General features: G+C 31.3%; 3 protein-coding genes and 2 pseudogenes across 3 annotated transcripts; all 5 read left to right on the forward strand.

Moving 5' to 3' along the window:
• Positions 1-350: 350 nt before the first annotated feature.
• LOC124934614 lies at positions 351-1,625 on the forward strand (annotated as a pseudogene).
• An 8,187-nt stretch (positions 1,626-9,812) lies between these two features.
• On the forward strand, positions 9,813-13,886 carry LOC124933614 (FRIGIDA-like protein 3). The gene is made up of 4 exons (XM_047474046.1): positions 9,813-9,970; positions 10,311-11,346; positions 11,587-11,756; positions 13,032-13,886. The coding sequence occupies exons 2-4, from the start codon at positions 10,323-10,325 to the stop codon at positions 13,515-13,517; spliced, it is 1,680 nt and encodes a 559-aa protein (XP_047330002.1). The 5' UTR covers positions 9,813-9,970; positions 10,311-10,322; the 3' UTR covers positions 13,518-13,886.
• Positions 13,887-15,196: 1,310 nt separating this feature from the next.
• On the forward strand, positions 15,197-15,861 carry LOC124936290 (protein transport protein Sec61 subunit beta-like). The gene has a single exon (XM_047476779.1). It carries the CDS (start codon positions 15,295-15,297, stop codon positions 15,622-15,624), a length of 330 nt encoding a protein of 109 aa, XP_047332735.1. The 5' UTR covers positions 15,197-15,294; the 3' UTR covers positions 15,625-15,861.
• A 27,224-nt stretch (positions 15,862-43,085) lies between these two features.
• LOC124934615 lies at positions 43,086-44,349 on the forward strand (annotated as a pseudogene).
• A 23,835-nt stretch (positions 44,350-68,184) lies between these two features.
• LOC124934616 (alpha carbonic anhydrase 7-like) lies at positions 68,185-69,432 on the forward strand. Its single transcript, XM_047475140.1, has 5 exons — positions 68,185-68,278; positions 68,389-68,606; positions 68,720-68,826; positions 68,931-69,033; positions 69,133-69,432. The coding sequence occupies exons 1-5, from the start codon at positions 68,185-68,187 to the stop codon at positions 69,430-69,432; spliced, it is 822 nt and encodes a 273-aa protein (XP_047331096.1).
• The last annotated feature ends 2,657 nt before the right edge of the window (positions 69,433-72,089 follow it).

The raw sequence follows: 72,089 nt of genomic DNA on the forward strand, positions 1-72,089 counted from the left end.
GAAGATGTTATCATATTTTTAACTTCAGAAAAATAAATGTTAATTTGAAATTAACATAAATAAATAGTGTTTATAATTTTCAAAGTATGATGCATGCATGGAACATTAGTATTATAATGATTGTTCACATTGCCATGTCATATGAATTAATTAAGGAAGATCATGGCTGGCTTCTTCCTATATATATATATAGCTCTTCATCTTCTCAACCCTTATAACACCACACCACCCTTAATTCTAATTCAATCACTTATAATTATTTGAAACCTTATTATATACTATAGAGAGAAACCTTATTATATACTATAGAGAGAAACCTTATTATATACTATAGAGAGAGTCTTCAAGAGATGGAGAAAATTAGAAGCATTAGTACTCTTATACTTGTCTTCATTTTATTCTTAGCCTTGTCCAATTATGCAACAGCTTCTGAGGAACTTGGTAAGCATCAATTTTTACATCAATGCTGCCTAATGAAACATTTAGGGAAAATTATAATTTACGCTAAACGCAAAGATAACACGATCATCTACACAAAACTTTAATGATGATAAATCTACGTAGAGTATGAGGGAGAGTTCAACTACGAGAAGGATAGCGAAAGAGGACCGGAAGGATGGGGAGGCTTGTGTAATAGTGGAAGGATGCAGTCTCCGATCGATCTATCAAATGAGAGAGTTGAAATGGTTTCTCATTTAGGGATTGTTAAAAGGAAATACAAGCCATCCAATGCTACCCTCATTAATAAAGGCCATGACATGCAGGTAAATATACACTTTAATTAATGTGATTGATAATGCTATTTCGGATTAAATTGAATACGTTGAGAAAAACCTTGGGTTATATTTATTTATTTTATATTTATTTATAATTTTAATTGACATGTATAATTAAATAAATATTGTAGTTGAGTTGGAAAGGTGACGCGGGATTTATTAAAATAAATGAAACTGAATATGAACTCCAACAATGTCATTGGCACTCACCTTCTGAACATACCATTAACGGCATAAGGTAATATTATTTTTTAATTTTAAAAGTTTTTATTTCCACACGTCGCAAAAGCTACTGTGAAATAATAGAATAATAAGGTTTGCATTAATATAATTGCTTAAACAAAATGTAGATTTGATCTTGAGGCGCATTTAGTTCATAAGAGCAAGAGCGGAAAATATGCTGTTATAAGCATCATTTATAAACTTGGACATGCCGATTCTTTATTAACTCAGGTACTAATTCATTCTTGAACGCTCAATTATATATCTAAATTTATTAGAAAAATGAAACAGAGAAAATTTATGATTGATGTTGATATTTTGCTTGCAGTTGAAGGAAGACATGATAGATCTTCAAGACACCCTAGAAATAGAGAGAATGGTGGGGATTGTAGATCCGAGAATGATTGAGATTGGAAGTCACAAATATTACCGTTATCATGGTTCTCTTACTACTCCTCCATGCAATGAAACTGTTACTTGGACCGTGGTTAATAAGGTAATGACAGTTTCAAAATCACAATTAGAAGTGTTGCGGGAGGCAATTCATGATGAATCAGGGAGCAATGCTAGGTCATTACAATCCATAAATGGCGTACAGTTCAACTTTATACTCCTGACGATTATTAAGAATAGTATTATGAAGTTTATAATTGATGTGTGCCAATAAACTAGTTAATTAAATATGTTTAATCATATTTTTATTTTGTTTATTGTTATTTGTACCAATAAAAGACCTAGTGTTATGAATAAAAGTATTATTGTGTGTTTTTCACCGGATTGGATATAAGTATTGTATTATATGTTCATCTATTTACTATATTTGGTATTTGTTTGGCCATTGTGGAATATAACTTTTGTTTAAAAAAAAATAGAACTCGTTTTATTGACCTATCAAATTACTAAAATCAAATCTAAATGGACCAATCTTGTAATTAATTATCTGAATATTACTTGATTTACATAAAAAGATCACTAAAACAAAAAAAAAAACATACTCACATCCAAATAAATTATTATGGCCACATTAAAGGCTCACAAAACTAGAGAACTAACATCTTTAGGAGTTTAAGTAAACTCATGCTTTACCCACCTTAATTATTTTTAATTATCCAATAACTAACTTTAAAATTTATTGTGTTTTGATCATTCTTTTTGTTTGTGTTTTTAGTTTTTCATTTTTTTAAAAGGTACCTGAAATCTCTTGTGAATTGTGAAGCATGATTAACAAAAAAAAAAAACATAATAAGTTAATTCAATGATAAATAAAAATAAATAAAATCTTAAAGGAAACAACAAAATCATGTAAACATGGAGTGGAGTGGTGTTATATTTCTTATTTTTCTCTTTATGCCTTTATATTATTAATATTTTTAATTAATTCAAGAGAACTGAAATAACACCTCCATGATCCCGTTTTAACTCAAAACATTTACCATTGAAATTGAACTTGTAAATTTTTTTTTTTAAGTCCTTTTATCATTGGGTTAGTTGCCCTCATAATAGTATTAAAATATAAAATTTCATTTTTGTTGAAATTTTATTAAATTATGGTTAAAAATATAATCACTTGAATTGTAACTACTAGTTTAACTCAACTCCCGTATAGGCCTAATTCAATTATTTATTATCTTCTATTCTGTCTATTTGATAAAATAAACTAGTAATTTGTATAACAATTAAAAAGTATTTATTTGAAATGGCTTATAAAACAGTTATTGTGAATTAAAAAATTGAATGAGTCTTAATTGATAATCCATATTACACACTTCCGATTAGCTTTTAAGGAAATTTCATACTTTATAATAATAATAATAAATAAATAAAAATGTATTGTCATGCATTCAATAGTCATGATCACATTTTTTAGAAAATAATTAAAAGATCTATCAATTAAGAAAGACACCAGAATTAGTCAAAACAGAATTCCATTGGAACTTTCAAAGACTAGATTCAACACAAATACATTTTTACAAAGTCTTTTTCGACTCACACTTTATGGATTTTATATTATTTGATTTCTTACTTTTAAAAGGACGTATCCATTTAAATAAAAGTTTAATCCCATTTAAATTCATAAAATACTAGTATGATTATTAAATCATATATATATATATATATATATTAACATATCTAAATCAAAATAACCATTAATAAAACTTTTTAAATAATTATTAATAAACCTTTATAAATTAAAATTAATTAGATACAAAATTAAACTTAAAAAACGTGATGGTCTAATTGTTCTGGAGTTAGTGGTATTGTAACACACCAAACTCGAATAAATGTATCCGTCCAAAACAAAATAGATTACAAATAACTTTGAGCACGCCACTGATACAATATTTATCATTTATTAGTCTCATTCGTCACAAATTCAAACTTTGACCATAATTCAATCTTAAAAATATTCATATTTCATCCCATAAACGATAAGGAAGACTTTTAACACTGTGTTACGACTTATTTCGTAAGGTGTATTTATGAGTTTTTGATCTCAAGAATCAAGTTCTTGATGTCTAGCATCGGGTGTAAATTCTATAATCAAAGGGCAGCGGAAGATTTTTAATAGAGAATTTGGGATGAGGGGATAGAAGAATCAAGGGTGAGAAGAGAAATATTGTTTGTCTATACCAAACAGTCCATAGTAAATAATAATAGACAAATGGTGGCGAAATTCATATCTTCATTATTCCATTCATGGGTCCTTGGGTAAAAAAGATCAGCCTTATATAGGTGATGTCTTGCCCAAAATATTCGGTTATAACAACTACTAGAAAATAACAGAATTCGGTTTGTAAATTTGAAAGGGAAAACAAAACAAAATATTAAAACAAAAAATAGAAATATGGCCCATGTGCACAATAGGACCAAGAAAGGATGCCGAGAAAGGTTGCTGGAATTATTTTAGGACCGAAGCCTTAATTTGGAGACCCTAACACACTGCAACACACATTATTTCAAAAATGGATCGAAGAATTGTCCACGAAAAAACATCCACATTACTGAAATTTCACTTCAAAACCCTGCATTTTACTATCCAATTATTTGATTTTGTGAGCCAGTAAAACAAAACATTACTAAAATCAGATCCTAGTGTATAAGAAATGAGAATATCAGCTTGGAGACGCAAAATGGATATCCCAATTTCTCTATCCAAAGCATGCAAATCCGGTTATAATATATATATATATATATATATATATATATATATATATATATATATATATATATATATATATATTTTACATTTTAGCCTTTCAACTTTTATTTTATCAATTTTATATATTAAACTTATTTATATAATTAATTTATATAAGTTATTTATATTTTAATTTATTTGTATGTTTTATTTGATTATATTTTTATTTTTATTCTATATTTTATATTAAATTTATTTATATAATTATTAATTTAATTCATTTATATAATATTTTTTATATAACATAAATTTATAATAATATTTAAAAAATATATATATAATAATATTAAAAAATATGTATTTTTTGTGTTCGTGTATTATAATTTTTGAATTTTTAATAAATTTTTATAATTAAGTTTAAAATATTTGGATGATATTATAATATTGTGGTGTAATTTATAAGTTTGTAAAATATATAGGTGATATTAAAAAGTTATAAAAGTTGATTTAATTTAAGAAAGAATATTATAAGAATATTCTTTTGGGTTTGAGAATGGATTTTTGGTTGGAGAAGAATTACTGTTTGATGTGAAATTTATATCAAAATGAGTTTGAAAAAGAGTTTCGGTTGGAGATGGTCTAACCACAAGCAAGGAGGTAGGCTCCGAAGAATAATAATATCTGCTACACCATTTTAATGAAATGACATTGTTAAACGAAGTCCAATCTAGTATACCTAAGCACTTCTTCACTATTTTATATATAATATTTTAATATTTAAAATTAATTTAACCTAATTAATTAGCCATATATCTTTTTATAAATCTAATAATTTAGCTGAATGATTTAAAATTGAAAAAAATATATTTTTTTTAATATTTTTAGGATGGTGTTGAACTTATGCATAGGTTAAATATTGAATATTTGAATTAAATTTAGGTACTATTTAGTATTTAGTGTGAATAAAGTATATACAATATAATGTTATTAGGTTAATTTAGCACTTATTTTAAGGATTAAATTTCGTAATATTAATAAATAATAAAATTAATTAGCTAGGTCATTAATGTCGTCATTTCACTTGACTTCATGACCTTCTTTCAGAAAATAATTAGTAAAACAAAATTCAATTGGACCTTCCAAAGACTCACGTACGTTTACAAGTCAAACACTACGGATTGTTAAATATTATTTGAAAATAGTGTCTTTGTAGGGATAACAACGACCAAAATCAATTAATATTAATCCACAGTTTTTATAAACTATTTTAAAATTTGTTACACAAGTTTTAATAAGTTATTATCAACAAATAAACTTTCAACAAATGACTTTATAATTGAGTTAAGGAAATAATTAACCCTTATATTGCTATTTGAACACTGTTTAATTTCAATCTGAACTAATATATATTATTTTTAAAAAGAAAAAGAAGATTCCAATAGACCTTTCAAAAAGACCCTGTAAAAATACCGAAGCAATGACATTTACGTGGGTATCCTTATTTTTACCATTTCATTGTCTTTCCATTTTTATATTTATTAATCCATTCCCGGGCAATCACGTGCTCTAAATAAATATTTTTTTTTATTTATAAAAAATAAAAGTTTACACAATCTTAATTTAACAAAACAAAAATGCCAAAGCATACTTGTAATTTTTTTAAATATTTAATCTTAGGCATTATAATATAAATGTACAAAAAGATCAATTAAGAATTTACAAGTTCAAAAAGAAACATATTAAGACATAGTTCCTTAATCGATCCAAGTTAATTTCATTGTAGTTCGAAATTCTCAATTGATATAACTTATACATAAAAAAAAAATTACTAACCCATCTGAGACCATAGATTATTTCCCTTCAGCATTTGTATACGAATTTCTAGAGCCTCTATTTATTTTATGAAATCCACCATTTCACCAACTAACTTGCAATACGATTACGAATTATCTCTAACAAGCACTCCATGTCATTCCATCCCATGAAAAGATCATAAATTCGATCTCTTCCTTTTATTTTATAATAATAATAAAGTAATCTTCGAGAAATGTGTAAATTCTATGAAGTAATTTGTTTCTTTGTTTCAAAAAGATATCTTTAATATTGAACAAAGGGTTTATTAAAATGTATAGCAAAATTGTCTCGGTTATCTAAAAGATTAATTTAGAATTTGAGGGTGTTGAATTCTTCTAACTTGTTTTCAAGTACTACAATTCTTCAGCACATAGTCTTAGATATATGCACAAAATATGTATCGATGATGTTATCATGTGTAACTTTAGAAAATTAAGGTTATTTTGAAATAGTTATATATATTTTTATAAAAATGGATTACATCAACAAAGATTTTTTTTCATATATATAATAGTATTTTTTATACATATATATAAATTGATCACATCAACAAAGAATAAATGGATCAAAAGAAGAATAAAATAATAATTTTGAGTTAGGATCTTAAACTTCTCAAAGGAATCCCAAAAACTAGAAAAAAAATATTCATTAAATTCTGGGAACAAGATAACATAGTTCAATTTTTACAATCCAACCAAAATAATGTAATCTTTAATGAATTCACCTATTCTTTATTACACTTAAAAAATGGTAATTAACCTAGGATGCAAATCAAGCTATTTGTGAGGCGCTCGGTCAAAGTTCGACTTAAGCTTGACTTTGAACAAGCTCGAGCCGACTCGTTTAACATTCGAGCCGAACTTGAGCTCAAATAATATTTTCTCGATGATTTTTCGAGCTTTTGCGAGTCTGATACTAAATAATATAAATTATTTATTTTAATATTAAACTTAAAATTTAAAACAAATATTTTGTATTCACTCTCTCCCAGTTCATATGTCATGCCCATATTATTATATTATAATGCCCATTGATCCAATTTCTTCATTTCATCAAGCAATCTAACATAAGGAAAACAACCAAGTCAACCCAAACCAGCAACAATAGTAAGAACCCTACAATTTACAAATCCGAGAACAGCACACATAAACTATCACCAACTATCAAACCGTCAAAAATACCCAAATACATCGATGGAAAGTGATCAAAATCCCCATTAATGTAGTCAATCCAAGAGCTTCTATAATTTTTTGAAAAAAACAAATCTTGATCAAATCTTTTATTTTGGTTGATGATTCGATAAAAGAAGGAACCAATGATGGGATAGAACCACATCAAACAAGCCATCAAGAACAATTGATAAACTAATTTCTTCTTATGATCTCAAAGTTAAGTTAAGAATGACTTAGATTTTCATAATTCTGGTTGAACAGGTCCAAAAGGATTTTCTATATCCTCCTATGGAAATGAACCAAGCACAGTTGAACCTTTCCTGGTCGATGAGAAGAAAATAACATCAAAACATGTTGTCTTTTGGGTCGAGAAACGTTTGGCTGCTCAAGGTATATTTCCGGTATGGAAAGAATCGTCAAATGTAGAACCAACGAATGATGATTCTTAAAGAAATTGAACCAGATGTCTTGTTGTATGGATTTTTTGCATTTACATTGATGTATATAAACATCATGTTTTATCATCTGATCCCAGCTTGATATATGAGTTCTGTTGATAATGGGAGAAAACTTTTGAAAAAGATACATGGAAAAGGAGCTTAGGTTAGACCACGATTTGGAATTTTAACAAGAACGAGGTAATGTACCTTCTGGTGTCTGAGATGTTTTTTTAATGAATGTTGTGCCTTGACGGTTTAGTGGCGGTCGAACCGACCTATCATGATTTATGGTTAAAATTAAAAAAATATATATAACTGAGTTAAATATTTTATTTTAAAATATAGCACACCCACTTCAATTTTAAAATATTTTAACTGAATTATATAACTTTTATTCTCTTGAATAAATTTTTTATTATAATATATGTGACTATTATTTACTTATTAAAACAAATAATTTATATAATTATATTGTTTAGCAATAATGTTTTTTGAGATGAAATAAATTCGATCAATCTGAATTGGTCAATAAATAAAAAATGATGGATTGAGATTTCATTAAATTGAAATGTTTGTCTAATTTGGTATATAAAGAGGCTTGTTTACCCTAATTTAAATAAGAGGAGTGACAGAGAGAGAATTTGATGAGGGAATGACTTGGCATTTCATTAGTTGGAAAATGTAAAAATGAGAGAAAAGAGAGAAATTATTTGATTTTTTCAGCGAATAAGATTATGCCACGTCATTCCCTCACCAAATTCCTTATCCAAATTCCCTCACCTAATCTTTTTTTCTTTAAATAATTAAAAATCAAACAACTAAAATAAAAATTTAACATTTTTATTACAATAAAATTTATAAAATTATATTTCTTGCATTTTAATATATAATTCCAGATAAAAAAAATTAGTTGGGTTCAGGTTAAGTTTAGTTAGTAAGCGTTATTATACTTATTATACAGGTATGTAATATAAGATAACATAATTTTTTTTTTATCAAAATGGTTTCGAACCATCATTTTTCTTTTGTCAAATTTTATTGGCCTCCTTCGATGGTTTTTTTAGTATCGGAGGGTGCTTTATTTTTTTTTCCATCAATTAGTTTTGAGTTGATGTTACGTTTTGTTTGATCCAACATCCTATTTAGTCGGATCGGTTTTTTCGTCTCGGATTTTTATAGTTCAAATAAAACTCTCAATCGTCAGTAGGTCGTTTGTTGCTCAAACCCTCCGATTGTGTTGATAATAATTTCTCATGTCCGTGTCTGTCCCATAGCAGCAAGGAAGATAAAGTAATCAGATTTGAAATTTTTTCATGTTTTCAATAAAATGTTATTCGATTTAATTTTTCATATGTATAATCTCTTACATGTATTCTCCCATGAATTGTATACATTTTTCACTATTTCGACCACAATTTTTATTTGGCATATTTTTTTCGGCGTTGTTTATCAACCCTTGACTAAGGATAATATTAATTGCCGTTCATAATCTTTGGTAAAGATTCTTTAAAACACGGTTTCATTGATTCATTCGACTTGCTATATTATAACTCGACTTGCTCTATTATAACAGTCATCGTTCAAAAACTCAAATAAATTCATCTTTAGAGGGATTCTCAACAAACTCGAATAATCGTTGAATTATTTCTTATGAGAGTATTATTTTTGTAAATTGTTTATGAAATTTAATATTTAGATTATCAATTATTAATTTTGATTTTGTATTTTTTATACGTTATTTTGTAATATTTATTAATTAATTTTCCTTAGGTAACTTTTAATAATTAATAATATTATTGTGTCTTATAACTCATTTGTTAAGTTGAATATTTAGCCGCCACTAATTCTAAGTGGATAATTGATACTATTCTTTATTTATTTTTTCAACATTAAATATTTTAACGGAATAGACCAAACGCGTTAAATAAATATCTCAGGCCAGCGCAGCCATTACCCGTCGGCTGTTATTATATGGATCAAACCTAACCCGAATTCTAACCCGCCTCGTTCCCGAACCAGCAAAGTCCGAACCACAATGTTATCTCTTATTATCTGGATCAGTGGACAAACCCGAAAAATTCTGACCCGATCTCTTTCCCGAACCAGAAACGTCCGAACCAAAAAAAAAGAGTCCGAACCAAAAACAAAAAAAATAGCAAAAAGCCAAAAAAAAAAAAAAAGATGAGAGAGAAACTGTGACTTTTGTCGGAGACTGCAATAAATAGTATAAACCCTTCTCTCACTTACTTTCCTCTTTCTCTCTCTAGGGATTCGAAGGTTCAACAGGAACTCTTCGACGAATATGGCTTGATTTCTCGGCGAAATTCGCCGTCATCGAACAATCTCTCGTTTCCACTAACCGATCCAGTAAGTACTCATAGACTCCACTCGTTTTCTTCATTTCAATCGTTCAATCACTCTATCTAATCTTTCAGATCGACTCCTCCTTCAATTTCACTTCACTTAGGTATGTAGCAAAAAAAATTCGGAATTATTCTTCGATTTGACGAAATATTCAGTTAATTTCCCCGTTTTATACTCTTTATTTGCTTCAGATTGTTCTTCCGATGAGTTTGAATTGATTATGTATTTTACTGTGTTTTGATTCGTCTTATTAGCTTATTGATGGATCAGTATGTTTAATATGTCATTTACTGCTTAAAAGTGTCATTTTCACACCTCTTTTGTTCGTTTATGGTTGCCCTAGGGTTTCTGAGCAATGGAAGATACTCAGTCAGTTTCGACACTTATAGATTCGACAACTTCAAAGATACAACAACTTCAGAAAGCGTTTGCTGAGCTAGAGAGTCACCGAGCTGTAACTCTTAATCTGAAATGGAAACAGCTCGAGGAGCATTTTCATGGACTTGAGAAGTCTTTGAAGAGACGTTTTACTGAACTGGAGGATCAGGAAAAGGAATTTGAGAACAGAACAGGGGAGGCGCAGGTGATGTTAGAGAAACGTGAAGCGGCTGTTGTTGCGAAAGAACAAGCTTCGCTCGAGAGGCTACAAGAGAAAAGAGATGCAGCGTACTCTATTATAGCTAACGCTATACAGAAACGTAGGAATGTTGTAGATGCAGATGGAGATGAAGACCAAGGTGGGGAACTGGTTACGGATGAGCAGCCATTAGAAAATCATCTGGAAAACACGAAAAGCTCCTTTGTGAATGTAAACATGGGGGTAAAGTCTCATCCCGAGCTAGTAAAATTGTGTCAAGAGATGGACTCTGAGGGACTGCACAAGTTTATATCGGATAATCGGAAGAATCTTTCTGCCATGAAGGAAGATATTCCTTTCGCTCTGAGAGCTGCATCAGACCCGGCTTCACTGGTTTTGAACTCTCTCAATGGTTTTTACTGCACAGACAGTTCAAGTGCAGATGGTAAAAAAGATGGAAATTTACTAGGTATCCGTAGGACTTGTATTATGCTGATGGAATGTCTTAGCATTCTTCTTACTAGCCTGAACCCTAGTTCTGTCTCCAACCTGATCTCTGAGGACATAAAGGAACGAGCTAAGGGTATTGCAAAAGAGTGGAAACCAAAGCTAGCTGATCTTGATATGGATGCCAACAATGGCAGTGCTTTGGAGGCTCATGCATTCTTACAACTTCTGGCCACTTTCGGTATAAACTCTGATTTCGATCAGGAAGATTTAATAAAGCTTGTACCGATGGTTTCTCGTCGTCGACAAACAGCTGATCTTTGTCGTTCGCTTGGCCTGTCGGAGAAAATGCCAGGTTTATTATTTCGTTCTGCCCTTTAGTTTATCTTTTCACACTACATAAAATTGGCTTGAAGTTTAATTTAATGAAATTTTTTCAAAAAGGTATCTGAATGGAACATCAAATTCTCGTAAAATCATTTTTGAGCTGTTAGTGATTTGGTGATGTTATGGAATCCATTTAAGTATAAATGAATGTAAGACGATAAATGTACTTGCTTAGTTGCTTATAATGTGTTATGGCTTAACTTTTCAGGTGTAATTAATGTTTTGGTGCAAAGTGGAAGGCACATAGATGCTGTTAACTTGGCTTTTGCATTCGAGCTTACTTCTCAATTCTCACCAGTGTCATTGCTGAAGTCTTACTTGAACGAGGCAAAAAAAGCCACTTCACCCGTCAAGGCTGGAAATACGTCTCATGTACAGGTAAGTTTATCATGTTTTTATTAATCAATGAAAAAACAAGCTTACCTTATTTTCACTTCATATATACAAGGGTTGAAAGCAATTGAGCTTGGTATATTCAAGTTCATTTGTTTGCTACTTTGACAAGTTAAATTGATGGTAAATGACTTTTGAGTTTGCTGTCTTTGTTAACTGAATTTATTAGTTTCTTACTTATTGTTCATTACTTTTTCCACAAATAGTAATAACAATAATTTTTTTAAGTACAACTCAATGAAAGACCACATTCAAAATAACATAACTTCCAAAAACCACATCCACTAAACAAATAGTGCACCTAGTGTTGTAACTCAAGTTGTAAGAGTCTTGAACTAAAAGCATGAGGTCTCGGTTCGATTCCCACTTAAAAAGGTCATTTACGTGGGATGTTGTGTTAGCCTCCTTCAGGTATAAAACCCTAGTATGAAGAAAATGTCTTATATTTCATGATAAGTATCTTCATCACTTTCAAGATTCACAATAAAATCAATATCATCTATTATAGTTAACAAATCATTCAAGACCTAGATTATTTCGATATAAGATTATTCAAATAATCATTTAAAATATCCTCATTTTTCTTAAAACCCTCCATAAAAAAAACCTTATACCCCTTTTTTCCTTAATTAACCCGGTTAGTTATACCCTCCATCATCAAACAAGGTTATTTGAAAATGAACTTAACTAACTCCTACATAAAGTTAGTTTTTGTTAAAGGTTTCATAAGAAAACCTCATGAATAGGGACTGATCTATGTACCGGGCTTAAGCCCAGCCCCAAAAATAATTATTACCTACTAAACATTTATTTATCCCAATCTTTTAAAAAATACATTAGATTTGTATTAGTTGTCTAGTGGTTTTTAATATAAACTATATATATATATATATATATATATATATATATATATATATATATATATATATATATATATATATATATATATATATATATATATATATATATATATATATATATATATATATATATATATATATATATATATATATATTCTATCTTGTGTGGTCGATTCTCACTAAGTGCATCATTTTTAAATTTTTTTTTTTATATTAAGTTCAACCCCCCTAACTCTAATCTCTAATTTATGATTCTGTACCTCCTATGAATCAATCTATATACATACAATAATTTTTTTAACATGATTCATTCTGGGTGCTATTCGTAAATTGTATATTTAACACGATTCATGTTGTTGACTCGCCCAATGATGGGTGGGTCGGTCTTGTCTATTTCCAGAACGATATAAATGAAAAGGAGCTGATGGCGTTAAAGGGTGTGATAAAATGCATTGAGGAACACAAAATGGAACAACAATATCCTCTAGACCCACTAAACAAACGAGTTGTTCAGCTAGAGAAGGCAAAGGAAGACAAAAAGAGAGGTACAGAAGTGGTTAAACCTCAGACCAAAAGACCTCGTGCAAGTGGAAATGGAATTGGAATTGGACATGGGCCTCCTCGAATGATGACTAACAACAACATGGCAGACAAGAACAACAATTTCCATCACCCTCGAATGGTAACCGACAACAACAACAACAACAGGTACCAGCAGCAGCAGCAGCAACAATATATGTACGAGAGGCCTTATTTCTACCATGGACCTCCTCCACCTGCGGAGAATCACGTGACAATGACAGCACAACCTGCTTACGGTTTACCAGCTGGACATGGAAATTTCTTCGGAAACGGGTTCCAGTATCAGGCTGCTTATCTTCACTAAAGCTTGGTAACAGAAAAAAGAAGAATGATAATAATAATAATAATAGTGGTGATGCTGTTAATCTTTTGATTTGATGATATGATATGAAGATGATCATGTTAACCTCTAGTGTTAACCCTACTCTGTTCTCTTTTCTCTTGTATGCTTTTGTTCTATGATTGAATTTTAGTACCAAGACTGATGGAATGGTGATGATGATGATGAAGAAGATGAAGAACTGTAAGGTTGGTTGGTTGGTTGTGTTACTTTAGTTGTCTGTCTGTCTACTACTGAATTCTCTAATTTGTTGTATAATCATCTGACTTATTCTGACACTGATAATATGTGAACCACTTTTAATATATTCACCTGTTCTTTGTTTGGTTTTCATTTTTTTACTTCTTTTTTTGGCTTAGTATTACTTATTGATATGGCTTTAATTTATAGGTTTTGGTTTGAGATTTAAATAATAGGGCTTTAGAGATGAGGTTAAATGTTAAATTGTATGTATTTGAATGTGTTTTAAGAAGTACCTTTTTTAACATGATTTTATTTGGATCACATTAAGAGCTTGTATGAGGAAGTGTTTTTTATAAATTTTTTTTAAATATAACTGTTTTATAAAAAAAAATTAAAAATCAGTTTTTTTTGTGGTTAATATATTTTATAAAAACATAGATAGTTTGATTATTTTTTTTTAATCATAATATTTTTTGGATTATTTAAATAATCTGAGTTATTATAAAAAAAAATAATGATTAATATTAATTAAAAAATAATAAAGTATTATTTTATTTTGAAACATTTCATATTTTAATATTTTAATTAATAAATTACGTAATATAAAAAAAATGAAGAATGAAATAAAAGGACGTTAATATTTTTATTATTAATAGTCAATTTATTTATTTATTTTTTATAAGCATAATTAGTTATAAATATAATATTTTAGTATTTTTTATTATTGATTAATTAATTTATTTAGTTTTTTTTGTATTATTTTAAGCATAATTGGTAATTGTTTTTTAAAAGGTTCATATATATAAAAAAAAAAATTGAAAAAAAAAATCGTTTAAGAATAACGACGAAACATTCAAAATAAAAAAAACACCCAATAAGTTATCGAGTTCGTAAATTTTCGAGAAGAACGACTACTCGACGTACTCTACTAACTTTCCTAAACGAATCTAAAAAAACGTCATTATAATAATATTATAAATAATACATGTTAGACGACTATGTTGGACGATTTTTCTCCAACTAAATAATTCGAAAAAGAAACAAATCATAATAATATATATAAATAATGTTTTAGTGTTACAAATTAATGAAAGTGATTTAAGTTGGTTAAATATTAAATTATATATATATATATATATTTTAAATGAGAATTAAATTTATAATTTATAAAAACAAATTAATTAAACTATTAAGATAGTTAAATCAATAGGTTATTTAAGTAAAAAATAAAATATTTTTATTGACATAAATGTTGGTAGGTGGGGAATCCACCGTGTTTTTCAAATTTCCATAAATAATAAATGAACCAGCTATAAAACTTAAAGAGATAAATTAAATCAAAAACAATAAACAAAGGGTTAAATTAAATATATCTGAAAGTCAACATTCAACGTGCAGTTGGAGGGCGAAATTAGACTTTTCACACAAGTTTATCGACGAAGACAAGTTCTTTATCTCCTCTTCGTTCTTCATCAATCGATTAATCAATCGATCGATCGATCTAGCTTTCTCTCTCTATCAGATCTCCATTTCTCCATTTCCAAATCTCCTCACAGTAATGGCTAAAGGTGCATCTCAATCACAATCATCTACCTCCTCCGGAGGAGCAACAAGACCTGGTCCAGTCGGAGTAGCGCCGCGTGGATCTGCCGCCGCTACAGCTGGAATGCGTCGTAGGAGGATCGGTGGATCATCATCATCATCAAGTGGATCTGCTGGATTCAGTGCTGGAAGTGGAAGTAACGTACTCAGATTCTATACCGATGATGCACCTGGACTCAAAATCAGCCCTACTGTTGTTCTTGTTATGAGTCTTTGCTTTATCGGCTTTGTTACTGCTCTCCATGTCTTTGGAAAGCTTTACCGCTACAAATCTGGTAGTCCTTAATCTTCATCTCTTTAGATCTACCACGTTTGATCGATCGATTGATTGATTGATTGAATCTCAGATCGTTTTCTTTGTTTTCGATCCGGTAATTTGGTAACTGATACACGAAGTTTTGATTTGTATGATTTTCTTAGTTTGAACTTGAACTTGAACCGCAATTCAGCTTTTGTTTTGGATAAGTTAAATTTATTGTTCTTCTTTGGTTTAATTTAATGATGGATTTGTTTTCATGTTATAGTTAATTGAAATTCAGCTTAATGATTATTGCATTATGGAATCAATCCTTTACCTGTTCCAATTTGATATAACTTTCTTTAAATGCTTTTGCATGCAAGGTTAGAACACAATTAATGCTATTAAGTGTGTTCATTGTAAACCTAGCTAGCTGATAACTTATTAGGAAATGATCTAAAACAAACCTTCCATTACTAGAAATTTGCTTTTTCATTAGGGTTCTTAAAGTTTTATATCATTGTTCTAGATATGGGTGATAAAGATTAGTTGGAGATTTTATTTCCTTTTTGAGTTTGGGTAGCTTTGATATGGAGATTCTTGTAATCTTAGGCTTGTTATTGTTATTCACATCTCAATGCATATAACTAAATACACAAATTTACAACAAGATGGGCTTAGATGGGGCTTAAATTTTGTTCTATTGAGATGAAATTTTGTTCTTCATAGGAAACCAAACCCTCCTCTTTAGGCCTTGAATTATGGGTACTATTCTTCTTCTCTAATATATATGGAATTTGATAGTTATTTGGTATATCTTTGTGTAGATCTTTGAAATAGTTGCTTTGTTTGGAAACATCATTTATGGTAGATTTCTTATCTAGATGTGGATCTTTATAGGATCATAGTTGGAAGTGGGTTGTGACCCAAATTGAAAAATTCATTGACCTTATTTTTTGGTTGAATCCATATATAGAAACAATGAATTAAGGTCTCTTTTTTTTTGTTCTTTCTTGATCTATCAAAGACAAAAGCTGATATTCCTTCCTTCTTTTATACCCTACCCTGGTTTGATGAAGTGTTATTTTTCAGTCTAATTTTATAGGAGCAAACATTCTCCAACTTTATTCGTTCCATTCATTTTAATTTAGGAAGTTAAACGGGAATTTGGTATCATGAATGATATCGGGAATATGTGACAACACGGGATTAGACTTGGAAAATGATTTTTTTTCTTTCTTATTAGATTTAAGTTAAATCACGTGTTGTCATATCATTCATTATATCAAATTTTGGTTCCTTTATAACTCTAATTCAATTTATGATTTTTTGGTATGGTTTATTTGAATAACCTTAAATTGGTTTAAAAAAAAAATTAATTTGTGTTCATTTTAAGAAAGTGGATTTTTTTGGTAAAAGTTTTAGGAGGTATTAATGTATAATGATAAAATAATTTAAAAATAAATGATATTTTAGTATTTTAGTTTTTTAGTTGAGAATAGTGTAATTTGATTGATGAGATAGTGGTTGATTTATTATATATGTTTTTCTTAAATCCATCCAACCAAGACTTTAAAATTTATTTAGTGAGAATTGAATATGAGATTTTCTTGTATTATCTCTTTAAAACACTTTTTCATCGGGTATAATATATTGTAGACTCTCGAGAATCATCCTTGTTAGCACTTTTTGTTGATTATTTTTGTCGTTTTAATTTTTTTTCTTCATTTTATTTTTACAAAATTACCTTAATTAAATGAATTTTAAAAAAAATGTATATTTCACAACAAAGTTGTAGGAAAATATGGATTATTTTTGCTGGTATTATATTGTCTATATTATTGTACATGAATTAACCTATTTGGAATGATATTTTCAAAAAATTATAAAATTCATTAAACTACAATTGTAAGATAAAAAATTATTAAAATTTTGAAGAATGAGAGAGAAGCTGGAGTAATTAGCAAAAGAGTTCTTTATTTATTTGATGGTCAACGTTTTTTACTTCTTACTTCGTGGATCGTCCTATTAAAGAAGAAATTAATGATAATTATGATTTTTATTATTATCGATAAATTTAATTATCACATTCAATTGATTTCTATTTTGTCAGATGCCTAATATGTTTTGAATAGCAATTGGATTTAATGATTTATGATAATTTAGTTTAGTTTCTCAATGGTAGAATTGAGTAATGTTTCTTGTTGGATAAAACATATTTAAAAAAAAGATTTTAGCTATTTTAATAATTTTAAGTTTTATTTATTTTTAAAACAGAATTTTAAAATCAACTAATTACCAACTGTATATGATTTAGGCATATCAACACTAAATTTTACATTTTGGTTTATAAATTGACCAAATAAATGACCACTCTGAGTCAGAAGGAAGAAATGAACTCAGACGTAATTTTTTTTTTTTTCAATTTACTTATTTTACGATCTCGACATACACATATGGAATAGTCATAAAACAAAACAATTTTTGTGGTCTTTTCTTTTTAACCTAATATTTGGTATTTGTTTCACCATTATGAATTAGACAAAAAAAAAAAAAAAAAAATTAAAAAAAAAGTAATAGAACTCATTATATTGACCTAGTAAATTAGAAAATTGCAATCTAATGGTGAAAATATATTAAAAAAATGGGCTTAGTTTAAATTTGGGCATATCTTGTAATTTAATCATCCGAATTTTACTTTATAATAATAAAATTAATATGTCATTAATATGGTCAATTTACTTGACTACATGACATTCTTTCAGATAATAATTAAAGATATATTTGATCTTTAATGTGGAACTTTATGGATTTTATATTAATTGAAATATTTTTTTTCTTTTTTTATAGGACGAATCTCTTTTCATTGATTCATCTTCGTAGAGACTTTGGAAATTATTTAAATGATTTGAATAATTAATAAATTGATGAATTATTCAAATAATTAAATAAAATTTAAATAGTCAACATGATCAAACAATCCCGTAAACCTATATTTACCACTTCTTTCATCCATTTTATATTTATAATCCATTTTTATACATATTATTTGTTTTATTACGAATTTAAAGATAACAATAAACAAATATTTAAAATAACTTAAGACATTAATATTAAACATTGTTTAAGTGAATTCAAAGCAAAACCAACCCGGCCCAAATAGCTTATCCAAAACAAACAAACAAACAAAAGAAAACCTAAAAATCCAAATTTAAAGGAAAAATGAGTATATGCAACATTCAACTTAGAAATACAAAACTAAACTTATACAAAATTTATGATTGATGTACTATTCTGTTTAGCATAATTTTTTTTTAGCTCTCTCAATAAACTAATATAAAAGTTTAAACCCTAATTAAACTTAGTAAAAAATAGATTTTTTAATGCTTGAAAATACGTTATTGACCAAAATATGAATGCTCTTGATTTAAGATGTTCATATGAATTTCAGACGCCAACAGCGACTAAATACCGAGTCAGTATTACAAAAAGGAATAATCAAGTCAGTTATAAAACCGACCTTATTAACTAACCACGTCCGTAAAAATAGTAGATGTTTTTTTTTTGTGAAAGACGACGTAGCGTCAATATAATAAAAGCCATAAAAAGACAAAGAAGTTACATTAGTTCAAAGGAAATCAGAGTAAAAACAAACTAAGGACAAAAAAAAGAGATAAAAGATGACAAATGAGAATTGAGAATTAAAGTGCAATGAAATTAGTGGTTAGGGTGACTTTCTCGAAAGCGATGTTCCAGTTTTTACAAATTATCCAATTCTTCTCGCTTTTGGGAATACGTCTCCACGTTCGGATGAGGGAGTTGCCGTCAGTGAGAATATTGTTCCAAACTTTATCTGCATTGTTGTGGACACCTGAGAAGACTCTAGCGTTCCTCTCCATCCAAATGTGATAAACAATTTTGGCGAAAAAACACTTGAAGGTATTGGAGGCCCTTGGTCTTTATGATGGCGAGGTCCTTAATGTCGTTCCATTTGTTTGGGAAGCTAAGGAGGCTCATTGATGCGGAGAATCTGCGCCAAAGTAAGAAGACAAAAGGCAGTTCCCAAGGAGGTACTCTTCATTTCCCAAGAAAAGAAGGCAATTAGGATCCGAGATATTCATGTACTTATTTATCCGATCACGGGTATTGAGTCTCTCACGAAAGGCGAGCCATAAAATGAATTAGTGTCTGAGGATCACTTTGGTAGACCACACTAAGTGGGACCATGGGACTACGTCCCCATGATCACGAATACAATCCCAAGTAGACCCTGAGTTGAACCTACCATTGTTCTCGACACTCCAAACATGAGAATCCTCATGGTTATTTAGATGATAGGATGAAAGTGCGTCAAGGATTCTCGCACCTTCTGGAATAGTCCTCAGAAGGCTATTCCAATCGCCGTTTTTGACTTGTTGAATTGTGGCCAATTGACATTCTTGCCTAATTTGAGTGATGGAGAAGACACTGTTATGAAGGATGAGTCTGTTTTCGAACTAGAGGTCATGCCAGAACAAGTGTCATTACCATTTCCAATTTGAATGTTGATTATCTTGCCCGCGCTGTCTCTAAACTTCAGAATTTTTTTAAGGGACCACGTCATATCCATTATGATCTTGCATGTCCAGATGCTGATGTCTTTTCTGATGAACCTCAAGTGTACCCATCTGACCCAAAGAGAATCCTGTTTCTTTTCCAACGCCTAAAAGTGCATGTAGGTGAGAGTTTTATTCCAGGAGACACGATCCTTGATGTCGATTCTACCTTCGTTTTTGGGCTTGCATGTGTCCGTCCATTTGATCATTTTCCCACCACGCCCTTGAGTCCCCTAAATGAAATTCCTCATAAGCTGGTCCAATTCTTTCATGACTTTCTTCGGGAGGACGATCTGCTACGCCCAATATCCGATAATACCCATAACGACTCTAGTGACGAGCTCAATACGACCTGCATAAGAAAGTATTTTAGTAACCCATCCCATAATAACATTTTTACCTTTTCAATTAGAGGTCAACAATGCGAGATCTAGAGTTGTTTAGAGGAGAGCGGGATGCCCAGGTATCGGATGGGGAGATATTCATCTTCAATTCCCATGATCCCGAATATGCTGACTTTGGTTTCCTCCTTGATGCCGCCATAAAAAGAAAGGGTTTTTCCCTGATTAATTTTGAGACCCGTAACACTAGAAAAAATGGTGAGAGCCTCCTTGATAGTTCTAATAGAGTCAGCGTCAGCATGCAACATGATGAAGAAATCGTCTACAAAACATATATGGGTGATAGATTCTTGCTTGCAATAAGGGTGGTGAGTGAAAGGTCGATACTTTAGGAGTATTTTAATAATGCACTCAAAGACCTCCATAATAAGGACGAAAATGTAGGAGGAGAGAGGATCCCCTTGTCTAACCCCGTTTTCCCCTTTGAAAAGCCCATCATGGATACCGTTCACGCTCACAATGAAGTGGGGGGGGGGGTCGAGACACACTACATAATCCAGTCAATAAAGATACAAGGAAAACCAGAGGCGGTTAAGAAATCGTGAATGACACTCCAATTGATGGAGTCAAAAGCCTTTTGGATTTTCACCTTAAAAGCCACACGCGGTGAGATGGATTTCCTACCGTAATCCTTAAGAAGACTCTGCATGAGTAAGATATTATGGGAGATAGACCTGTTAGGGATGAAAGCTGATTGTCCAAGACCAATGAGTTTTGAGATAACTACTTTAAAACGTTTGGCAATGATTTTTGAAATAATTTTATAAGTGATATTACAGTAGGAAATGGGACGAAAATCTTGTTCGTTTTTATAGTGGATTTGATTATTCAACAGTCCATTTTACAACTGACCTTATGAATCAATCATACGCACCTTATTAATCAATAATGTATGTTTTTATTACCAATGTGATTGAAACATGATTATTCAATAAAGTGCAATAAGGAGAGGATGTAAGTGAATACACAATCTTAGTACAAGGAAATAATGTATTCAACAAAAGAGTTTGGTGTATAATCTTGATATAAGAAAATAAGATTATCACAAAAGGAAATTAAATCTTTCGTGATGAAAATACAATTAGGAAATATGGTAAGAATATTTTGGAAACTTTTTAAGAGATTTAGAAAAGATATTGATATTGACCTAATTGAGGCTTGTTTAAAGGTGTAGTCGGGCACTTTAGAAATTCAAGTATTTTTCTTGCGAGCATCACTTCCTTGTGAGTTGTGTGTGAACTTTCATTATAAAAGAATCATTGTAATACTCCTATAACAATCTTGATAATAAAATTGAGAGTCTCTTGTGCTTCGAAATTGGATGTAGGTCTGTTTTGGTTGAACCACTATAAATTTTGTGTTTGCGTTATTTAGTTATTTTTTTACGTTTTCGTAATGTTCGATGTTGTTATTTCTTTTGTATTAAAGGATATTTCATTTCTTGGTATCCCAAAAAGTGGTATTAGAGCAAGGTTGTTCGAGAGGAGAAGAAGCTAGAGAGCTTAGATGTTCCTTTGAGGATTCTCGACAAGTTCTAGGGAGGTTTCCAAAAAATGTCCAAGTTGTAGCTCTTGTTGGTATGAAAGACTGCCAAGTTTGAGGTAGAAGAAGTACGAGTTACTTGATGTTCAAATAATTAACTTGACTTCAAGACATTAAGAATAAGTAAACCAAAATCCAATGGACCTAGCAAAGATTCAAAGGGATGGTTTGATATTATTTGAAAATTTTGTGGTTTCAGTTCCACCCCTTGTTGTTGAAGTGTAATTCGATGTCTCATATCAATATATTGTTGATTAGTTAACTCCATCCAATGACAGATTTATAAATTAGAGTTAGGGTGAATTTAGAAATACTTAGAGGGAATTTGAAAAAAATAAAAAAAGAACAATAAATAAAAATGGGGTAAATGTGGATTTTGACTTTTTCTTTAGAATTATCAAACTAAATAGTAAATTAAATTAAAAAGAAAACTAAGACAAAAATGGCCATGTTAATTTCAATGTGAATTAATATTTCTTTTTAAAAAAAGAAAAAAAGATGAGTATAGAACTTTCAATGACTTGACTTAATTCAACACACAAAACAAAAGAACAAATGAAAGATAATAGAACAAACACTCTTAGGGATTGTTTGAAAATAATGTGTTTTTTTATTAGAAAAATAAACAAATAAAAAGTAAATTATTTGAATCAAATAATCAAAACACGATCATACTTGATATATTAATTGAAAATGTTATATATTTTAATTGTGGATTGAAATGATTTGATTAATATAATGAAATAAAATCTAAACAAATACACATGATCAAACAAGCATACCCAGCAATGACATTGACGGTATCGTATTTTTACCACTTCTTAATTTGCTTTTCCATTTTTATTAGTATTATTATTATTATTATTTAATTATTACATTTATTCCATTCCCGCACACTCACCTGCTCTAAATAAAATCTTTTTTTTTTAATTTTATTTAGAGCAAATTAAAGTCTCCATAATCTAAACAAAACTAAAATGTTGAAACATATTTAGCAAAAAAAAAATAACAAGATTATTTTGTGGAAATTGATTAAAATTTAATGTTTGAATACTTGATAATTTTTGAAAAATTTGAATTCAGACAACTTGTTGTTAGCCTTATGTGTTTTGGTGGAGTCGACAAAGTACTCCTTAATCGTTTTCTTGAAAATTTATGAACTCAATCATTTTAATTTTTGGGTATCATGTTTTTATTTTTTTTATGTTTTATGCCCTTTTATTTTAGCTCATTTTATTTTTGTTATACTTCAATGTAGAACATTAATATAAAAAAAAACATATGCTAACAACACACAAATCAACTAATTAATTAGATGAACCTATCTATATCTTTCAACTGAGTCCAAAATTTTACCAAATGTAAGATCACTAGTTTGCTTTTAATAATAAAAAATGAATTCAATACTAGCAAAACTACTATGTCATAATACATTCTCACTGAAAAAACATCAACATTTTTAATAATAATAAAAAAAAACATCATTCGTGAAATGTCTACAATGTAATTATTTTTGCTCTCTAATACTAATTGGAAGGTTCCTTAAAAAATATACATAGGACTTCATAATTGTCTAGGTTATCTTATCAATGAGATTTAGAATTTGAGGTGGGTTGAATTCTTCAAGCATGTATTCAAGTACTATACTTCAACACATGGTGTAGTCTTGAATATATCTATAAAATATATGTATTTGATGATGCTATCATATTTAGAAAAATTAAGGTTAATTAACATAAATAAATAGTGTTTATAATTTTCAAAGTATGATGCATGCATGGAACATTAGTATTATTGTTGTTCACATTAAGGAAGATCATGGCTGGCCTCTTCCTATATAAGCTCTTCATCTTCTCAACCCTAAAACCACACAACCCTCAATTCTAATTCAATCACTTATAATTAATTGTAACAATCTTCTATTCAAAAGAGAGAGTCTTCAAGAGATGGAGAAAATTAGAAGCATTAGTACTCTTCTTATACTTTTCTTCATTTTGTTCTTAGCTTCTTCCAATTATACAACAGCATCTGAGAAACATGGTAAGCATTATTTTTTACTTCATTAACATTGTCTAAACAATTAGGTAAAAATTATAATTTATAGTTAACACAAAGATGGCATCATACATCAATGATAATAAATGTATGCAGAGTATGCGGGAGAGTTCATCTACGAGTATGATAGCGAAAGGGGACCAGAACGATGGGGAGAAATACGAGAAGAATGAAGTATGTGTAAGAATGGAAGGATGCAGTCTCCAATTGATCTTTCGAATGAAAGAGTTGAAATGGTTTCCCATTTAGGGATTGTTAAAAGGAAATACAAGCCATCCATTGCCACCCTCATTAATAAAGGCCATGACATGCAGGTAAAAATATAGTTTAATTAATGTGAATAATAATTCCATATCGATTAAATTAAATAGGTCTTGATGGTTATTATCATTTTTATTGATATGTATAAACATATATTGTAGTTGAGTTGGAAAGGCGACGCGGGATCTATTGAAATAAATGAAACTGAATATGAACTCGACCAATGTCATTGGCATTCACCTTCCGAGCATACCATTAACGGTCAAAGGTAATACTATTTCCAATGTTTGAAAGTGTACGTCGCTTGAGTAGTGGTGAAATATTAGAATAATAATGTTTGGACTAATATAATTCCATAAACAAAATGTAGATTTGATCTCGAGGCTCACTTGGTTCATAAGAGCAAGAGCGGAAAAATTGCCGTTATAAGTATCATTTACAAACTTGGACATGCCGATTATTTCTTAAGCCAGGTACGTACCTACTCATTCTCGGTCGATTGTGTATTATCTTTACTATTGGAAAATTGAGAAAAAAATAGTTCAAGATTGATGTTGATATTTTGCTTTTAGTTGAAGGAAGATTTGATAGACCTTAAAGACAAACTAGAAATGGAGAAAATGGTGGGGATTGTAGATCCGAGAATGATTGAGATTGGAAATCATAAATATTACCGTTATCACGGTTCTTTAACTACTCCTCCATGCAATGAAACTGTTATTTGGACCGTGGTCAATAAGGTAATGACAGTATCTAGAGAACAACTAAAAGTGTTGCGGAAGGCAATTCATGATGAATCCGGGAGCAATGCCAGACCATTACAATCCATAAATGAACGTACAGTTCAATATTATAATCCTGAAGATTATTAAGAATAGTATTGTGAAGTTTATAATTGGTGTGCCCTTATTATGTACCTTTTTTTAATTCAGTCAATTAAGTATGTTTAATCATTTTGTTTATTGTTATTTGTACCACTAAAAGACATAATGTGATTTAGCATTATGAATAAAAATTTTATTGTGTGTTTTTCACAAGGATCAATACAAGTATTGTATTATATGTTCATCTATTTATGGTGATTGTTGAGAAAATAAATACAACTCGCTTTATTGACCTATCAAATTATTAAAATCAAATCTAATGTGGACAAATCTCGTAATTAATTATTCGAATATTACTTAAATTTATATAAAAGATCACTAAAAAAAACATAATCACATCCAAATAAATTATTATGCCCCATATTAAAGGCTCACAAAACTAACTACCTCTTTACCACTATGAGTAAACCCATACTTTACTCTCCTTTAATTATTTTTAATTATGCACTAGCTAACTTTAAAATTTATTGTGTTTTGATCCTTCTTTTTGTTTGTCTTTTTAGTTTTTAATTTTCATTTTTTAAAATTTATTTTGTTTTGATCCTTCTTTTTGTTTGTCTTTTTAGTTTTTAATTTTCATTTTTTAAAATTTATTTTGTTTTGATCCTTCTTTTTGTTTGTCTTTTTAGTTTTTAATTTTCATTTTTTAAAAGTACCTAAAATCTCTGGTGAAGTATGATTAAAAAAAAACATAATAAGTTAATTCAATAATAAATGAAAACAAATAAAATTTCAAAAGAAAACTAAAAATTCACATTAACATGGAGTTGAGTAATATTATATTTCTCATTATTCCTTTATATTTTTTTAATTATGGAAAACTAGAATAACAAATTATACAGTCATGACTTCCGTTTCAACACTCAGTAGTTGTACTTGTATTTTTTTTTAAATAAAATTAACAGACTTTTATCATTGAGCTACTTGTGTGGGTAGCCTATTAAAATATAAAAATTCACTTTTATTGTAATTTTATTAAATTATGGTAAACAAGATAATCACTTGAATGAATGGTAAGTACATACTAGATTAACCCAATTCCCATATAGGACTAATTTTATTATTTATTATATTATATATTGTCTATTTGATAAAATAAACTAATAATTTATAGCTAGATAATCTCGACATATAACAATTTAAAAAGTAATTATTTGAAATGGCTTATGAAGCAGTTATTGTGAATTAAGAAATTGAACGAGTCTTAATTCGATAATCCATATTACACACTCCTGATTAACTATTAAGGAAATTTCATACTTTATAATAATAATAAAAATGTACATATTGTCATGCATTCAATATTGATGATCACATTCTTTAGAAAATAATTAAAAGATCTATCAATTAAGAAAGACATCAGAATTAGTCAAACAGAATTCCGTTGGAACTTTCAAAGACTAGATTCAACACAAATATTTTTTTACAAGTCTACTCAGGCCTTGTTCTTATTCAGATTTTTCAAATAATCCAACAAAATCAATTATTACATCGCTCCTTCTCTCATCTATTAAATCAATTAATTGTTATTTAAATAACCTGAAACAAACAAGGCCTTAGGATTTTATATTATTTGATTTCTTACTTTTTTTAAAAGGACGAATCCATTTAAATAAAAGTTTGAACCCATTTAAATTTATAAAATACTAGTGTGATTATAAAATCAAAATTATATAATAACATATCTAAATCAAAATAACCATTAATAAAACTTTTTAAAATAATTATTAATAAATCTATAAAAGAAACTTAATTATATACAAAATGAAACTTAAAAAATGTGATGGTCCATTTGTTTTGGAGTCATGGGTAATGTAACGTACCAAACTCCATAATGTTATGGGTCCAAAATAAAATAGATTACAACTAATTTTTCGCAAACCACTAATAAAATATTTATAATTTATTAGTCTCATTTGTCACAAATCCAAACTTTGGCCATAATTCAAACTTAAAAATATTCCTATTTTATTCCAGAAAGGATAAGGAAAAGCTTTTAACACTGCAACACACGTTATCCCAAAAACTGATCGAAGAATTATCGCCAATCAAAAATATGCATTGTACATGAAAAAACATCCACATTACTTAAACGTCACTTCAAGTATTGCATTTTATTGTTTGATTATTTGATTTTGTAAACTAGTAAAACAAATTATACTTAAATCAGATTATAGTGTAACTCCAAGGAGATAGGCTCCTGAGAAATATAAATATCTATTACACCACTTCAATAAAATGACATTATACACAAAGTCAAATCCAGTATAACCAAGCCTCTTCTTCACCATTTTATATATAATATTTTAATATTTAAATTTATAAAATTAATTTAACCTAATTGGTTAACTATTATTTTTATAAATTTAATAATTTAGCTGAATGATTTAAAATTGAAAGAAAATATATATTTTAATTTTTTTAGGATGGTGTTGGACTTATGCATCGTTAAATTAATATTGAATATTTGAATTAAATTTAGGTACTATTTAGTGTGAATAAAGTATATATATATATATATATATATTATGTTATTAGGTTGCTAACATTAAATAAGTCCTTCCATGATCCATGCATGCATCATCAAATAGAAAATCCATTACCCACTTGAATTTTAAGGATTAAATTTCATAATATTAATAAATAATACAAATTTATTAGTTCATTAATTTGGTGATTTCTAGCATGAGCATAATTTGGGTTTACCTTAACCCAAACCTAAAATATTAATTTGGGTTGGGTTGGGTTGGGTTGGGTTGGGTTGAGTATGGATGGAGAATAATTTAAGTTAGGTTAGAGTTACCCAAATTACCCAAATTATATAAATTTAATTTAATTTTCTATTATTAATCTAATATAAATTAATCATCTCTAACTTCAAGTCGAACACGTTTTTGACATGTTTAACACGTTTTTTACACATTTAACACATTTATAATATTTTTAACACATTTTGAAACTTACAACACATTTTTCACACGTTTAACACGTTTTCATATTTTTAGCACGTTTAACACTTTTTTTTGACATGTTTAACACGTTTAACGCGTTTTCACACTATTAACGCGTGTTTCACACAAATAACACGTTTTTCACACGTGTAACACGTTTTCTCATATTTAACACGTTTTTGACACGTTTAATACGTTTTTGATAAATTGAACATTTTTTCACGTTTTTGGCACGTTTATCACGTTTTTGACAAGTCTAACACGATTTTGACATGTTTAATATGTTTTTGACATTTTAACACGTTAACATGTTTTTGATACGTTTAACATGTTTTTACACATTTAACACATTTTCACACGTTTAACATATTTTCCACACATTTAACATGCATGTTTTTCACGTTTTTGACTTATTTAACATATTTTTGACATATTTAACACGTTTTTGACATATTTAACACGTTTTGACATGTTGAAAACGTTTAACACGTTTTTGACTCATTTAACACATTTTTAGCACATTTAACACGTTTTGGTATGTTTAACACGTTTTGACACATTTAACACGTTTTTGACATTTTAATACGTTTAACACGTTTTGCACATTTAACATATTTTTGACATGTTTAACATGTTTTTTGAACGTTAACACATTTTGACAAGTTTTAACACGTTTTTGCCATGTTTACACGTTTTTTTATGTGTTTGGCATATTTAACACGTTTTCACGTTTTGTCACGTTAAACGTGTGAAAAAACGTATTAAATGTATCAAAAATATGAGAAACATGTTAAACATGTCAAAACGTGCCAAAAACGTAAAAAACATGGAAAACGTTTTAAACATGTCAAAAACGTATTAAACGTGAAAAACATGTTAAAAACGTGTCAAAACGTGAAAAACATGTTAACGTGTCAAAACGTGAAAAATATGTCAAAAATGTGAAAACATGTCAAAATGAGTTAAATGTGTCTTAATCGTGAAAAACGTGTCAAATATATCAAAAATATGTTAAACGTGTTAAGCATACCCAAAACATTAAAAACGTGTTAAACGTGTCAAAAATGTGTTAAACGTGCTAAAAACGTGAAAAACGTGTTAAACGTGTGAAAAACGTATTAAACGTGTCAAAAACGTGAGAAACATGTTAAATGTGTTTAAAATATGTTAAACGTGTCAAAACGTGCTAATAACATGAAAAACGTGTTAAATATGTCAAAAACGTGTTAAACGGATAAAAATGTGTTAAATGAGTCAAATACATGTTTAATAGAAAAAATAAATTGGGTTACCCTACCCAACCCATACACAACTTATATTAGTAATAATATGGGTTGAGTTATGGATTGAATAAATTTAATTTGAATTGAATATGAGTTGAATAATACGGATTGAATTTACACGTTTGGATCATTCTTATTACCTAACATAATGACAATCTTTTAGAAAATAATTAAAGATGAATATTAATAAAACAAAATTCAATTGGACCTTCCAAAGACGTACGTTTATTTGGTCCAATTTTACTAGTCAAACACTACGGATTGTTTAATATTGTTTGAAAATATTCTTTGTACGTAGTGATAAAGACCAAAATCGATTTATTAATCCATAATTTTTATAAACTATTTTAAAATGGTTACACAAGTTTTAATAAGTTATTATCAACAAATAAACTTTCAACAAATATATTATTTACTTTCAACAAATAAACTTTTAAAAATGACTTTATAACTGAGTTAAGGAAATAATTAACCCTTGTGTTGCTATTTTAACACTGTTTAATTTAAATCTGAACTAATATATTATTTTTTTAAAGAAAAAGAAGATTCCAATGGACCTTTCAAACAAGACCCTGTATAAATTACGTGGGTATCCTTATTTTTACCATTTCATTGTCTTTCCATTTTTATATTTATTAATCCATTCCCGGGCCATCACGTGCTCTAAATAATTTTATTTATTTATACAAAATGAAAGTTTACACAATCTTAATTAAATAAAATAAAAATGCAAAAACATACTTGTAATCTTTTTTAATAATTTTGTATATTTAATCTTAGTCATTTTAATATCAATGTATAGAGAAAAGAGATCAACTAAGGTTTTGTTTTCTTTGAATTTTAAAAATATCATCAAAAATCAATTTTCCAATTAATCATCTCAACAATCACATCATTCATGTTATTAACCAAAATACTAAAATATTCTTTATTTTAAATTATTATTTTTTATTTTATTTATATATCAATACTTTTTAAGTTTTTTTTTATCAAAAATAATCATTACCTTCTCAAAATCATCACAAATCATTTTTTTCGCCCTCTAGATGTTTTAAAATCCCCAATCCGAACCATTCAAAAAGAAACCTATCAAGACATAAATCATTAATCGATCCAAGTTAATTTCATTTTAATTCGAAATTCTCAATTTAGATATAAGTTATACTTTAAAAAATCTTACTAACCCATAGTAAACCACATATTATTTCCCTTCAACATCATTATACAAATGTCTAGATCAGCTCCTATTTCTTTTAATAAATCTACAATTTCACCAACCAACTTGTAATAAGAACACGAGTTACCTCTAACAAGCACTCCATGTCATTCCATCCAATGAGAAGATCCTAAACTCGATTTCTACCTTTTTTTTAATAATAATAACAAAGCAATCTTCGAGAAATGTGTAAATTCTATGAACTAATTTGTTTCTTTGGCCTTGTTCTCTTTGGGTTTTTTAAAAAACCCATTCCAAATCAATTTTCCAATCAATCACTTCTCAACAATCACATCACTCATTTCATTAACCAAAATACTAAAATACCCTCTATTTTAAATTATTATTTTTTATTTTATTCATTTATATCAATACCCTTTAAGTCTTTTTACCAAAAATAATCATCACCTCCTCAAAATCATAACCCATCATTACATTTTTCCCTCTCTAGATTTTTTAAAAAACCCTAATCCGAACAAGGCCTTTGTTGCAAAAATATATCTTTAATATTTTACAAAATGTATAGCAAAATTGTCTAGGTTATCCAAGAGATTAATTTAGAATTTGAGGTGTGTTGAATTCTCCTAACATGTTTTCTAGTACAATTCTTCAGCACATAGTCTTAGATATATGCACAAAATATGTATTGATGATGTTATCATGTTTAACTTTAGAAAAATTAAGGTTTCTTTGAAATAGTTATATATATATTTTTTTTTATAAAAATGGATTACGTACATCAACAAATATTTTTTTCATATATATAATAGTATTTTTTTTTTTATAAAAATGAATCACATCAAGAAAGAATAAATAGATCAAAAGAAGAATAAAATAGTAATTTTGAGTTATGATCTTAAACCTAATCCCAAAAACTAGAATAAAAATATTATCAATCAATTATAGGAACAATATAACATAATTCAATCTTTACAATCCAACCAAAATAATGTAAATTAATCTTTAATGATTCACCTATTATTTATTACACTTAAAAAATGGTAATTAACTCATGGATGCATTTGAGTCAAACTCTGTTCGTGAGCCGCTCACGAACTGCTCGGTCAAAACTTCACTGGAGCTTGACTTTGAACAAGCTCGAGCCGACTCCTTTAATATTCGAGCCGAGCTCGAGCTCAAATAATATTTGTTCGATGACCTATCGAGCTTTTGTGAGCCTAATACTAAATAATATATATTATTTATTTTAATATTAAACTTAAAATTTAAAACAAATATTTTTTATTCACTCTCTCCGGCCCTCTTCAAAGTTCATATGTCATTTCCACATTATTATATCATATTGCCTCAAAAATTCATAAGTAAAACCCCCTAATTCCCTAATTCGTCGTCGTTAGAATATATTATATTATTACATAAATGAGTCGAGTCGAGCTTGAACTCAAATTTATAAACTCGTTCGAGCTTGAGTTCGAGCCGAACTAATTAATACTATATCGCTTGAGCTCGACTTGGCTCATTTGCATCCCTAAATTAACTCACTAAATAATATAACAAAAGTGATTTCGAATAAATCAAATGTCACGAAATTGATTCTAATTCAAAAACGTTTTAAATAGATTCTTATATTAAAAAAAAAACTAAAAAAATAGTAATTTAATTAGATATATTTCTTAAGGCTATTTTGATTTTAAGGTAATTTAATCATCAGTTTCTAAAACAAACCCAAAATTCTTATAAATCCAATAACATAGAATAATTAGAGTTAGAGTATGATACTCCATTTAGATATAATAAAGTTTTAAATATATTTTTATACAAAAATTGTTTATTGTAGATTTATTTTTATTTGAAAGAGTTAGGTTTTATAAGTAGTGCAAAACAAAGAACCTGACTATAAGTATGAATTTTTTTTATTCTTCGATTGAAATTTAAACCTCTTGTTAACTAATTTAAAATCATTGATTGTCTAAAGGTCAAACTAGGGTTATGTTTTATAGATTTGGATTATAACTAATTTTACTAATAAACTCATTTCATTTTTAAATCAAATTATATATTCATTCTCAATAATGGAATAAGACGTCAATTATATGTAAGACATGTATAAAGTCGGTTGATTCAAGTATTACGAGTTTTGTATTATGATATCATAATTTAAATTTTGTAATCTATATCATATTATTAAATTTTAACTAAATGACTATTGTACATCTTCCTTTCTTTCATTATCAATATTCTTATTTCCCTAGCATGAGAATAGAGTTTTTCATGGTGTTCAATTTCCTTCTATATCTGATGCGACTAGCGAGGATCAAACATATCCTTAATATTGGCATTCCTACAAATAACAATGGAGTTAAGCTAAAAAAACGTCACAACGAGACACTTAATCCTGCACACATCATCCCAGAATCTAATCGAGGCTTTGTCCCGCACAGTGAATCTGGATTTTTAGCGATAACTCTTTCATAAATAATATATATTTAACTCGCCCACAAAACGATTAGACTTTTTGGTAACTGTTTATACCAATCATGAATAAATTTACATTTAATCAACAATACCTAAAGACTATTTGGTTCCGATCACTGGTGAAAAAGAGGTCAAAACCGAGAGTAAAAACTCTCGGTTTTGACCCTATAACTTTCGGTATAGACACTTTACCGAAGGTTTTGGTAACTCTCGCCATTCCTCGGTATTGACTCTCTCGTTAAAAATAATTGGGCATTTATCGAGAGATATCGTAGAGTTTTCGGTTTAGAAACCCTAGAGTAAAACCGAAAGGTAATTGAAAAACTTTCGGTTTTTCTCTTTGTGGAAAAACCGAGGGTTTTACAAATAACTCTCGGTTTTCTTCAAACGGAGAAAACCGAGAGTTTTAAATATTACTCTCGGTTTTCTCCATTAGAAGAAAACCGAGAGTTTTCATATAATTCTCGCTTTTCTCCATTTAAAAAAAACCGAGAGTTATTAGAAAACTCTCAGTTTTCTTCTAATGGAGAAAACGAGGGTTATCTGAAAACGCTCGGTTTTCTCCGTTTTAAGAAAATCGAGAGTTATTATAAAACTTTCGGTTTTCCTCTTTGTGGAAAAATCGAGAGTTTTCTAATAACTCTCGGTTTTTGTCTTTGGGTAAAAACCGAGGGTTTGTCATATAACTCTCGGTTTTCTCTTTGGGTAAAAACCGAGAGTTTTCTTATATCTCTCGGTTTTTCCATTTGAAGAAAAACCGAGAGATTTCAATATTACTTTCGATTTTTTCCCGTAAATTTTTATAAATGTGCGGATTATTTTGCTCGCAACCAAAACCTGTTCAGCCAAACTAATATATCAATGATAAAAGAAATGCCACATACATTAAACGATCACATTAATTGATCATTATCATTACAAAATTCGAAACCAAACGAATAATCCGAACAATCTGTTATAAATTCAAATTGATACAACTATTAATGAAAACATGTTTTGAATCGAAACAACCTTAGCTTGTGGGGGGAGGAGGTGGTTGTTGTCTCATATACAATTCGATTCTCTCCATTCTTGCGTTCATCACTAACTTCTCCCTCTCTATTCCTGTCACAATTTCTTCCTTTTCCGCTTCCATTTCTTCCACTCTGCGCCTTCTTTCTTCATCCCTCTTCTCCAGTTCCTCCAGCTGGAGCTTCATTATTTGATTCTCTTCTAACAATCGCTCATTGTTTCGCTGTGAACTGTTTCCACTTCGACGATCCTCACGAAAGTGTGTGGGCCGGACGCCTAATCCCATTCCGAACACGACCCCGTGTTTTTGTTGTCCGAACACCCTCTCCGTCAATTCGAAATCCGATATTCCCGGTTCGTTATTAACAACCTCCTCCATCTCAACCTGCACAATTCAAATAAAATATCATTTCTATAATAAAAAACTAGGCATATTCAATTCACTTACAATTTTCTCTTGCACGTGTTCGTCCGGGACGGGTGTTGAGTTTTCTTTTGTCAGTTTTGGGGTACGGGTCCTCTTGAATACTTCAATTACAGACGGTGCCCATCCCATTTCAATCGCCTGTTGAAATAAATGATTTATATAATTAATAACAATCTTTAGATTAAGTTATTACAAATAATTTACTTACCAACTCGTCTTCAATCTGTGCAAACGATTTACTTCCCGTTCGATGCGGGAATTTCAGCTTCTTCCTGTTCTTCATATTTGTAGAACTGTTTCTTTGTATTTGAAATAAAAAATGAAGTTAGATTAATTAGTATCAACTTTTATTTGAATTATGAAACCGTACCTTAAATGTTTCTGTGAAGAAATGGTTGCGACACACAAACTCCCAATCATCTCGATCGTAGTCTGGTGGAGGATTAGCCAGTACCGCTGCCTCGTCTCCTTTGTGGACGCGAATATATGTCTTGTTCAAATCCGACCGCCATCTATCCCATATCTGATTGGCGTGTCCCAATCCGGTCTTTCGAAAAGACTCAATATCACCATTAGTAGCTTCGAACGGATCCTGAAAAAAATAACATCCAAATGTTAAAAATAATTATTTAATGACGTAATGTATAATCAAGTAATAAGTATTACCTTGATAGCAGTCCACAGTGAATCCAATTGGTCTGCACACAAAGCCTTCCACTTTAGAAGACGGTGTGAGACGGCTGTGGGGTCCCGAATAATCGACCCCACATGTCTAGACCACCGTGTTCTTCCCACGTCTGTACCGTCTGGCCTACCATCCTTCTCTCTAAACGTAAGAGGAATCCTTGTGCCTGCTACCCTCTTAGACAGCGCAATATTCTTGTTCTTCCCCCGTCTCTTGCGGGCAGAAGATTCTTCAAAATTATCAAAATCATAATTAGATATGTCAATCAATTGAAACACTAACTAATTTGTAAACGAGTTACCTGTCGATGATGGGTCGGGAGTGGTCCCGTGCTCCTCCTCGCCATCCTGCTCCTCGATAGGCTCCTCGAGACCCTCGTCTTTAGCCTCATCGTTATCCACCATATCAGCGAATGTGCTCTCTATAAACTCTTGGAGCTCACTAGCCTCAACATCCTCGTCTGTTGGAGGAGGCGCAGTAGCTATCGGGACCACAACAATCGGTGGTTGGTCTTTAGAAGACGATCCTCGGAGCTTTAAGGACTCGGATTGGGCAAGTAGGTTTTGGTAGCTTTTATCCAATTTCTTGGGTGTCTTCCTCATACTCTTCCAAGTTGTTTTAGGACCTTCAGACATTCTTAATTCACACCATTAATAAAATTGAGTGAACAATTGAAATAAAGTAGTAATAAGAATGAATATAAAGTTAAAAACATAAATCTACCTAATTAATTAATCTGAACTATATGTTTGTAAACCGCGGTTTTATTTTTGTCACAATCTTCCAACCGGGTCGGGCTGACATATTAGGGGCATAGAATACTTGTTTTGCTTGACTCGCCAATATATACGGTCTTGACTTTGAGTTTTCAAAATTCGGTTTACATTTACACTTACGAAGCCATATTTATCCACTTTCACTCCTAGTTTCCCCGAGTGTGTATCAAACCACTTACACTTGAATAAAACAACTCGTTTGTGAGAATAGAATTGTACTTCGATTATATCCGTCAAAACTCCGTAGTATGACATAGTTTCAGATCCGTTGTGCCCCTCAACAACCACCCCACTATTTTGAGTGGTCAAACCTTCGTCGTGTTTTTCTGTACAGAATTTGAATCTGTTTACTTTACACCAAACATACATAGACGAGTACATACTTGGACCTTCTCCTAAGATCTTGAGGTCTCTTGATATGTCGTTAATTTCTGCTAAATGGGCGACCTATATATGTATCCGAAATGAAGTTGTTAAAATGAATAAAAAGAGTTAGGATATATGGTTTATAATTTACTCACTCGATGCTTGAAATATGCGGCAAACGTTTCTCCACTGGACTCGTTGTTATAATCTCTGCAAATAGATCGAATATTAAATAGCATACTTTTTAATGCTAATTAGTAATAGCAACATCGAATCTTACATGTAAAAAGGTTCTGCTTCGGGACAATTTTTCAAAATGTAAGAATGAGCTGTCACTCGATCGATATAATTCAAGTTGTATACTTTTCCGTTAGATAGGTCTTCCAACGATGCAAATATTGAAATGCCCGAGATTTCAGGTTGTGCATTTTCTTGCTCTTGTTCCTCCATATACCTGGCACATAAACTAATACTCTCATTAACAAGATAGCTCTCGCTTATAGAGGCTTCGGGGTGGTTATTATTCCTCAAATATCTTTTCATTGTACCCATGTAATGTTCAAACGGATACATCCATCGATACTGAACAGGTCCTCCAAGCAAAGCCTCAAATGACAAGTGAACCGGGAGATGCATCATGATGTCGAAGATTGACGGCGGAAAAATCATTTCAAATTTGCAAAGTGTCAATGTAATATCCATGTACAATTGTTCGAGGTCCTCTTGAATCAACTCTTTGAAGCACAACAACCGAAAGAAACGAGACAAATTTACTAACGCATCATACACATTATCTGGAAGTAATCCACGAGTTACTAAAGGAATAAGATATTCCAATAAAATGGGACAATCATGACTCTTTAATCCCGAAATCTTTTTCTCTTCTAAATTTACACAACCGCCAATATTTGTGCAAAAGCCATCGGGCAACTTGAGATCTTTCAAGAAGTTACAAAGACGTTTTTTATTTTCGGATGTCAAAGTGAAAGGCGCTTCTGGATAATGAACAACTCCTTCATCATTTATAGGATGTAACCATGATTTTATGTCTAAGAGTTCTAAGTCTTTACGGTCTTTAGGACCATGCTTAGTTTTCTCTTTCACATTCATTATTGTTCCCAACACGCTATCACAGATATTTTTCTCAATATGCATCACATCCAAATTATGTCTCAATAATAGTGATTTCCAATAAAGCAGACGGAAGAAAATGCTAAGTTTGTTCCAATTGTCTCCCCGCGTTTCATGATATATCTTGTTTCTCTTGCTCAGATCCGCACTAAGAATTATGTCTTCTAGGTCTCGTGCTTGCTCGTAACTTTCTTGCCCCGTTAACAATCTAGGGGGATCTCTATAATCAGTTCGACCATCAAACGACTCTTTATCCCTTCTGTATTTGTGCTTCGGTGGAAGGAAACGTCTATGACCCAAGTAACATTGTTTGGAACCATGAACCAATCGAAGAGATACCGTGTCGTTGTTATAACAAGGACAAGCGAATTTACCTTTCGTACTCCAGCCTGATAAATTCGCGTATGCGGGAAAGTCGTTAATGGTCCACAACAACGCCGCTCGCATGTTAAAGTATTGCGAGGTGTGTGCATCAAATGTTTTCACACCTGTTTGCCACAGTTCATGCAACTCTTCGATCAATGGCTGGAGAAATATGTCAATTGCATCTCCCGGACTCTTTGGACCCGGAATTAACATAGATAAAATGAAATTGCTAGAATCCATGCAAGTCGTGGGTGACACATTATAAGGAACGAGAATAACCGGCCAAACACTGTATGATTTTTTCCCATTTGCAAATGGCTGAAACCCATTGCTTGATAAACCCAGTCTTACGTTTCGAGATTCTGAAGCAAAATCTGTATAATTTTCATCAAACGTCTTCCAAGTTAAGGAATCAGCGGGGTGTCTCAACGTATCACTATCAACTCTTCCTTCTTTATGCCATCTCATCATTGGAGCCGTTTTTGAGGACATATATAGTCTTTGCAGTCTTGGTATTAAAGGGAAATATCTCAACACCTTTTTTGGAATGAATTTCCCATTTTGCTTCTCCCGAACTGTCCCACTTGTTTGGTCGACTTTCCATCTTGAAATACCGCAAACTCTACAATAATCTTCATTTATGTCAAACTGAATAACCATCAATCAAACTAATATAATGAAACCAATATAATCAAACCTAAAATCAAACTAACCTAAAATCAAACTAATATAATGAAACCAATATAAACTAACATAAAATCAAACTAATATAATGAAACCAATATAATCAAACCTAAAATCAAAAATCAGACCTATATAACATGATATCCAAAATCAGACCTATAATCCAAAAATCTAACTAACCTAAAATCCAAAATCAGACATATAATCAAACCTAAAATCAAAAATCAAACTAACCTACAATCCAAAATCAAACCAATATAACCTGAAATCCAAAATATAACCTAAAATCCAAAATCCAACATAAAATCAAACTAACCTTTGCGTCTGTAGTTTGAATCGGAGGGCGGCAGTCTTCAATCACCAGCGTCGTCGATCCAAGCGGAGGCAGCGAGCGGCGTCGTCGATCCAAGTGGAGGCAGCGACCTGGCGACGGAAAGACTTCTTAAATAACCGGCGGCGTCAATCGGAGGAGGGCGGCGCGGCTTCGTCTTCGATTGCTGGCTGGAGGACGCGGCTGGGCAGGAGGCGGCGCGGAAGAAGAAGCCGAAGAAGAATCAGAAGAAGAATCGGCCGGGGAGAGAGAAATAAAACGGGGAAAGAAGAAAGAAAAAAGCGAGTTTTGTTTTTTTAAAGGTCATTTCCGAGAGTTAATCATATAACTCTCGATTTTGATCATTTGATTAATTTCCGAGAGTTATATGATTACCTCTCGGTTTTGATCATTTGATTAATTTCCGAGAGTTATATTATTACCTCTCGATTTTGATCATTTGATTAATTTCCGAGAGTTATATTATTACCTCTCGGTTTTGATTAATTAAATTCCGAGAGATGTGTCTAAATCTCTCGGTTTTGAAATGTGTACAATTTAATTTAATTAGATATAAACGAAAGTTAATAGTATAACTTTCGGTTTTGATGGTTATTTCCGAAAGTTTTACAATTAAATTTCGGAATTACAATTTCACAAATTGTTAAATTAATTGGTTTTTAACCTTCTAATGACTTTGAACACCATTATTTTAACACATTTGATAACCTTAAAACATTACACAATTCATATGATCAAACTTTGTACACATTCATATGATCATCAAACACAAACATACATATACACTTTTTTATATAATCAAACACAATCATAAAGATTTTAACATCAAACACAATCTTCATTTTTAAAATATAACACACACTTGATTATATTAGCTAGGAGTCTAGATTAGTAGGTTTAAAACAAAATAATTTAACAAATTAGGAAGTGGTAAAACCGAAAGTGAATAGTATAACTTTCGGTTTTTAGGGTTTTTGCGAAGGTTTTGAATAAACCTCTCGGTCCTGACCTTAAATATGATGTTTTTAGGAAGGGTCAAAACCGAAGGTTTTCAAATAAACCTTCGGTTTTAACCCTTCCCCATACTTAGAACATTTTTCGATTTTTTTAAACTAGTGTAAAAACCGAAGGTTTTCAAATAAACCTTTGGTTTTGACCCTTAGAAATTTTCTGATTTTTTTAAATAGGGGTCAAAACCGAAGGTTTATTTGAAAACCTTCGGTTTTTACCCTTCCCCATACTTAGAAAATTTTCATATTTTTTTAAACTAGGGTCAAAACCGAAGGTTTTCAAATAAACCTTCGGTTTTTACCCTTCCCCATATTTAGATAATTTTCAGATTTTTTTAAATAGGGGGTAAAAACCGAAGGTTTATTTGAAAACCTTCGGTTTTTACCCTTCCCCATATTTAGAAAATTTTCAGATTTTTTTAAACTAGGGTCAAAACCGAAGGTTTTCAAATAAACCTTCGGTTTTTACCCTTCCCCATATTTAGAAAATTTTCAGATTTTTTTAAACAGGGGTCAAAACCGAAGGTTTTCAAATAAACCTTCGGTTTTTACCCTTCCCCATATTTAGATAATTTTCAGATTTTTTTAAACTAGGGTAAAAACCGAAGGTTTTCAAATAAACCTTCGGTTTTTACCCTACCCCATATTTAGAAAATTTTCAGATTTTTTTAAACAGGGGTCAAAACCGAAGGTTTATTTGAAAACCTTCGGTTTTTACCCTTAAGATTTTTTTAAATCAGGGTCAAAACCGAAGGTTTATTTGAAAACCTTCGGTTTTTACCCTTAGAATTTTTTTAGATTTTTTTAAACCAGGGTCAAAACCGAAGGTTTATTTGAAAACCTTCGATTTTGGCCATGCTGTTTTTTTTTTTAAAATAAGGTGAAAAGTAAACAATAATAAAATAATTCATTAACAACATATATATTAAAACCAAACCAAACATAATAATAATAATAATTCATGAAAATTAAAACAAAACACATAAAAATATTGTCATCGTCGTTCGTACGGAAAAACAAATAAACACATAATTAATCTAGAAATTATTAGATGGGGTGGGAGGAGGGGGTGGTTGATTCAGTCGACTCCTCAACAATGCAAGTTTCTGTTCGAGATTCTCTAATCTCTGGGCCATTTCGGCCCTGTCCGCTTTAATTTCACTGAGCAAATGGCCTCTTTCCGCATCCCTTAATCGGATTTGTTCCATTTTCAGCGTCATCTGTCTTACCTCTTCCTCACGTGCCGCAACTTCTGATTGTGCTATCAGATTCTGGTAACACGGATGCAGTTTCTCCGGTGTACGCCGAAGTCTCTTCCATGAATCACCCATATCCTAAATGCATTTCAGATATATGTATATATATATATTAATCAAACAAAATAACGTAAACTAGCATAAATCTAGATAATATATATATATATATATAAACTTAAGAAATCTAAATCTCATAATAAACAAAATAAAAAAACAAATGAAACAAACCTGAACGAGAGAAGAGAAGAACCGACGTGCAGGAGGCTAGGCGGCTGCGGCGCGGGAGAGAGAGAAAGGAGAGATGAGTGGAATGAAAAAGAGAAGGGTTAGGGTTTATATTTATAGAGGTAGATGCCGAAAGTTTTCATATAACTTTCGGTTTTGATATTAGTCAAAATCGAAGGTTTATTAAAAACCCTTCGGAAATAACCATTACCAAATTTTGAATTTTTTTAATTGAGCAAAACCGAAGGTTCTTTGTAAAACTTTCGGAAAAGAGAATTTCAAAAAAGGTAAAACCGAAGGTTATTTGAATAACCTTCGCAATTAAAAATCCCCGGGATTTCAAAACCGAAGGTTTTTGTAAAAACCTTTGCAATTAACCCACATCCAACACTTAGAATTTTTTTGGTTTTTTGGGAAGGTAAAAACCGAAAGTTCTACAAAGAACTTTCGGTAATAATTAATAAACCCGAAGGTTTTACACCCCTCTCGGAATCTATTTTTAATACCGAAAGATTTACTCCTCTCGGGAGTATTTAGGAGAGTTTTACAAAACCTTCGGAAAAAACGTCGGTAAAAATCATTTTTTTACCAGTGGATATAAATTTTACTACACAATATAATAGAAGTATTTTATTAAAGGAAATAAGATCTTAGATACCCAAACTCCTTTGATCTTGATCCTTCACCTTAACCTAACCTGCCAAATGACCAAACGAAGAATTAGATTGTGGGAATAGAAATATTTTATAATATTCATTGTTTTTATATTGCAACACTATTTACTTTCAATATGAACTAATATATTTTTTTTAAAAGATGACTGAAACTTTCGCATTGACTTATCCTACAATTTCTTACCACTTCTTTTGTATTTCCATTTTTATATTTAATTAATACATTTATTCCATTCCCGCGCACTCACGTGCTCCAAATAAAATCTGTTTTTATTTAAGTTATAACAAATTAAAGTACAAAATCCTAAATAAACAAAATTAAAATGCTGAAACATACGTACAAAAATAAGACAATAACCTAACAATATTTTTTTTGAAGTGTGATTAAAATTTACTTGATAAGCAAAAAAGTTAATACTAGCAAAAGTTGTCATTCCATCCACTGAATAAACATAAAATCATTTTTTATTATTATAATATTAATAATAATAAACACCATGCGTAAACTCTAATACTAATTGGAAGGTTTCTTTAAATATATAATACAATTAGGACTTTATAATTGTCTAGGTTATCTTATGGAAGAGATTTAAAATTTGAGTTAGGTTGAATTCTTCTGGCATGTTTTCAAGTACTATTCTTCAACAGATGGTGTAGTCTTGAAAATATATATAAAATATGTATTTTAACTTCTGATAAATAAATGTTAATTTGAAATTAACATAAATAGATAGTGTTTATAATTTTCAAAGTATGATGCATGCATGGAACATTAGTATTATAATGGTTGTTCACATTGCCATGTCATATGAATTAATTAAGGAAGATCATGGCTGGCTTCTTCCTATATATAGCTCTTCATCTTCTCAACCCTAACACCACACCACCCTCAATTCTAATTAATTGTAACAATCTTCTATTCAAAAGAGAGAGTCTTCAAGAGATGGAGAAAATTAGAAGCATTAGTACTCTTATACCTTTCTTCATTTTGTTCTTAGCCTTTTCCAATTATGCAACAGCTTCTGAGGAACTTGGTAAGCATTCATTTTTACATCAACGTTGCCTAATTAAACATTTAAAGAAAATTATAATTTACGCTAAACGCAAAGATAGCATAATCATCTACACTAAACTTTAATGGTGATAAATCTACGCAGAGTATGAGGGAGAGTTCAACTACGAGGAGGATAGCGAAAGAGGGCCGGAAGGATGGGGAGGCTTGTGTAATAGTGGAAGGATGCAGTCTCCAATCGATCTATCAAATGAGAGAGTTGAAATGGTTTCCCATTTAGGGATTGTTAAAAGGAAATACAAGCCATCCAATGCTACCCTCATTAATAAAGGCCATGACATGCAGGTAAATATACACTTTAATTAATGTGATTGGTAATGCTATCTCGATTAAATTGGAAAGACCTTTGGTTATATTTATTTATAATTTTAATTGACATGTATAAATAAATACTGTAGTTGAGTTGGAAAGGTGATGCGGGATCTATTGAAATAAATGAAACTGAATATGAACTCCAACAATGTCATTGACACTCACCTTCTGAACATACCATTAACAACATAAGGTAATACTTTTTTTTTTAATTTTAAAAGTATTTTTTATTTAAATTATTTCACAGTAGATGTCGCAAAGGCTATGGTGAAATATTAGAATAATAAACTTTGCATTGATATAATTGTTTAAACAAAATGTAGATTTGATCTTGAGGCGCATTTAGTTCATAGGAGCAAGAGCGGAAAATATGCTGTTATAAGCATAATTTATAAACTTGGACATGCCGATTCTTTCTTAACTCAGGTATTAATTCATTCTTGAACGCTCAATTATATATCTATATTTATTAGAAAAATGAAACAGAGAAAATTTATAATTAATGTTGATATTTTGCTTGCAGTTGAAGGAAGACTTGATAGACCTTCAAGACACACTACATTTAGAGAGAATGGTGGGGATTGTAGATTCGAGAATGATTGAGATTGGAAGTCACAAATATTACCGTTATCATGGTTCTCTTACTACTCCTCCATGCAATGAAACTGTTACTTGGACCGTGGTTAATAAGGTAATGACAGTTTCAAAAGCACAATTAGAAGTGTTGCGGGAGGCAATTCATGATGAATCGGGAAGCAATGCTAGGCCATTACAATCCATAAATGGACGTACAGTTCAACTTTATACTCCTGAAGATTATTAAGAATAGTATTATGAAGTTTATAATTGGTGTGTGCCATATACCTTTTTTTTATCTAGTCAATTAAGTATGTTTAATCATATTTTTATTTTGTTTATTGTTATTTGTACCAATAAAAACTTAATATGATTTGTGCGTTATGAATAAAAATTTTATTGTGTTTTTTCACAAGGATGGATATAAGTATTGTATTATATGCTCATCTATTTACTATATATGGTGTCGTTTGTTTGGCCATTATATATGGAATATAACTTTTGTAAAAAAAAATAGTACTCGTTTAGACCTATCAAATTACTAAAATCAAATCTAAAGTGGACAAATCTCGTAGTTAATTATCTGAATATTACTTGATTTACATAAAAAAATCACTAAAACAAAAAAAATCATATAAACATGGAGTGGAGTGGTGTTACATTTCTCATTTTTCTCTTTATGCCTTTATATTATTATTATTTTTTTGAATTAAAGAGAACTGAAATAACACCCACATAATCCCGTTTTAACTCAAAACGTTTACCATTCAAATTGAACCTGTAAATTTATTTTTTATAAGTCGTCTTTTATCATTGGGTTAGTTGCCCTCATAATAGTATTAAAATATAAAAATTTCATTTTTGTTGTAATTTTATTAAGTTATGGTTAACAATATAATCACTTGAATTGTAAGTACTAGTTTAACTCAACTCCCATATAGGCTTAATTCAATTATTTATTATTTTCTCTTTTGTCTATTTGATAAAATAAACTAGTAATTTGTATTACAATTTAAAAAGTAATTATTTGAAATGGCCTTATGAAGCAGTTATTGTGAATTAAGAAATTGAATGAGTCTTAATTCGATAATCCATATTACACGCTCCTGATTAACTTTTTAGGAAATTTCATACTTTATAATAATTAATAATTTCATATTGTCATGCATTCAAAATTCATGATCACATCTTTTAGAAAATAATTAAAAGATCTATCAATTCCGTTGGAACTTTCAGAGACTAGATTCAACACAAATACATTTTTAAAAAGTCTTTTTCAACTAACACTTTATAGATTTTATATTAATTGATTTCTTATTTTTATAAAATACTAGTATGATTATTAAATCAAATATATATATAAAACATATCTAAATCAAAATAACCATTAATAAAACTTTTTTAAATAATTATTAATAAATCTATAAAAAAAAATTAATTATATACAAAATGAAACTTAAAAAATATGATGGTCCAGTTATTTTTGGAGTCATTGGTAATGTAACACACCAAACTCGGATAATGTTATCCGTCCAAAACAAAATAGATTACAAATAATTTTTAGCAAACCACTCATAAATTATTTAGAATTGATTTGTCTCATTCGTCACAAATCCAAACTTTTTCCATATTTCAAACTTAAAAATATTCCCATTTCATCCCAGAAACGATAAGGAAAGACTTTTAACACTGCAATACAAGTTATCCAAAAATTGATCGAAAAATCATCGCCAACCAAAAATATGTATTGTCAAACGAACACTAGTAGAAAAAGGGGCATTAGTAAGGGCTGAAACCGTTACTGAAAGCATCTAACCCCGTTACTGAAACTTATTTGTAACGGCAAATAAAACCGTTACCAATCGTTACTAAAAATTACGTTACAGAAACTGCACTACTATCAGTAACGGCGTTCGAAAACCGTTACTGATAGTCATGTAATAACAGTAACAGTTCTAGCCGTCTAAAAACCGTCACAGAAACAACATAAGCATCTGTAACGGTTTTCGAAAACCGTTACAGATAGTAATGGGACAACAGTAACGGTTTTAGCCGGATAAAAACCGTTACTGAAAGGATGTTTTTATTTGTAACGGTTTTCGAAAACCGTTACAGATGCTTTTGTTGTTTCTGTGACGGTTTTTTGTTTCTTAAACCGTTACAGTTAGATTTATTGTAACGGTATTTGAAATTATTTAACCGTTACTAAACCCTAATAGATTTTTTTTTTTTTACAAATTTTTACCTATTTAAAACCTCAATCAATAACCAATAACCAAAAACCAAAAAGCACACAATCATCAATAACCAAAAACCCAAAACTACAATCATTAATTCAAAACAATAATCATCCACAAACTACAATCCATCCAAAAACTATAATCCATCCAAAAACTACAATCGTATCACAAATTCACAAAAACCATTAATTAACGTAATTCAAATTACATTTCAACTAACCAGAATTGTAGTGGGAAAGCGACGATCACGAGGAAGGGGATCATCTCTATGTAGGAGGGGCATCATCTCGAGTGGGAGGGGCAGGTGGAAGTTGATCACGGGGAATCCTGGCTAATAAGAAGTTCATCGTCGATCTCAGCTCAAGCATCTCATCCCGCATTCTCTCACGCTCCCTTCGAGCTTCTTCACGTTCATCCTCACGCTGCATCAATAACTCTTCGCGTTCAATTTCACGCTGCCTTTGTGCTTCCTCACGCTCCATTTGACGCTCCATTAAGGCTTCTTCGCGCTCTCTCCGTGACTGAAGCTTCTCAGCTTCACGCTCCTCTCGCATCCTCTGTATCTCCTCAAGTAAAAGGGCGTTTTGCGTGTCACTGCGCTGTGTGCTAGTACCACCACGAGCATCAGGTCTAAAAGATCTAGGTGTGACACCGGAGCCCAAACCCACAACTCGCCCATGTCCCTGAGACCCGAATGCGCACTCAGCCAACTGCAATTCATTTCTATTCGGGTCTTCTTCTATAGCAGTTCGCAAGGCAGTCTACAAACACAAATTACATTTGATTACATACATACATATGATAAATAAAAGAAATATAACTAATAAACACGACTTACCACTTTTTCTTGAATAATAGGGGGAACCACCGGATTTGGATCTTGCAGAGTCGGTTTCTTTGTATGAGTGTGCAGAAATAATTCCGCAAAATTAGGCGACGTACCGGTAGTCTTCTCCTGTACAAATTTAATAATTAATAAAAACGTAATAACATTATAAACTTAGTTATTCAATGATAAAACGAACCATTTGCTTCTCCACTTGCGAAAATGAGATGCTGCCCGCATGATTCTTGTACACAACATGCGACCTATTTTGCGCATTCACAGCACTTGTTTTCTGCAAATAAGAAAACATTTGTGTTTAATGAATGATTAATGTAAGAGCTATTTATAAACACATTAATTTACCTTGAATTCCGGCGTGAGAAAGCGACGATCAAGTAGATAATTCCAATCACTAATTTCGATCTCGGGAGGGGGATTTGCCCTAATTGCTTGCTCGTCACCTTCACGGGATTTAATGTACATGGTGTTCCAATGACATCTCCATCTATCCCATAATTTGTTGGCTTGAAATAAACTTTGTCTTCGATAGTTGTTGATGTCATCCCCCACAGCCACGAAAGGATCCTAAATAGTGAACATTAAAATACGATTATAGATTGTGTTGAATACATAATGGACTTAATAATATAAAAAGTTATATACCGTGATAGCCATCCATATGTGATCTAGCTGTGTGGAGCTCAGGTCCGACCAACGCAAAGTCCTATGAGGTAGTGCATTGGAGTCTCGAATGACACTCCCAATATGCCTCGACCAAGCTGTCCTATTCTCGCACATTGGTTTACCATCAACAGGGTTAAATTGAAGAGTCATCTTTTGCCCCGCTTGCAATCTACCAACAACTTTATTCTTGTTCTTGCCTCGTCTCCTTCTCGAAATAGATCCTAAAATTAAACAAAAAATTATATAGGATCACAACAACTAACTTAAGCAAAAACACAAGTACCTCCATCTTGCTCCTCAGACGGGGGCTGTGTCTCATCATCATCATCATCACCGGGGATAGTGTTGGGTACACTATCAACATTCATAATATCATCAAGGTCTAAATCAATTTCCCCGACAGAGTTACACAATTGCACGGGATCTTCTGAATGCTCCTCGGTCCTTCGTACAAGCTCGTGTAGCGCGCTGCTTAAACTCTTACCTTGCATTCTTTTAGGAGCCATGATAGCTGCAAATATTGAATGTAATGTTTATAAGACAAATTTACAAGTAACCCTTCATAGAAATTAATTCAACCTTAATTAGAATAACGAGGATTTATTGGTGTCACAATTTTCCATTCAAGTCTTGATGCCATATCTGTAGAGTAAAACACTTGTTGTGCTTGGCTTGCCATTATGAATGGTTCATTTAATTGAGTCTGTAGAATCCTGTTGATATTTATACTAACATAACCATACTTATCAACTTTAATGCCCCGATCTTTGTGATAAACATCAAACCATTTGCATTTGAAGAGAATCACTCGTCTTCCACAAAAGAATATCACTTCTATGATTTCATTGATCACTCCATAGTAGTTAATATTCTCGGTCCCATTATTACCAACAACCAAAACCCCGCTATTTTGGGTAGTCAAGCTCTCGTCATGTTTTTCAGTGTTAAACTTGTACCCATTTATTTTGCACGAGTTATATTTCTTTGCATACAATGTAGGCCCACGTCCTAAAATCTTAAGATTCGTTGTCCTATCGGATTGATCGGTTAGTTGCTCCACCTATATATTCATTACAAATTATTGTTAAACTTATGGTCATATACTAAAAAAAGAAAATTCTTTGAGACGATTACTTACTCTTTCTTGGAAATATCTAACGTATTGTTTATCCCGAGCCTCATTGGAAATATTAGGAGGGCATGATTGAACGAAATCGCTGCGCAAATGACAGATTAAATTATTACTTTCTTAAATCATACCTCATAATGACATTAATGGACTTACTTATAATATTCTTCAGCTTCGCGACAATTTTTTAAAATGTACCAATGAGCACGCTCACGATCACCCGGTTCATATGTGTAGGATGTGCCATTAGATAAGTCTTCCATAGTGATGAAAATGGAGAATGTTGTACTTGTATTTATGGATTCATCATTTGACTCTTGATCGTCCAAATATCGGGCACACATGCTCATACTCTCATTCAAAAGGTAACTCTCGCTGATTGAACCTTCTGGAAAGTTCCTGTTTCGAAGGTATTTCTTGAGTGTGCTCATATATTGTTCAACTGGATACATCCATCGATACTGAACGGGCCCTCCAAGACAAGCTTCAAAAGCTAAATGAACTGGCAAATGCACCATTATATCAAAAAAAGAAGGTGGAAAGATCTTCTCCAATTTGCAAAGTGTCAAGACAATGTCGTCATGTAATGTTTCCAATTGCCCGCGTTGTAAACTTTTTTGACAAAGCAACCGAAAGAACTTTGCTAAATTCACCACGGCATCGTACACATCATCGGGAAGTAGGCCACGTGTAGCTAGTGGAAGGAGATATTGTAATAGAATGTGACAATCGTGACTCTTCAATCCTGATATTTTTTTCTCCTCCATGTTTACACACGCCCCAATATTTGAACAAAAACCGTCGGGCATTTTAATATCTTTCAAAAACTGACATAAACGTTTCTTATGTTCTGAGGACAATGCATAGGGGGCCGGCGGACACCGAAGAACACCATCAACTTCAACCGGATGTAAGGAATGTTTTATGTTCATTATGACCAAATCTTTCATTGCTTTAATTCCATCCTTGGTCTTTTCTTTGAAATTCATTAAAGTTCCCAACAAACTATCACGTATATTCTTCTCAATATGCATTACATCCAAATTATGTCTCAACATCAAAGATTTCCAGTAAGGCAATTGAAAGAATATACTGAATTTGTTCCAATTATCACCTCGGGATTCATGTATAACTTTCGTTTTCTTAGGCAGGTACTTTGTCAAACAAATTTCCTTTAGATCTCGCGCTTGCAATTGAATTTCGAAACCCGATAACAGTACAGGAGGATCTCTATGCTCCGTATGCCCGTCAAACGTATCGGTCTCTTTGCGCCATCGATGATTAGACGGGAGGAATCGTCGATGATTCATGTAACACTCCTTCTGGCAATTTGTTAACCTCAAAGACGCGGTGTTCTGATTACAAGACGGACATGCCAATTTACCCTTTGTACTCCATCCAGACAAATTTGCATAAGCCGGAAAATCATTAATAGTCCACATAAGAGCTGCCCGTAGATTGAAATATTGTTTTCTGCTTGCATCGTATGTCTTCACACCGGTATTCCACAATTCCGTCAACTCTTCAATAAGTGGCTCTAGAAATACGTCAATACAATCACCGGGACTTTTTGGTCCTGGAATGAGCATTGAAAGAAGAAAATTGTTTTTATCCATACATGTGGTAGGAGAGACGTTGTAAGGGATGAGAATAACTGGCCAAATGTTGTACGATGTTTTTCCGCTAGCAAAAGGTTGAAAACCATCACTAGCCAAACCAAGTCGCACATTTCGAGGTTCTGTTGAGAAATTTGGGTACAAGTTATCAAAGGTCTTCCATGTCATTGAATTAGCAGGATGCCTCAACACATCATCTTCGGGATTGTTATCTTTATGCCAAGTCATGTGTGGAGCAGTTTTGGAACACATGTATAATCTTTGCAACCTCGGTTTTAATGGAAAATAGCGCAGAGACTTGTTGGGTATATACTTACCATTCACCTTCGTTCGAATTGCACCATTAGATTTATTGACATTCCACCTAGAAAGCCCACAAACTTTACATTGCTGCAAATCCTTATCCTCTTTACGAAAAAGCATGCAATCATTCTTACACGCGTCAATTGTTTCGTACGATAGGCCCATGTCTTTAATGAATTTCTTGCACTCATAATACGAATTCGGTAGTTGATTATGAATTGGCAGTATTTCCTCCTTCAATAAACTCAACAATAAATCAAATGACGTGTTTGTCCACTGACCTACATTCTTTATGTGAAGAAGTTTAAGAAGAGTTGAGGCTTTGGAAATGCGAGAACCTTCATACAAAGGTAGTTTCGAATCGTCCAACAATTTGTAAAACGTATTAGCATCATCAACGGGGGGCTCATTTTCACTCGGCCGTTCATTATCAATGTTGACATTAGGGTACAAATCAGCAATAATATCTTCCATTAGAGGATCCTCAGCAATAATATCTTCCATCAGATGATCCTCACAAACTTCAACAGGTCCGTCTTTAATGATAGTCGCGTTAGTTGGTGGTTCATTGATCGGTTCGTCTTCAATTTCATCATCTGATTCATCTTCCTCCACATTCTCGGTAACATCATTTACAATTTGACGTTCAATTGATCTCTTTTCACCGTGAAAATACCAAAAACCATAATTTTGTCTTATTCCGTATACAATCAGATGGGATCTAACCACGCTCTTATTCTCATATACTCGATTTGCACACCTTACACAAGGACATGCAATCGATGATCTACCCGTAGACTTTTCAGCAAATTCTATGAATTTGTCAACCCCCTCACTATATTTAGGATCAGTACGAAGTATAGTCATCCATGTTTTGTCTGGGACTTCCATTAGCAAAACCTAACTAGTCCAATTATTTAACATATAATTAATTCATTGCAATATCATAACCTAATCAGAATGTACAATTCAATAATTTAACAATCCCATAATATAACATAATCTAACATAATCAATTAATCTAACATTCAAATAATCTAACTTAATCTAACAATAGAATAATTCAACTTAAACTGACAATCGAATAATCTAACTTAATCCAACAATCCAATAATTTAACATTCAAATAATCAAACTTTATCTAACCATCCAATAATCTAAGATTCAAATTATTTCACTTACTCTAACATCAAATAAACCAACATTGAATCAACTAGCAGCCTAACAAACCGAAATAATCTTACATCAAAATTTCTAACATTCAATCATCTAGCAGCCTAACATACAAATAATCTAACAATAATGCTATAAAATCTAACTATCGAACATTCATTATAAAGAACTAACCTGGATTTGAAAGAGAAGCTGCGTTAGACACTCAACAGGAGGGACAACTTCAAATAGGGCAAAATTCAAAATTATCTGCCAAATAGAGAAATAAAATCGAATCAACTAATTACTAAATAACTAACCCTATATATCAATCAACCCAGCTGTCCAAATGCAAAAAACCCAGTATAATCAATAGAATCAGATACGAACTAATTACTATAACCTAGAAGGAAGAAGGAAGTGAAAGACTACTTTCTTTTGACCTGTCCTTTATCTACAGCAACAGCAGATACAAACCAATTTCAAGTTATTATTATTATTATTTTTCTTGATTTAACTCTGCATGCATCACTCTATAAACTAATACACAATTCCTTAACACAGTTCAAAACAACAACTTAAACCATTTTCTACACAATCTAAACATTCTTATTCATGACTAGCAGCATTTCTACAAAATCTTATTCAGAACTACCAAAGGCACTGACAAAATCATCTTAAGAACATAAACCTGCACAACAAAATCTTAAGATTTTCACCAGAATCAATGTTTTCAATTCATTTGAAGCATTCAAAGTTGTCTACAAGACTCGTCCAACACAAACAAAATCTAGGTCATAATATATATATAAAAAAAAAAAAGCAAAGCATGGACAGATAGAAAGTCGTTTACATTCACTATCAAATTTTTGGACAATAGAGGAATGTTTTCAAGACTTACAAGATTCGCTTAAGCCGAGCAGTAGTCTTTCACTTCCTTCTTCCTTCGAATTCTAGGTTATCCCACTCCAAAACCTATATCAGAATCAGAATCCAAACCCTAAATCCTAAAGTAAATCTGATTCTGATTAAGTAAATATATACGTTTCCTATATATATATATACGTTAAACCCTAAACAGTTGATAAAATTAATCTATTTCTACTTTGAATATAAATATGATTCAGAAACTTACAAATGGTCGCTGAGAATCGATGATCGGCGGAAGAATATAGAATCTATGATCGGCGGTTGGAAGCAAGTGGTCGCAGAGACAGAGCGGCGGTTCTCGATGATCGATGAAGGAAGAATAGGGGAAGCAAACTTACCTGGAGGCGACTTCAACAGACGGCGGACGGCGGCGACTTCAACAGACGGCGGACGGCGGCGACTTCAACAGACGGCGGCGCTGATCGGGAAGAAGAGGAGCGAAAGCGCGGAGGAAGAAAAGAAAAGAAAGAAAAGAAAGAGTTCGCGGGTTAATTATAGACTATCTGTAACGGCTTCTGGAAACCGTTACAGATAGTCAACCGTCTTTTCGTCTTCCTTTCCAATATCTGTAACGGTTATTGAGACACCGTTACAGATACCTGATTCAAAACGTTATATTTAAGTATTATCAGTAACGGTTATGGAAAACACCGTTACAGATATTGGAATGAGAATGAAGTGACGGCTCGCTTATCTGTAACGGTTATTGAGGCCACCGTTACAGATAACTCATTTGTAACGGTTTGATCCAAAACCGTTACTAATATGCAATAATAAGAACGTTATAAATAATGGCATATCTGTAACGGTTTTTTAATATGTCGTTACTAATATAGTGTCTGTAACGGTAAATAACAAAACCGTTACAGATATGCAATAATAAGAAAATTATGATCGAAAGCATATCTGTAACGGTTTTGTCAATAACCGTTACAGACACTATATTAGTAACGGCATATTAAAAAACCGTTACAGATATGCAATAATAATAACGTTAAATTAAGTAATATTTGTAACGGTTTACATAGCCGTTACTGATGTCCTAATAATAGTAACGGTTTTTCATTGCCGTTACTGATAAAATATATTAGTAAGAGCGTTCGAGCGCCGTTACTAGAAGTCGTTACAGAAGAAATAATTTCTACTCGTGGAAAATCATCCACATTATTGAAATGTCACTTCAAATACTGCATTTTTACTTTTACTGTTCGATAATTTGATTTATTTGAGTTTGCTAAAAATTGAATAAGTCCTTTCATGATCCATGCATCATCACATAGAAACCCATTAACCACTCTTGATTTTTAAGGATTAAATTTCATAATATATTAATAAATAATAAAATTAATTAGGTCATTAATGTTGTCATTTCACTTACTTCATGACATTCTTTCAGAAAATAATTAAAGATGAATTAGTAAAACAAAATTCAACTGGACCTTCCAAAGACTCCTGTACGTTTATGTGGTCCAATTTTACAAGTCAAACACTACGGATTGTTAAATATTATTTGAAAATATTGTCTTTGTAGTGATAACAACGACCAAAATCAATTTATTAATCCACAATTTTTATAAACTATTTTTAAATTGTTACACAAATTTTAATAAGTTATAATCAACAAATGACTTTATAACTGAGTTAAGGAAATAATTAACCCTTATGTTGCTATTTTAACACTGTTTAATTTCAATATGAACTAATATATATATTGTTTTTTTTAAAGAAAAAGAAGATTCCAATGGACCTTTCAAACAAGACCTTGTAAAATTACCGAATCAATGACATTTACGCGGGTATCCTTATTTTTACCATTTCATTCTCTTTCCATTTTTATATTTAATAATCCATTCCCGGACCATCACGTGCTCAAAATAATTTTCTTAAATTTATTTATAAGAAATGAAAGTCTACACAATCTTAATTTAACAAAACAAAAATGCCAAAGCATACTTGTAATCTTTTCTTAAATATTTAGTCTTAGGCATTATAATATCAATGTACAAAAAGATCAACTAAGAATTTAGAAGTTCAAAAAGAAACCTATTAAGACATAGATCCTTAATCGATCAAAGTTAATTTCATTGTAGTTCGAAATTCTCAATTTAGATATAACTTATACATAAAAAAACCTTACTAACCCATCGGAAACCATAGATTATTTCCCTTCAGCATTTGTATACAAATTTCTAGAGCCTCTATTTATTTTAATAAATCCACAATTTCACCAACTTGCAATATGATTACGAATTATCTCTAACAAGTGTTGGGTTTTGCAACAGCAAAACTATAGATTTTCTTCGAAATCAAACATGCCCTGCTCTCAAATGAAAGAAGTGATTACACTAAGAATGATTGGATTACTCCACAATCAAAAGTTCTCCCAATCTTTCTCTCTAGATCAGCCAAAGAACAAGAAGAAAAAGGAAACCAGAAAACTCTAGATCTGTAATTCACTATCTCTCAACCTTACTGTATATTATGAGAAAAATACCAAAAAAAAGTATTTATACTTTAACCCATTTTCATAAAAGAAAACCCTGACCCGTTTACCCGGAATTTAAAACCTGCCCGCAATGGCAAGGAACACCTCAACAATTCTCCCACTTCCAAGCCATGGGGGAATGTGGCTATAAACATTCATCATCGTGACGCTCCTACTAGAACCATTCCTGCTTTGGCACAACATATCTCATGCTTGCCTCTTGGCAAACCCTTTGTCATCATATCTGACCCCTTCACATCTGTATGAACTTTCTCCAAATATAACTCCTTCTTCTCGAGCACTTCACAGATCCAATGGTATATTCTTTGGATATGTTTTGAACGTGAATGGAAACTTGAATTCTTGCTTACATGTATAGTACTTTGTGAGTCACTAAACACCACAAACCTGTCTTGTGTGATGCATATTTCTTTCATCCATCTCATTTGCATACAACATCCAGTAATGGCAATATATTCAGCTTCTTTAGTAGACAAAGCAACACATTTCTGTAGACGAGACTGCCATGATACAGCTCCTCCTCCAAAAGTAAACAAATACCCTGAAGTTGATCTCATTGTGCCATGACAAAGCGTATTTGGAGGTCCCTCGAAGATATCTCATTAGTCACTTAACTGCTTCCCAGTGTGTCTTACCAGGATTTGAAAGGAAACGACTAACTACTCCAACTGCATGAGCTATATATGGTTTTGTACAGACCATTGCATACATCAGATTGCCTATTGCTGAAGCATATGGAACACTACACATTTCTTGTCTTTCCTCTTCATTAGGAGTGTTCATCGGTTCGATTTTCGGGTCATTCGAGTTCCTCAGTTCGGTTTATTCGAATTTTTATTTTTTTATCCAATTCGAAAACCGAACCGAATTCGAATAAATTTTAATTAAACCGAACCAAATTCGAATTTGATATTCAGTTCGAATTTCGAATAATTCAAATTCAAACCGAATTCATTTTTTTTATTCTTTGAAACTAATATAACTCAAAATTAATTGCACCAGTCGAGAATTGAACCCGATTCTGTACCATGGCAGGGTACCATTCTACCACTAGACCACTGGTACTTTTGTTACCTTCTTTTTTATTATTAAATCTTGAGTTCAAAATATTCTAATTGATTATTTTGAATTTTTTCTTAAACTAAGTTTGGAAAAATAAATAATAAAAAAATGAATTCGGTTTTTCGGTTTGATTTTCGAGTTGAAACCCAAACTCGAAAACCAATTCGAAAACCGTATTTGAATTCGAATTTGTTTAAAATTCGATTCGAAAACCGAAAATGAAATTCGAATTCGGTGAATTCGAATTCGGTCGGATATTCGGTTCAGACCAAATATTGAACACCCCTACTCTTCATCCTTGGGATACATTGTCTTGTTTATTTTCAAGTGTGTAGTCAATGGACAAGCAACTGACTTTACCTTCTCCATACATAATTGTTTTAGAATCTTCTCAATATATCTCTCTTGAGACAACCATAGCTTTTTTTTCACCCGATCACGAATGACCTGCATTCCAAGAATTTGTCTTGCTTGACCCAAGACTTTCATCTCAAAAGACTTAGTCAAATCCTTTTTAAACTTGGAAATCTTGAGCTTGTCTCTCCCAACAATCAGCATGTTATCAACATATAGGAGAAGTATAATAAAATCATTTGAAGCAAACTTTTGTACAAAGACACAGTGATTTGTAGACGTCTTCATGTACCCATGGATGATCATGAACGACTCAAATTTAAGATACCACTGCCTTGGTGCTTGCTTCAACCCGTACAGACTTTTGACAAGTTTGCACACCTTGCTTTCCTCACCTTTATATTGTAACCTTCATGTTGCTCCATATAAACATCTTCATCAAATCACCATGGAGAAATGCAGTCTTGACATCAAGCTGTTGAACCTCAAGATCCATACAAGTAGTTAGACTTAACACCACCCGGATAGAAGTCATCTTCACTACCGGTGAGAAAATCTCATCATAATCGATTCCATGCCTTTAGCCAAAACCTTTGACAACCAGCATATCCTTGTATCTTGTCTTGCTATTATCACCTTTTTGCTTGATCTTGTACACTCATTTATTTTGTAATACTTTTCTATTCTATGGTCTTTCAACTAGATCATATGTGCCATTTTTCAGCAATGACTTCATCTCTTCATCCATGGAAGCTAGACATTCTTTCTTATGAGCATCCTCAAGAGCCTCCTTATAGCATATAGGCTCCCCACAATCAGTTAGAAGGACATACTCTATAGCAGAGTACTTATAACTTGATCTTTTCTCCCTAATAGACCTCCTAAGTACCTCTGTTTATTGATTCTGTTTATTTCCATCTTCTTGTTGAACTTCAAAATCAGCCTCAACATTATCACCAAGATCAGTTTCAGTATCATTTCCATGGCCTACAGCTTGACCCTGAGGAACATCATCATCACTATTTGAGTCTGAAGCTACATGTGGCCTTGTCTCCTCAACATCATGAGACAACTCAAGACTAGAAAGGTCACGTATGTATGCATCAAGCTTTTCACCATCTTCAAAATTCTCAATAGTCTGATCTTCAAGAAATACCACATCTCGGCTTCTCAAAACCTTCTTATCAACTGGATCATAACACTTGTATCCCCACTTTTCATCACCATACCCCAAAAATATGCAATGTCTGGTTTTTGCATCTAGCTTAGACCACTCATCTTTTGGAACATGCACAAAAGTTCTGCAACCAAAAACACGTAAATAATCATAATTAACATCTTTACTTGACCAGACGCTTTCTGCACACTTATTATTCAATGGCTTAGAGGGAGAACGGTTGATCACATACACTGTAGTGCTCATGGCTTCAGCCCAGAAATGCTTAGCCAACCTGGCATGTGAGAGAATACTCCTCATCCGTTCTAACATTGTTCTGTTCATCCTCTCTGCCACACCATTTTGTTGTGGAGTCTAAGGAACAGTCTGTTCATGTCGAATACCCTGCTCTTTGCAATATTCATCAAATGAGCCTATGTACTCTCCCCATTATCTGACCGCATCCTCATCAATTTTCTTCCTGTATCTCTTTCAACCAACTTGTGAAAGACCTCAAACCTTACTGCAACCTCATCCTTAGACTTTATAGCATATGCCCAAACCTTTCTAGATGCATCATTTATGAAGGTTACAAAATAGAAAGCACCGCCTATGGATTTAATCTTCATAGGACCACAAACATCTATATGGACCAGCAAGCAATGCTCACAATTTTCAAGATGAGCATCCTTGAGATTCAGCAACTCATTCCTCTTGATCAAAACATTCAACCCCTTTTCACTAATGTGACCTAGTATCTTGTGCCACAACTCAGAGGATGACTCCATCAAAACAGAATATGCTGCATCATAGACAATTTTCAAATTTGTCTTGTATAAGGAACAACATTTCTTACCTCGTGCAACAACCAATGAACCTTTGCTTAGCTTCCATGCTCCACCAATGAAAACATTATGGTAGCCTCCATCATCGAGCTTACCTGCTGAAATCAAATTCATTCTCAAATCAGGAACATGTCTTACATCTCTCAATGTCATGAAGCAGCCCATGTTTGTCTCGATTCTAACATCACCAAGACCAACTATCTTGGACACACCACTATTACCCATGCGAATCTCACTATAATCACCAGCTTTGTAGGACTGGAAGTAACCTTTATGTGGATTAATATGGAATGAGGCACTTGTGTCAACAATCCATGCTGTTTCATTTGAAGATGTGCTAAGACAAGAGTCTTGACAGTTAGAAACATATGTCAGTTCACCATCTGAAGCATAAGCAGATCTATCTTCACTTTGTTCTTTCTTTTCTCTAGGCTTCACTGTACCCTTCGCTTTATCATTTTTAAATTTCCAGCACTCGTTTTTCCAGTGACCCATTTTTCCACAGTAATGGCAAGCACCATCCTTCTTTGGAGCTCTAGACTTGCTTCTAGACTTTCCCCTACTCGAACCACTTCTATTATCCTTTGATCTTCCTCTATTAGCCACCAACATATCAGACTTAGAGGATTTAACTCCCTTTTGATTCTCCTCTTCAAGTAAGGAACTGGTGACAAATGCCATGTTGACTTTACCATTTGGTGTTGAGTTACTGAGAGTGATAATAAGTGTCTCCCAACTTGCAGGCAAAGATCCAAGGACTAAAAGTGCTTGCACCTCATCATCAAAGTTTATCTTCATACTACTCAACTAATTCAAAATATTTTGAAATTCATTCAAGTGCTCAACACTTAATTTATTATCAATGTACTTCAGATTCACCAGCCTTCGTACCAGTGCTACTTTATTCCCTGCTGACCTCCCAGCATAGAGAGCTTCAAGTTTGCTCCACACACCATACGTCGTAGTCTCATTCTCAACATGGTGCACAACATTTACACCAACCCATGAACGAATAAAGCTGTAGGCCTTTCTATCTATCTTTTTCCAATTAGTCTTTTTTGTAGTCTCAGGTCTAACACCTTCATTTTTAATTGTTTCATTCAAATCATCTGAAACTAACATATCACTAATCATCAATTTCCATTGCCTGTAGTTTGTACCATTCAGACTCACCATATCAGGTCTAGATTTCCCCTTTATTACTGCTTTAACAACTGACAAAAACCCCAGCAAAGAAACCAGTTGATCTCTTCTATGAATTTCGCCAAATAACCAACATAGCACTCTGCTCCAATGTTAAAATAGATAACCAATCAATACTGCTCTGATACCACTATTGGGTTTTGCAACAGCAAAACTATGGATCTTCTTCAAATCAAATATTCCTTGCTCTCAAATGAAAGAAGTGATTACACTAGGAATGATTGGACTACTCCACAATTAAAGTTCTCTCAATCTTTCTCTCTAGATCAGCCAACGAACAAGAAGAAGAAGGAAACTAGAAAACCCTAGATCTGTAATTCACTCTCTCTCAACCTTACTGTATATTATGAGAAAAATACCAAAAAAAAGTATTTATACTCTAACCCGTTTACCCGGAATTTAAAACCCGCCCGCAATGGCAAAGAACACCTCAACAACAAGCACTCCATATCATTACATCTCATGAAAAAAAATGTTAATTTATAAATATATTTAATGACGCTTAATTTAAAATATTGGAGGTGCACAACAACACGCTCTCTCCATAATCATCCACAAATAAATGTAATTTCTCTCTCCTAATTTAATTAAGGTAATTTCTCTCTCTTAATTTAATTAAGGTAATTTTTTCCCCCTAATTTAATTATCTTAATTAGTTTTCCTTTCCTAATTTAACTCACACTCTCTCTTTTTTAATTAAATTTTGTATAAAAATTAACTAATTTCTAATAAATATTAAATAAAATATATATATACACACACAAAATAATAAAATTATTTCAATAATTATAGTTGGTTTAGTGGTTTAAATATTTACATTTCATACTGAAGATAAAAGTTCGAATCCCGAAAATATAAGGGCAGAATTAGTGGTTGGTTTGGAGAACATTTGAAAGTCTGAGGTCTCGAGATGGAGGTCGGGTGGTGGATGATTTATCGAGTGTGAGGTCGAAATTAATGATTGGTTTGACAAGCATTTGAAAATGTGAGGTCAAGAGATGGAGGTTGGGTGTTGGGTGGTGTGTGGTTTGTCAAGTGTGAGGTCGGAATTAGTGGTTGGTTTGACAAGCATTTGAAATTCTGAGGTCTCGAGATGGAGGTCGGGTGGTGGGTAGTTTGTCGAGTGTGAGGTTGTAATTAGTGGTTGGTTTGACGAGTATTTAAAAATGTGAGATTAGGAGATGAACGTCAGGTGGTGTGTGGTTTGTCGTGTGTGAGGTCGGAATTATTGGTTGGTTTAACAAGTATTTTAAAATGTGAGGTCAGGAGATGGAGGTCGGGTGATGTGTGGTTTATCGAGTGTGAGGTCGGAATTAGTAGTTGGTTTGACAAGTATTTGAAAATGTGAGGTTACGAAATGAAGGTCGGGTGGTGGGTGGTTTGTCGAGTGTGAGGTTGGAATTAGTGGTTGGTTTATCGAGCATTTAAAAGTGTGAGGTCACGAGATGGAGGTCAGGTGGTGGGTGATTTGTCGAGTATGAAGTCAGAATTAGTAGTTGGTTTGACAAGTATTTACAAATGTGATGTCACGAGATGGAGGTCGGTGGTGGGTGGTTTGTGGAGTGTGAGGTCAGAATTAGTGGTTGATTTGATGAATATTTGAAAGTGTGAGGTCACGAGATGGAGGTCGGGTGGTGGGTGGTTTGTCGAGTGTGAGGTTAGAATTAATGGTTGGTTTGATGAGCATTTAAAAGTGTGAGGTCATGAGATGGAGGTCGGGTGGTGGGTGGTTTTTCGAGTGTGAGATCGGAATTAGTGGTTAGTATGACGAGCATTTGAAAATATGTGAGGTCACGAGATAGAGGTCAGTTAGTGGGTGGTTTGTCGAGTGTGAGGTCAGAATTTTTGGTTGGTTTGACGAGCATTTAGAAGTGTGAGGTCACGAGATGGAGGTCGGGTGGTGGGTGGTGTGTGGAGTGTGAGGTTAAAATTAATGGTTGGTTTGATAAGTATTTAAAAGTGTGAGGTCACGAGATGGAGGTCGGGTGGTGGGTGGTTTGTCGAGTGTGAGATCAGAATTAGTGGTTGGTATGACGAGCATTTGAAAATATGTGAGATCAAAAGATGGAGGTCGGGTGGTGGGTGGTTTATCGAGTGTGAGATCGGAATTAGTGGTTGGTATGATGAGCATTTGAAAATATGTGAGGTCACGAGATGGAGGTCGGGTGGTGGGTGGTTTGTCGAGTGTGAAGTCGAAATTAGTGGTTGGTTTGACAAGCATTTGAAAGTGTGAAGTCACAAGATGGAAGTCGGGTGGTGGGTGGTTTGTCGAGTGTGAAGTTGGAATTATTGGTTTGTTTGACGAGCATTTGAAAGTGGTTAGTGTTTGGTTTGACGTTGGATAAGAAGTCTGTGATCAATTGGGATTGGTTGTTGATTTGCTGAAATGAGAGTAAAAGAGATGTTGACTAAGATTGGTGAGTAGATTGTCGTGGGATATAGACACGAAAAATTGAGTCAAAAGATTAGGGTTAGTGGGTGGTTTGCCGATGGGATAAAGAGACATATGAAAAAGTGTGAGTCACAAGATGATGGTCAATTAGAGGGTTGGTGGTTGAGTTTGAGGTGTGTCATCAATTGAGATCGACTAAGATTGGTGGTGGTTTACTGAAGGGATAAAAAATGCATATGAAAAAGTGTGAGTCACAAGATGAGGGTCAATTGAGGGATTAAGTGGATGCCGAAGGATAATATATATATATATATATATATTAATATTAAGTTTAAGATTAAACTTAATTTTATTTAAAATATTTATAAATAAATAATATTTTATATATATTCTTTGCACGTAATTCATGCTAGTTAATCTAGGGATGCAAAATGAATCATGTTACTCGTAAGCCACATATGAGCCGTTCGGTCAAAGCTTGACTTGAGCTTGATTTTGAACAAATTCGAGTCGAGCTCGAGTTCAGATAATATAAATTTAATTTATTCTAATATTAAACATAAAATTTAAAACAAATATTTTTTATTCACGAAAGACGTTATTATAGCATATTACCACAAAAATTCAAAATTAGAAATCCTAATTCCCTAATCTTTGGGGTCGTTATAATTTAATATATTCCGTAGAAATATTCAATAAATATATTTACTGAATATATTATATTATAATAATAATATATTTTAATAATAATATTATATATCTTTCAATTTTATAATTTTTCTCATTTATTCATAAATATTATTTCATTTTTACAATTTCTCTCACTTTACAAGCACTCTTCTCTCTGCACCATTCTTTTTCATTCTTGGACAATGAAATCGAGAAGCTCTCACTTATTCATAAACATTCTTACCTCTTTCGTCACTTTATTTTTTTCATATTATTTCATTCCAGAATTAGTAAACTCAAGTTAATCAACCATTTTTTCGTTGAATAGATATGTAAGTTTGATATTTACGTTTTAAAAATAAATTTGGGTTCAAGTTCGAATTCGAGCTCGAGTTTAAAAATTTTATTTTATTTTAAGTTTTTCGAGCTGAGTTGAGCTTATAGATAAATAGTCAAGTAGAGTTTTAACTCAAATTTATAAACTCGTTCGAGCTCGAGTTCGTGCTGAACTAATAATTATTAAATCAAGTAAACTCGAGCTCATGTTGGTTTGAGTTCGACTCGGCTCATTTGCATCCCTAAATTAACCCACTAAATGACATAACAAAAGTGATTTATAATAAATCAAATGTCACAAAATCGATTCTAATTCAAAAACATTTTAAATAGATTCCTAGATTTAAAAAAAAAAACTAAAAAATTATTAATTTAATTAGATATTTTTTAAGGTTAATTTGATTATAAGGTAATTTAATCATCATTTTTTAAAACTAACCCAAAATTCTTATAAATCCAATAACATAGAATAATTAGGTTAGAGTATGACACCTGATTAGTATAAGTAGGGGTGGAAAAAATTACCGATATTAAAGGTATATTGAAATACCGTACCACAATATATCGAAAATATCGATTTTTAAGGTATACCGAAAAAAAGGTAAGGTATGATACTGATACCAAAATTATTGGTAAGGTAAAGGTATGAGATTTTTAAATTTTTGGTATATCGAGAAATACCGAAATAATATTTATAAGTTAAAATATAATATATATATATATATATATATATTTATAAGAAAATAATTAAATAGACTTGATATTAATTTAATTATAAAAATATAATTTTTGAATAATATCTAATATAATTATACTAAAATATTATTCAATATATGTAATTTCTACCTTATCGATGAGATTGATTTTTTTAAAGTTAATATATTTTTTAGGTATCAAAGATATAATACCGATATCGTAACAAAATTAAGGTATACCGAAATCAATGTAAGATAAATGTATGAATATTTTATATACCGAAAGTGCCCGTAGGTGAGAGTTTTGTTCCAGGAGACACGATCCTTGATGCCGATTCTACCTTCGTTTTTGGTCTTGCATGTGTCCGTCCATTTGATCTTTTTCCCACCATGCCCTTGAGTCCCCTAAATGAAATTCCTCATAAGCTAGTCCAATTCTTTCATGACTTTCTTCGGGAGGATGATCTATTGTGCCCAATATCCGATAATACCCTTAACGACTCTAGTGACCATCTCAATACGACATGCATAAGAAAGTCTTTTAGTAACCCATCCCAGAATAACATTTTTACCTTTTCAATTAGAGGTCGACAGTGCGAGATTTGGAATTGTTTAGAGGAGAGTGGGATGCCTAGGTATCGGACGGGGAGCGATCCTTCTTCAATTCCCATGATCCTGAATATGCTAGCTTTGGTTTCCTCCTTGACGCCACCATAAAAAGCAAGGGTTTTGCCCTGATTAATTTTGAGACCTGTAACACTAGAAAAAATGGTGAGAGCCTCCTTGATAGTTCTAACAGAGTTAGCGTCAGCATGCAACAGGATGAAGAAATTGTCTGCAAAACATATATGGGTGATAGATTCTTGCTTGCAATAAGGGTGGTGAGTGAAAGGTCAGTACTTTAGGAGTATTTTAACAATGCACTTAAAGACCTCCATAATAAGGATGAAAATGTAGGAGGAGAGAGGATCCCCTTGCCTAACCCCGTTTTCCTCTTTGAAAAGCCCATCATGGATACTATTCACGCTCACAATGAAGTGGGGGATCGAGACACACTGCATAATCTAGTCAATAAAGATACAAGGGAAACCAAAGGCGGTTAAGAAATCGTGAATGGCGCTCCAATTGATGGAGTCAAAAGCCTTTTGGATTTCCACCTTAAAAGCCACACGTGGTGAGATGGATTTCCTACCGTAACCCATAAGAAGACTCTGCATGGGTAAGATATTATGGGAGATAAACCTGTTAGGGATGAAAGCTGATTGTCCAAGACTAGTGAGTTTTGAGATAAATACTTTAAAACGTTTGGCAATGATTTTTGAAATAATTTTATAAGTGATATTACAGTAGGAAATGGGACGAAAATATTGTTCGTTTTTATAGTGGATTTGATTATTCAACAGTCCATTTTACAACTGACGTTATGAATCAATCATACGCACCTTATTAATCAATAATGTATGTTTTTATTACCAATGTGATTGAAACAATAAGGAGAGGATGTAAGTGAATACAGAATCTTAGTACAAGGAAATAATGTATTCAACAAAAGAGTTTGGTGTATAATCTTGATATAAGAAAATAATATTATCATAAAAGGAAATTAAATCTTTCTTGATGAAAATACAATTAGGAAATATGGTAAGAATATTTTGGAAACTTTTTAAGAGATTTGGAAAAGATATTGATATTGACCTAATTGAGGCTTGTTTAAAGGTGTAGTCGGGCACTTTAAAAATCCAAGTATTTTTCTTGCGAGCATCACTTCCTTGTGAGTTGTGTGTGAAATTTCATTATAAAAGAATCATTGTAATACTCCTATAACAATCTTGATAATAAAGTTGAGAGTTTCTTGTGCTTCGAAAGTGGATGTAGGTCTGTTTTGGTCGAACCACTATAAATTTTCTGTTTGCGTTATTTAGTTATTTTTTTACGTTTTCATAATGTTCGATGTTGTTATTGATTTTGTATTAAAGGATACTTCATTTCTTGGTATCCCAAAAAGTGGTATTAGAGCGAGGTTGTTCGAGAGGAGAAGAAGCTAGAGAGCTTTGATGTTCCTTTGAGGGTTCTCGATAAGTTCTAGGGAGGTTTCCAAAAAATGTCCAAGATGTAGCTCTTGTTGGTATGAAAGACTGCCAAGTTTGAAGTAGAAGAAGTAAGAGTTACTTGATGTTCAAGGAATTAAATTGACTTCAAGACATTAAGAATAAGTAAAACAAAATCCAATGGACCTAACAAAGATTCAAAGAGATGGTTTGATATTATTTGAAAATTTGGTAGTTTCAGTTCCACCCTTGTTGTTGAAGTGTAATTCGATGTCTCATATTGATATATTCTTCATTAACTAACTCCAATGACAAATTTATAAATTAGAGTTACGGTGAAGTTAGAAACATTTAGAGGGAACTTGAAAAAAATAAAAAAGAACAATAAATAAAAATGGGGTAAATGTGGATTTTGACTTTTTCTTTAGAATTATCAAACTAAATAGTAAATTAAATTAAAAAGAAAACTAAAACAAAATTAATGGTCATGTTAATTTCAATATGAATTAATATTTCATTTAAAAAAAAAGAAAGATGAGTATAGAACTTTCAATGACTTGACTAAATTCAACACACAAAAGAACAAATGAAAGATAATAGAACAAACACTCTTAGGGATTGTTTGAAAATAATGTGTTTTTTTAGAAAAGAGAAAAACAATAGAAAGTAAATTATTTGAATCAAATAATCAAAACACGATCATACTTGATATATTAATTAAAAATGTTTTATATTTTAATTGTGGATTGAAATGATTTGATTAATTAATTGTTGAATTATTAATATAATGAAATAAAATCTAAACAACACATGATCAAACAAGCATACCCAGCAATGACATTGACGGTATCGTATTTTCACCACTTCTTAATTTGCTTTAACATTTTTATTAATTATTATTTAATTATTACATTTATTCCATTCCCGCACATCCACCTGCTCTAAATAAAATCTGTTTTTTATTTTATTTTATTTATATCCCTAAACTAAACAAAACTAAAATGTTGAAACATATTTAGTAAAAAAAATAACAAATTATTTTGTGGAAATTGATTAAAATTTCATGTTTGAGGCCTGATAATTTTTGAAAATTTTGAATTCAGACAACTTGTTGCTAGCCTTATGTGTTTTGGTAAAGTCCACTCAGAATTCCTTAATCGTTTTCTTAAAGATTTATGATCTCGATAATTTTAATTTTTGGGTGTAATGTTTTCATTTTATTTTTATGTTTTGTGCCTTTTTATTTTATCTTATTTTATTTTTGTTGTACTTAAATGCTTAAATGTAGAGCATTAATATAAAAAACATATGCTAACAACACACAGAAATCAATTAATTAGATTTTTACCAAATGACTCTAATAAGATCACTAGTTTGCTTTTAATAATAAAAAATGAATTCAATACTAGCAAAACTACTATGTCATAATACCTTCTCATTGAAAAAACATCAACATTTTTAATAATAATAATAATAAATCTACAATGTAATTATTTTTTCTCTCTAATACTAATTGAAAGGTTCCTTAAAATATATACATAGGACTTCATAATTGTCTAGGTTATCTTATCAATGAGATTTAGAATTTGAGGTGGGTTGAATTCTTCAAGCATGTATTCAAGTACTATACTTCAACACATGTTGTAGTCTTGAATATATATATATATATAATATATGTATTTGATGATGCTATCATATTTAGAAAAATTAAGGTTAATTAACATAAATTAATAGTGTTTATAATTTTCAAAGTATGATGCATGCATGGAACATTAGTATTATTGTTGTTCACATTAAGGAAGATCATGGCTGGCCTCTTCCTATATAAGCTCTTCATCTTCTCAACCCTTATAACACCACACCACACTCAATTCTAATTTAATCACTTATAATTAATTGTAACAATCTTCTATTCGGAAGAGAGAGTCTTCAAGAGATGGAGAAAATTAAAAGCATTAGTACTCTTCTTATACTTTTCTTCATTTTGTTCTTAGCTTCTTCCAATTATACAACAGCATCTGAGAAACATGGTAAGCATTAATTTTTACTTCATTAATATTGTCTAAACAATTTGGTAAAATTATAATTTATAGTTAACACAAAAATGGCATCATACATTAATGATAATAAATGTATGTAGAGTATGCAGGAGAGTTCAGCTACGAGTATGATAGCGAAAGGGGACCGGAACGATGGGGAGAAATACGAGAAGAATGGAGCATGTGTAAGAATGGAAGGTTGCAGTCTCCAATTGATCTTTCGAATGAGAGAGTTGAAATGGTTTCCCATTTAGGGATTGTTAAAAGGAAATACAAGCCATCCAAAGCCACCCTCATTAATAAAGGCCATGACATGCAGGTAAAAATATAGTTTAATTAATGTGAATAATAATGCCATCTCGATTAAATTAAATAGGTATTTGATGGTTATTATCAGTTTTATTGATATTTATAATTAAACATATATTGTAGTTGAGTTGGAAAGGCGATGCGGGATCTATTGAAATAAATGAAACTGAATATGAACTCGACCAATGTCATTGGCATTCACCTTCCGAGCATACCATTAACGGTCGAAGGTAATACTATTTTTCCAATGTTTGAAAGTGTATGTCGCTTGAGTAGTGGTGAAATATTATAATAATAATGTTTGGACTAATATAATTCCACAAACAAAATGTAGATTTGATCTCGAGGCTCACTTGGTTCATAAGAGCAAGAGCGGAAAAATTGCCGTTATAAGTATCATTTACAAACTTGGACATGCCGATTATTTCTTAAGCCAGGTACGTACCTACTCATTCTCGGTCGATTGTGTATTATCTTTACTATTAGAAAACTGAGGAAAAAATAGTTCAAGATTTATGTTGATATTTTGCTTTTAGTTGAAGGAAGATTTGATAGACCTTAAAGACAAACTAGAAATGGAGAAAATGGTGGGGATTGTAGATCCGAGAATGATTGAGATTGGAAATCATAAATATTACCGTTATCATGGTTCTTTAACTACTCCTCCATGCAATGAAACTGTTATTTGGACCGTGGTCAATAAGGTAATGACAATATCTAGAGCACAACTAAAAATGTTGCGGAATACAATTCATGATGAATCCGGGAGCAATGCTAGACCATTGCAATCCATAAATGAACGTACAGTTCAATATTATAATCCTGAAAATTATTAAGAATAGTATTGCGAAGTTTATAATTGGTATGCCCTTATTATGTACCTTTTTAATTTAGTCAATTAAGTATGTTTAATCATTTTTTTAATTTTGTTTATTGTTATTTGTACCAATAAAAGACATAATATAATTTAGCGTTATGAATAAAAATATTATTGTGTGTTTTTCACAAGGATCAATACTTGTACATTCATCTATTTACTAAATTTGTGTTTGTTTGGCCATTATGGATTAGATAATTTTTGTAAAAATAAATAGAACTCTTTTTATTAACCTATGAAAATACTAAAATTGAATCTAGTGTCTGGACAAATCTCTTAATTAATTATCCGAATATTATTTGATTTACATCAAAGATCACTAAAACAATATAATAAATTATTATACAAACACTAAAGGCTCACAAAACTAGAGAACTATCATTTTTACTAGTTTGAGTAAACCCATACTTTACTCACCTTAATTATTTTTAATTATGCACTAGCTAACTTTAAAATTTATATATTGTGTTTTGATCCTTCTTTTTTTATTTTGTCTTTTTAGTTTTTAATTTTCATTTTTTTAAAAGTTACCTGAAATCTCTTGTGAAGTATGATTAACAAAAACAAAAAAAACATAATAAGTTAATTAAATGATAAATGAAAACAAATAAAATTTCAAAAGGAACATCAAAATCATGTTAACATGGAATTGAGTAATGTTACATATCTCATTTTACTATTTATGCCCTCATAATAGTATTTTTTTTTAATTAAAAGAACTAACATTACATTCCACAACAATGATCCCGTTTTAATTCAAAGCGCTTCTAGTTGGAATTGAACTCACGACTTTTTGTTCTCTTAAGCCGACTTTCAGCGCTGAACTTTCTTGGTGGATTGCTCTCATAATAATATTAAAATATAAAATTTACATTTTTGTTTTAATTTTATTAAGTTATGGTAAACGAGTTAATAAGTTGAATTGTAAGTACTAGTTTAACCTAACTCCCATATAGGCCTAATTCAATTATTTATTATCTTCTCTAACTAGTAATTTATAGCTAGAAAACTTCTCAAGGTCTTTAGCGACTAATAATTTAAAAAACACGTTAGAGTCTTCTTAAGAACTAGGAGAAACGAGGTGCAAGTTTGGAACGATATATTTTTTATGGCCATGCACTATTACACACATGGAAGCGTATTCCTATCATTCCGAATAATTGAATGCTTTGTAGAGAATGAGTTATATTATTTGAAAAAGTCGTTGCTGATTAATGTTTGTATAAGGCGATTTAGTGGACTTTTTTTTTTTTTAGTTTGTATTTGTTACTCTTTTTCTTTCAAATTAAATTAGGATTTGTTTAGTTTGATTAAAAAACTTATGTCTCTTTTTCCTATTTTTAGGGTGGATTAATGAAAAGACAATTTTACGGTTTTCCAAAAAAATAAAAATTAAAAAAGTAATTATTTGAAATGGTCTTGTTATTCTGAATTAAGAAATTGAAAAGTCCTAATTACATGATCCATATTATAACCCACTCCTGATTAACTTTTAAGGAAATTTCATACTTTATAATAATAATAAATATGTATTGTCACGCATTCAATATTCATGATCGATACATCATCAAATATAAAACCCATTACCCACTCTTGATTTTTAAGGATTAAATTTGATAAAATAGTATAATTAATTAGGTCATTAATGTCGTCATTTCACTTGACTTCATGACATTCTTTCATAACATAATTAAAGATGAATTAATAAAATAAAATTCAATTGGACCTTCCAAAGACTACCGTACGTTGATGTGGTCCAATTTTACAAGTCAAACACTACGGATTCTTTAATATTATTTGAAAATATTATCTTTGTAGTGATAAATCTAGGGGGTAAACGAGCCGAGCTCGAGTTCGGTTCGACTCTTTTTTTATAAGTTCGGCTCGATCGAGCTTTCAGTATTAAGCTCGATCGAGCTTTCAATATTAAGCTCGAGTTCGGCTCGATCATATAATCATAGGTTCGAGTTCGGCTCGAAAAACTCGAATTTAAATATATTTATATATTAATTTCTTATATTAAAACACCATAATGAAAGTCGAGAGTCCATTCATTAGAACGTACAACCCTCCGCATACAAGGGCGAATCCAGGATTTTTTTTGACTGGGCTGAAAATTTTATAAGTATTACTAAGGGTGGGTCGGTACGGTATATCTTAGTGTTTATCTATACTTTATACCTTATTTAAAATTTCGGTATGCAAAAAATGCATACATTTACCTTACCTTGATTTCGATATACTTTGATTTCGATATACCTTAATTTTGGTATACCTTAATTTTTGTACGGTATCGATATTATACATTTGATACCCAAAAAATATATTAACTTAAAAAAAAAATCAATCTCATTCCTAATGTAGAAATTGCATATATTGAATAATATTTCAGTATAATTATATTTTGATATTATCAAAAATTATATTTTTATAATTAAATTAATATGAAATATATTTAATTATTTTCTTATAAGTATTATATTATATATATATATATATATATATATATATATATATATATATATATTAACTTATAAATACTCTTTCGTTATTTCGGTATATCTTGATATAACAAAATCTTAAAAATCTCATATTTTTATCGTACCAATAATTTCG

This window comes from Impatiens glandulifera, chromosome 4, assembly GCF_907164915.1.
Source record: "Impatiens glandulifera chromosome 4, dImpGla2.1, whole genome shotgun sequence".
In the NCBI taxonomy this organism is placed as follows: Eukaryota; Viridiplantae; Streptophyta; class Magnoliopsida; order Ericales; family Balsaminaceae; genus Impatiens; species Impatiens glandulifera.

Bases quoted from the DNA above. Each gene is read 5' to 3' on its own strand.
- LOC124934616 (XM_047475140.1), top strand. From the start codon at position 68,185: ATGGAGAAAATTAAAAGCATTAGTACTCTTCTTATACTTTTCTTCATT. The intron at 68,279-68,388 runs GTAAGCATTAAT...AAATGTATGTAG, and splicing joins AACAGCATCTGAGAAACATG to AGTATGCAGGAGAGTTCAGC. The intron at 69,034-69,132 runs GTACGTACCTAC...TTTTGCTTTTAG, and splicing joins CCGATTATTTCTTAAGCCAG to TTGAAGGAAGATTTGATAGA.
- LOC124933614 (XM_047474046.1), top strand. From the start codon at position 10,323: ATGGAAGATACTCAGTCAGTTTCGACACTTATAGATTCGACAACTTCA. The intron at 11,347-11,586 runs GTTTATTATTTC...TTAACTTTTCAG, and splicing joins CCTGTCGGAGAAAATGCCAG to GTGTAATTAATGTTTTGGTG. The intron at 11,757-13,031 runs GTAAGTTTATCA...GTCTATTTCCAG, and splicing joins GAAATACGTCTCATGTACAG to AACGATATAAATGAAAAGGA.
- LOC124936290 (XM_047476779.1), top strand. From the start codon at position 15,295: ATGGCTAAAGGTGCATCTCAATCACAATCATCTACCTCCTCCGGAGGA.